The sequence below is a fragment of the Lepus europaeus genome, chromosome 4, assembly GCF_033115175.1.
Source record: "Lepus europaeus isolate LE1 chromosome 4, mLepTim1.pri, whole genome shotgun sequence".
In the NCBI taxonomy this organism is placed as follows: domain Eukaryota; kingdom Metazoa; phylum Chordata; class Mammalia; order Lagomorpha; family Leporidae; genus Lepus; species Lepus europaeus.
The window spans coordinates 128,886,650-128,958,147 of record NC_084830.1 but is presented as its reverse complement, the minus strand read 5'-3'; the positions used below and the strand labels follow the sequence as shown (position 1 = coordinate 128,958,147).

Genomic DNA, 71,498 nt, shown 5'->3' with positions numbered 1-71,498 from the left:
GTAATGGGGAAGAAGGGGAAGGGCTAAGTTGATGAACAGGGACTAGGTAATAGGTAGGAGAAAGACAGTCTGGTGTTCTGTTGCACAGGGGTGAGTGTAGATAGTGTTAACATACTGTGTATTCTTTAAAGAGAGGATCCCAGGAGACAGCATTTACAATGTCTGCATAATAAAGAGATGATAAATGTTTGAGGAAATAGATATGTTTACCCCAATTTGAATATTCCACAAAATATACATGTACAAAGATATCACTTAATACCCTATATATGGGAGCTGTTTGCTGTGGTGCAGCGGGTTAACGCCCTGGCCTGAAGCACTGGCATCCCATATGGGCACCGGTTCTTGTTCCGTCTGCTCCACTTCTGATCCAGCTCTCTGCTATGGCCTGGGAAAGCAGTAGAAGATGGCCCAAGTCCTTGGGCCCCTGCATCCACGTGGAAGACCGGGAAGAAGCTCCCTCCTCCTGGCTTCAGATCGGCGCAGCTCTGGCTATTGCGACCAAATTGGGGAGTGAACCATTGGATGGAAGACCTCTCTCTCTCTCTGCCTCTCCTCTCTCTGTGTAACTCTGACTTTCAAATAAAATAAAATAAATCTTTTTAAAAAATACCCTATATATGTATAATTTTCATATACCAGCTACAAATAAGATACAGCTTGGACTTCTGGCCTCTTGATAAATTCACCTGCCCTTATTTTCAATGTGTTCTTTTAGTCCTTGGTCCCTCCTTCCTTGGTTTTTGGAAAACCACTGGCTGAGGAAAAACCATTGTCTTAATACATGAAAACCATTTTGAGGATGTATACTGGTTACTGATTTATTGTCTCAATTTTAGTTATCCTTTTTGCCTGCCCTGGAAATGTATCTAGCCTACATCATTTCAGTATTATTTTTCCCTTTGCCTACTGGTAGGATAAGCCTTATCAGGAAGGCCCTGGGGAGACACTGAAGAAGGCAGGATCTTCTTTCTTGGTCCCACCAGGCTCTTGAAGTATGCATGCTAGCTTCTTAGGTTGGCTTTCTGGTACCAGGCTTCCGTGGCTGGGGACCAGCTGCACCCTGCAGCCAGCACCTTCCCCCCAGCACCCTGCTTTCCCTGGGAGGTTTTACATCTGAGGGTGTCCAGTGAGATTCCTCTCTGAATAGCTTTTTCCTGCACCATAAAGGGTGGTTTTCCAGCCTGAGGGTGGATTACTGGGAAGTTCCAACAACATAGCACCACAGCCACTTCTGTGTGATTCACTGGGTCACAGCTGTGCCTCTCCAACAAGGTTTGCTTGTCAGCCTAAGGTGCAGATGGAGTCTTCTCCCTTAGCCTTATGGGCAGTGGCTGCTCCTGGTGCCCGCTATTCTTAGAGTCCTTAGAGTCCTCTTGGCTTCTTGCTCTCCACTCCTTCACTACTGCAATCCCATTATACACTTTACATTTTCCTGGTTCAAGTTATAGAGTGGTTTCTGGTTGGAGCCAGACCCATACAGGGAGGGACAACAAGCTGCCTACTTTAGTTTTGGGAGGAGAATGCTGGGTCCACTCTTGACCCCAGTTCAAGGAACACAAGTGGAATAGATCCATGTAGGCCAGCACCAGTTACTGGCTCACACTGGTCCTGCCTGAGGAGCCCTACCTCCAGTATGCTGCGTGGAAGGGACATGAATATTAGGGCCTGTCTCACTTGGCTCTGGATGCTGTAAGAAAATACCACACCCTGAGTGCATTAAACAACACAAACTTTATTTTCTTATAGTTTTGAAGGCTACAAAGTACAAGATCAGAGTGCCATCCTGTTCATCACTGGTAAAAACTCTTTTTCTGGCTTGCAGAGAGCTATCATTTTGCTGTGTCCTCACACTGTAAGTGCTCTGGTATTTCTCCTTTTAAAAAATGTTTTTTGTGTGTATATATTTAAAAGGCAGAGTGACAGACAGATCTTCCGTATGGGGGTTCGCTTCCCAAATGGCTGCAATGGGGGTGGGGTGGGGGGCTGGTCAGGCCAAAGCCAAGAGCCTAGAACTCCATTTGGGCCTCCCACATGGGTGGCAGAGTTCCAAGTATCCTCTGCTGCTTTCCCAGATACATTAGCAGGGAGCTGGATTGAAGCGGAGCAGCTGGGAACCTGTGCTCTGGTATAGAATATCAGTTTTGCAAGCAACACTAGCCCTGCCAGGTTAGGTCTTTTGACCCCATTTAACCTTTGTCACCTCCTCACAGGCCCTATTTCCAAATACTGTCATGTTGGAGATCGTAGAAGAGTTTCGGATGACACAGTTCAGTCCATAGCAGAGCCATACAGAGTTTGAATATCAGTCCTCTATCATTTACCAACTGTGTGACCTTGGGCTGATTAATTCCCTCTCTAAGCCTCAGTACACTCACTTATGAGATGGAAATACTTGGGGCCAGCGTTGGGGCCTAGTGAGTTAAACCGCTGCCCGAGATGCCAGCATCCCATAAGGGTGCAGGTTTGTGTTCCAGCTGCTTCACTTCCAACCCAGCTCTCTGCTAATGCAGCTGGAAAGGCAGCAGAAGAAGGCTCTATTGCTTGGGCCCCTACACCCACGTGGGAGACTCGGAAGAAGTTCCTGGCTCCTGGCTTCAGCCTGGTTTAGCCCTGGCTATTACAGCCATTTGGTGAGTAAACCAGCAGTTGGAAGATCTCTCTGTGTCTCTGTGTGTGTGTGTGTGTGTCTCTGTAACTGTGCTTTTCAAATAAATAAAAAGCAAAAAGCAAAGCAAAAACCCATGCTTGAAAAAAATTATTGAAAAAAAAAAAAAAGCTGCTTGTGACACCATCCCATGTTACAGCACTGATTTGAGTTAGTTCCCTGCTAATGCATCTGGGAAAGCAGTAGAAGGTGGCCCAAGTACTTGGGTCGCTGCCACCCACATGTGAGACCCGGATGGAGTTACTGGTTCCTGGCTTCACCTTGGCCCAGCCCCAGCTGTTCTGGCCATTTAGGGGGTGAACCAGCATATTGAAGAGCTCGCACTTTGTCTCACCTTGTCTGTGTGTGTGGGCCCTTCAGGAGCACGTGGGATTAAAAGGTTTACTGTGCACAAACTGTGAAAGCCAGGCACAGCCTCTCAGTAAACCCTCCCTGTGAATGTCTGAGGCGCAAGCAGAGTCCCACACCGGACAGGCTCCCGGGAGCGGCGCGGCAGCCACTGTCCCTGCAGAGCAGTGCTGCCCGCGGCCCTTGTGGTGGTGCCCCAGGGTGGGGGTCACGAGAGGTGAGGCATCGGCAGAGGCGCTCACGGGGCAGGTCTCAGTCGTGTGAAAGTTTCTCTTGCTCTCAGTCACTCTGGCTTTCGAATAAATAAATAAATAAATAAATAAAATGTATGCCAGGACAGCAGGCATATAACCATGACTGTTCTAGGCAGACTGGGGCACATGGTTTACTCAACAATACCTACTTTGTAGTATTATTGGAATATAATAATGTGTGCAAACTGCTTAGCACATGGTTTGGCACATGGCAGGCATCAAAAAATGCAAGAGCTCACCTTGTAATTGCTAATCCTCTGCTGGCCTCCCTGGCTCTGGGTCCTCTCCCTGGCAGAGTACTCACCTCTTCACTTCCACACCGCCCCATCCATCAGGGATTTCCTAGTGTCGGAAGGAACGAGGGGAGGGAGGGGAGTGCTGGGAAGGCAAGAGGGGCTGGGGCTGGGAGTAGCCAGATTGCTGAGAGGTGGTAGGAGGGTGTGATGAAGTGGGAATGAAGGCAGGAAATACATCTCGAAGGCACAAGCAGCGGTGCACAGGGCAAGGCAGCCGTAGAAGACTGAGTGGCTTGGAAAACTGGGGTGTGGGAGAGGAAATTAAGCAGAGAGGGAAAGCAATTTAATAATCATTGAGATTCATTATAAAAAACAAAGGCTGGGGCCGTCATGGTGGTATAACAGGTAAAGCCGGACCGCCTGCAATTCCAGCATCCCATATGGGCAACTGTTCAAGACTCTCCTGCTCCCCATTAATCCAGCTCTCTGGTGTGGCCTGGGAAGGCAGTGGAAGATGGCCCAAGTGCTTGGGCCCTGTACCTACATGGCAGACCTGGAAGAAGCTCCTGGCTCTTGACTTCAGATTGGACCAGCTCCATCCATTGCAGCCATTTGGGGGGTGAACCAGCAGGAAGAAGCCCTCTCTCTCTCTCTCTAACTATGCCTTTCAAATAAATAAATAAATCTTTTTTTTTTTTTTTTTTTTGACAGACAGAGTGGACAGTGAGAGAGAGAGACAGATAGAAAAGTTCCTTTAGGGCCGGTGCCGTGGCTTAACAGGCTAATCCTCCGCCTTGCGACGCCGGCACACCGGGTTCTAGTCCCGGTCGGGGCACCAATCCTGTCCCGGTTGCCCCTCTTCCAGGCCAGCTCTCTGCTGTGGCCAGGGAGTGCAGTGGAGGATGGCCCAAGTGCGTGGGCCCTGCACCCCATGGGAGACCAGGATAAGCACCTGGCTCCTGCCATCGGAACAGCGCAGTGCGCCGGCCGCAGCGCGCCTACCGCGGCGGCCATTGGAGGGTGAACCAACGGCAAAAAGGAAGACCTTTCTCTCTGTCTCCCTCTACTGTCCACTCTGCCTGTCAAAAATAAAAAAAAAAAAAAAAGAAAAGAAAAGAAAAGAAAAGTTCCTTTGCCATTGGTTCACCCTCCAATGGCTGCCGCGGCTGGCGCGCTGTGGCCAGCACACCGCGCTGATCCCAAGGCACGAGCCAGGTGCTTCTCCTGGTCTCCCATGGGGTGCAGGGTCCAAGCACTTGGGCCATCCTCCACTGCCTTCCCGGGCCATAGCAGAGAGCTGGCCTGGAAGAGGGCACCCCGACCGGGACTAGAACCCAGTGTGCCGGTGCCGCAAGGCGGAGGATTAGCCTGGTGAGCCACGGCACTGGCCCAATAAATAAATCTTAAAAAAAAAAAAAAAAAAGAAAGAAAGAAAGAAAAGACAGAGGCTAGGGCCAACATTGTGGTATACTGGGTAAAGCAGCTGTCTGCAATGCTGGCATCCCATATGGGCACCGGTTCAAGTCCCAGCTGCTCCACTTCTAATCCAGCGGCTAACCACCTGGAAAAGCAGCTGAGGATGGCCCAAATCCTTGGACCGCTGCCACCTGCATGGGAGACCCAGAAGAAGCTCCTTGCTCCTGGCTTCAGAGAGGCCCACCTCTCTGAAGAGGAGCTGTTTGAGCTGTTTGCAGCCGTTTCAGGGATGAACCAGTGAATAGAATATCTATTTCTGTCTCTCCCTTTTTCTCTAACTCTGCCTTTCAAATAAGTAATAAAAATATTTTAGGGGCCGGCGCTGTGGCATAGCAGATAAAGCTGCCTGCAGTGCCGGCATCCCATATGGTTGCCAATTTGAGTCCCAGCTGCTCCACTTCCAATCCAGCTCTCTGCTATGACCTGGAAAAGCAGTAGAAGATGGCCCAAGTCCTTGGACTCCTGCACCTGCATAGGAGACCCAGAAGAAGCTCCTGGCTCCTGGCTTTGGGTCTGCAAAGCTCTGGCCATTGTGGCCAACTGGGGAGTGAACGATCAGATGGAAGACCTCTCTCTCTCTCTGTCTCTCTCTCTGCCTCTCTGTGTAACTCTGACAAATAAATACTCTTTGAAAAAAAGTAAAAAAGAAAAATTTTAAAGTAAGGAAGAAAAGACAAAGTCTGGACCAGCATTATGGCACAGTGGGTTAAAAAGCTGCATATGATGATGGCATCCCATATCGGAGCCCTGGTTCAGGCATTGACTGTTTTACTTTTTTTTTTTTTTTTTTTAAGATTTATTTATTTATTTGAAAGTCAGAATTACAGAGAGTGGGTGAGACACACAGAGGGATCTTCCATCCTCCGGTTTACTCCCCAGATGGCCATAACATCCAGACTGGGCCAGGTCGAAGTCAGGAGCCAGGTCTCCCACATAGGTGGCAGGGGCCCAAACAGATGCAGGGAGCTGGATTGGAAGTAAACCAGTCCATTTGGGATGCCTGTGTTGCAGGTGGAGACTTTATCTGCTACAACGCAATGCCAGCCCCACAGCTGCTCCACTTTTGATCCAGATTCTGGCCGATGGCCTGGGAAGTTAGAGGAGGATGACCCAGGTGCTTGGGTGCCTGCCACCCGCATGGGAGACTTGGGTGGAGTTGCAGGCTCTTTTTTTTTTCTCTCTACAAGGTCTGTCTGTTCTGCCAGTGGTGAGAAGTCAGATCTGACTTGAAATGCTTGTCTGGGGAGGTGGAAACAAGTGTGGAGCCTATGGGAGGACTGTGTACCACACAGAAGAGGTGCAGTGCGACGGGAGGAGCTTCCACCTCTGCTGCTTCCTATGCATGGTTTGCAGGAAAAAATTAGATAGTGCCACAGTGGCAATTCATGATGAAGAGATCTACTGCAAATTCTGTTATGGAAAGAAGGATGGGCCCAAAGGCTTCGATTGTGGCCAGGGAGCTGTCATGCTCAACATGGACTGTGTTGAGAGACTGGGCATCAAGCCAGAGAGTGTTGAACCTCACAGACCTACAACACATCCAAACACTTCTAAATTTGCTCAGAAATATGGAGGTGCTGAGAAGTGTTCCAAATGTGGGAATTATGTGTAAGCTGCTGAGAAGATAATTAGAACTGGAAAGCCCTGGCACAGAAACTGTTTACGATGTGCAAAATGTGGCAAGAGTCTTGAAGCAACAACTCCGACTCAGAAGGAGGGCGAAATCTATTGTAAAGGACTGTGCCTCAACAACGCTCCCTAAATGAAATAGAGAAAAAACCCTATTTACAGGAGCCAGCTGACAGGAACTTCTAACATTAGGGGTGTTCCTTGAATGTTCCTTTGGCCACTTTCTCCTCTGGGAGATGGTTATCAGTTCCAAACCTCTTATTCATCATTTCAGTGGGTTCTGTGTGTTAGTGAGTTCTTTGCCAGTAATAAGGAAACTGACTCCTTCAACCTTTCCTCATAACAGAGATTCTTGAGAGAGGCAGTCATTTGTTGGTTCTTGTGTTCCACCCCAACACCATTTCCATACCTGGGAATACTGTCCATTTGACTTAGATTTGGGATCATCAGAGCATGTTACACAGTCACCAATTCTATTGTTGGGCATTAAACTTTTGTACCATAATTATGGAGTATGTGGCTGCATCTCATTTCATATGTTCTGAAAGGAATGATGAAGATTAAAAAATATTAGAATATCAATATCTAGAAGAGATTTTTATAGAAAGGTACAAGGAATCAATGATGGTTGAAACCCAGCAGTGATTTGGTAGATTTTAAGCAATTAATGGTTTGACTTGTTTTAGGCAGTGTAGTTTAGAATACAGTTAAAAATCAAAAAAGATAACATCCATTATTCTGTTTTAATTTTATTTCAGAACATAATGAGGGAGTTATTTTACACTGAATAACCTTAAAATCTGTTATGATCCATGTTCAAGAGATGTTGACTTTCCTTATAATCTTAGAAATTATCTAGGATAACCATATTATTATAAGAGCATAAAAATGAAAGATCAGGCCAGCGCCGCAGCTCAATAAAAAAATTTAAAAATTAAAAAAAAAATTTAAAAAATGAAAGATTAGCTGTCATTAACTGTAAAGCTTATCACAGGTACTTGGCGTTGTTCTAAGTATTGCAAGCACACACAGACAAACAGACATATATGAATTCTACAGCTTGTAAAATTGTACAATGTAGATATTACTATCTCTGTTTCACATATTAGCAGACTGAGGCTCAGGGAAAATAAGTGACTTCCTTGGCTGGCGCCGTGGCTTAACAGACTAATCCTCCGCCTTGCGGCGCCGGCACACCGGGTTCTAGTCCCTGTCGGGGTGCCGGATTCTATCTCGGTTGCCCCTCTTCCAGGCCAGCTCTCTGCTATGGCCCGGGAAGGCAGTGGAGGATGGCCCAAGTCCTTGGGCCCTGCACCCGCATGGGAGACCAGGAGAAGTACCTGGCTCCTGGCTTCAGATCGGCGAGATGCGCCGGCTGCAGTGGCCATTGAAGGGTGAACCAACGGCAAAAAGGAAGCCCTTTCTCTCTGTCTCTCTCTCTCACTATCCACTCTGCCTGTCCAAAAAAAAAAAAAAAAAAAGTGACTTCCTCAAGGCAACATAGCTAATAATTGGTGAGACAAGATTGGGATCCTTGGGTCATTATTTAGTATAGCAGTTAAGATATTGATTGGGATGCCTGTGTCTCATATCAGAGTGCCTGGATTCAAGTCCCAGCTCTGCTGTCAGTTCCAGCTTCGCGCTGATAATGACTTGGGAGGCACAGTGATAGCTCAAGTAGTTTGTTCCTGCCACCCACTTGGGAGATTTGGATTGGCTTCCTGGCTTCTGTTTTCGTCAGTTCCCACCATTGTGGGCATCTGAGGAGTGAACAGGTAGATTGGTGGATTGTATCTCTCTCTCTCTCTCTCTAACTCTCTCTAGCTCTGGCTCTGGCTCTGGCTCTGGCTCTGGCTGTCACTGTTTTAAATTGAAAAGACAATATTAGAAATAAGCCGGCGCCGCAGCTCACTAGGCTAATCCTCCGCCTTGCGGCGCCTGCACACCGGGTTCTAGTCCCGGTCGGGGCACCGGTCCTGTCCCGGATGCTCCTCTTCCAGGCCAGCTCTCTGCTGTGGCCAGGGAGTGCAGTGGAGGATGGCCCAAGTTCTTGGGCCCTGCACCCCATGGGAGGCCAGGAAAAGCACCTGGCTCCTGCCATCGGAACAGCGCGGTGCGCCGGCCGCAGCGCGCCTACCGTGGCGGCCATTGGAGGGTGAACCAACGGCAAAGGAAGACCTTTCTCCCTGTCTCTGTCTCTCACTGTCCACTCTGCCTGTCAAAAAAAAATAAATAAATAAATACATAAATTGAAAATACAATATTAGAAATAGATCTCCTGGAGCCAGCATCATAGTATAGCAGGAAAAGTTGTTGCCTGCATGTGGGCACCGGGTTCGTGTCCCAGCTGTTCCACTTCTCTTCCAGCTCCTTGCTAATGGCCTGGGAAAAGCAGCAGAAGATGGCTGAAGTTTTTGGGCCCCTACCTCCTACATGGGAGACCTGGATGAAACTCCTGGCTTCTGGCTTCTGCCCAGCCCAATGCTAGCCATTGTGACCATCTGGGGAGTAAGCCAGCAGATGAAAGATTTCTCTCTGTCTCTCCTTCTCTCTCTGTAACTCTGAATTTCAAATAAATAAATAAATCTTTACGAAATAAATACATAATATATAGAACCAATGTCCATTATAACTTAATGGAAAAAGAATGAACTCTGGTTCACTCCCCAGATGGCTGCAATCAGCCAGAGCTGATCCAGGCTGAAGCCAGGAGTCAGGAGCTTCCTCTGGGTCCCCCATGTGGATTGCAGGGGCCCAAGTACTTCTGCCATCTTCCATTGCTTTCTCAGGCCATCAGCAGGGAGCTGGATCAGAAGTGGAGCAGCTGGAAAATGAACCAACTCCCATATGGATGCCTGTGCTTTACCCACTGTGCCACAACCCCAGCCCCCAGTTAGATTTTTATAGGAAATAAATTATTTTATGGGGCAAAAAGGGACACAGTCTCACTTTGATGGTTCTCAGAATATTGGCATTATTCTGAAGTTGATCTGCCTTGGTCAGTTTTATCGAGTAACCATGAAAATGCCTTCATTTACATGAAGTGTAACTTTTCTTCTATGGATGTGGAGCTTTTCATCTATGAATGTGGAGACCCTGAGAAGTAGTGGAATTAAACTGGCTCTGGCCTCAGTCATCTTGGCATTGTTCTTCAGATGCTTTCTTCTGCTGATTGGGTGAAATAAGCTGGAGATATGAAGTATGGTTTGTAGAATGGAAGAAGGGACTAAGGAGAAGGAAAACTCTATAGAAAATATCACTATAGGCCGGCTCTGTGTCTCACTAGGCTAATCCTTCACCTATAGCGCCGGCACCCCGGGTTCTAGTCCCGCTTGGGGCACCAGTTCTGTCCCAGTTGCTCCTCTTCCAGTCTGGCTCTCTGCTGTGGCCTGGGAGGGCAGTGGAGGATGGCCCGAGTGCTTGGGCACCTGCACCTGCATGGGAGACCAGAAGGAAGCACCTGGCTCCTGGCTTCGGATGGGCGCAGCGTAGGCCGTAGAGGCCGTTTAGGGGGTGAACCAACGGAAGGAAGACCTATCTCTCTGTCTCTCTCTCTCTCACTGTCTAACTCTGCCAGTCAAAAAAAGAAGAAAAAAGAAAATGTCACTATATATCTTTGTATTTTATAGTTTAATTCTTCTTCCTTAGGATTCTAAACAGTGGGGCAATGCAGGAATAAATTTAATTTAGGGAAAACATGATTGAATCAAAAAATTTTGGGGCTATTGTTTAGACAGTTATGGGCTATGGAAGGCTAAACTTTGAGTGTTTTTATAATGTTTGGATAGAGTATAGGATTAAGCTTTAGGATATAAAACATCTTTGGGATAGAAAATTTTTTAAAAGTAGTTTTGAACAAGCTTTGTTTTCACAAAGTTTTTGCTCTTCCTAATGTAAAAGGGTGAAGCAGTGTATGGAGGGAAAAGAAGGCAAAACTTGTTTTGCGAGTGCTGGCTTCGCTTCTTCTATCCAAACTGTGTGCTCTTGGGAACATCATTTCTCCTTCTCCAAGTTTCTGTCCCCATGTGTATTCAATTTTGGGATTTTGCAGGTTGTCTAGGGGCCATTCAACTCTATGAGTTTGTAACACTGAATTCAGATACTTCAGAACATCCACAGAGGGAAGGAACAGAAATTCTCAGTTCTCTTAGTATAAGCAGTGCTCTCCAGATGTGGAAATCTTTAAATCTGTGCCTGACTTGCAGGACAACCAATCCGTCTTCTCCTGCCCTCCTCTCTCCCTTACACAGGAAGCCTCGTTAGAAACTTATTTGTGGGGCTGGCGCTATGGCACAGCGGGTTAAAGCCCTGGCCTGAAGCACCGTCATCCCATATGGGCGCCAGTTCTAGTCCTGGCTGCTCCTCTTCCAATCCAACTCTCTGCTATGGCCTGGGCTAGCAGTAGAAGATGGCCCAAGCCCTTGGGTCCCTGCACCTGCATGGGAGACCTGGAAGAAGCTCCTGGCTCTTGGCTTTGGATTGCCACAGATCTGACTGTTGTGGCCATCTGGGGAGTGAACCAGCGGATGGAAGACCTCTCTCTCTGTCTCTACCTCTCTCTGTAACTCTGTCTTTCAAATAAATAAAATAAATCTTTAAAAAAGAAACCTGTTTGTGTATGAGGTACTATGTCTGTGTTGCTGAGGAATTCAGTGCTTTTGTATGTGTATGGAATTTTCAGCTACGTGTAGGGTCCTTAGACCTGGTCTATTGCCTTATTTGGGAGGTATCATGAAAACACGTTATACCTTAGAAACAGACATTACCTGCTCAAATCTGCCACCCTGACTGCGCTGTAAGGATGGAAGCTCAGTTGGTTTGGTATATTTATCTAGCATGAGCCTGACCAACTGGTTTTAGAATGTGTCACCAGTTGTGCCAGTATATAAAAAAGTGAGCTGCATTGCTACGAGTTCCGTCTTGGAGCACCAGCTGAGCAATGCACGGAGTAGACTTGTAGCCGACTTACATCATCTTCACTATGAAAACAGTCACAGTGCCCATGCTTCTGACCCTGGCTCTTTGCCTCATTCAAGGTGAGTAATTTGCACGTAATCTAAGCCTCTTGCCACACATCTCAAAGCTATGGGGAAAGGACTTTTCTGCCCTTACCCCGACCAAAAAATATTTATACGAGTGTGTGTAACTTTGAATATTGTGCCAACTCAGTCTTGGGGATTTATGTAATTGGCTTTATATTAGGTTGCTGTCTTTAACGTTGGCACATAGTCTAGTTTTGAGATAAGCTGAAATTTTCTCCATGAGCAATTCTTTCAGTAATTCTATATTCTGAAAAGTTACATCTTCCCTTCACCAAGGATATCCATTTATACTGCATATAATATAATATAGATATATACACACATTTAAAACATGAATTAGTATATGTATTTTATTACTGCACATGTAACTAAAATGTTTTTTAAAACAAATTCACTTGCCTCTTGTTTTAAAGCAGTAGTGCCATTTAGCTTATTTTATGTTTGTGTTTTCAAATCCTAACTGGATTGAAAGTAAGTAAGAGGAACTTCTGTGGGGTTTTGTTTGCTGTCTGAATTTTGAAGAGAACACAGATTACCTAGACTTACTTTGCCCTGAAGCATTTGCACTTTTAAAAAGAGAATCTCAAAGAATAAATGAAGTCATTATACATAAATGAGTCCCTAAATAAGTGTGTAGATACAAAAGAGCCTGTTAATGTGAGTGTAGCAGTCTAATTTTAATTGATCTTAGTTTTTGCCATAATTCAGAATATCTATTTTATGTGTGTATAATATATTTGTGAATTATGATTGGTATTGTGCATTAGATAAGTATGCTATGATTTTTAAGTAGATTGTATTATACTTTGACATTTTTGAAATGAGATACTTTGAAGCAATCAGAAAGTACATCAGTATTCTTTCCTAAGGTAATTGAACCTTTCTGAGTGATTGGACCTTTGTGAATGCATAAACCTGTCTTCTAGTGCAACAGTCTCATTTTATTTGCTGTGATAAACCATAATGTGTTAAAAAATTATCTGTAGTTTTACAACATATTATCTTTAAAGCAATCAAGACACCACATTGAATGAGTTATTAATTAAATATTTTACATTCCTTAAACTTTGGTTTCTGTATTTTTGTCCAGATGCTGCCAATGAGGATGAAAATCAGGTTAGTCCTGCTTTGTGTATTCATTAAATTCATTCCCAAATCCCTAAGAAAAATGGTTTGTGCCCAACACCTTCATTTTGATAATACAGTCTTATTATACTGATAGGTACTAAGAGCTTTTGTTAAAAACATAGAAGCAGATCTTTATGAAGCAAGACCTGGGTCTCTCTCAGTCTCCCTCACACTCCCCCCCCCCACATACATAATGATGACGATGGCTATATGAGGCTATCTACCATGCTTAAGAGTGCTTTAAAATTTCTTTTTTATTTATTTATTTATTTTTTGTTTTGTTTTTAATTTTTTTTTTTTTTTGACAGGCAGAGTGGACAGTGAGAGAGAGAGACAAAGAGAAAGGTCTTCCGTTGCCATTGGTTCACCCTCCAATGGCTGCCACGGCCGGCGCGCCGCGCTGATCCGATGGCAGGAGCCTGGTGCTTCTCCTGGTCTCCCATGGGGTGCAGGGCCCAAGCACTTAGGCCATCCTCCACTGCACTCCCGGGCCACAGCAGAGAGCTGGCCTGGAAGAGGGGCAACCGGGACAGAATCCGGCGCCCCGACCGGGACTAGAACCCGGTGTGCCGGCGCCGCAAGGCGGAGGATTAGCCTGTTGAGCCACGGCGCCAGCTAAAATTTCTTAAACAATAACAACAACAAAAACTATTGTCATCCTGTTTAACGGCTAAAACAAGTTATGATAATACACCACATAAGAAACTAAAATGACTTTTTTGGCAATCATTATGTAAAGAGTGTTGTCTGTATCTCATATATAGCCAGTGTATTTATTTCATCCAGTAGATATTTTAGAACATCTATTACATATCCAATCCTATTTGATATGTCAGAGATAGTTTAAAGTGAACAAAATAGTGGCAGATAAGTTAATAAGTAAATTAGTAAGATTTATTACTATATATTAGTAAGATATATTACATTAATACATTAATGATTAGTGCTAGGAGAAAAAGCAGGATGCAGAATAGGAATTCCAGGGAATGGAGGTCATATGCATTTTTAATGGGATAGTTGAGGAAGTTCTCCTTGGAGAGATAGTGTTAGGAAAAAGATCTGGAGGTCATGGGAGAGTAAGCCATGAAGATCTTTGGAACTTATGGCAGACCAGGCAGAAGCACCTCTGATAGCAGAGACCCGGATGCAGTGGGGCACGTTAGCAATTCTGAAAGGTCTTTTATTTGAAAAATAAAGGAATCAATTTATATAGAAGCTACATTATTCATCTATTTGGAAGATAAGAGGGCCTTTCTCTCTCTCTCTCTGACATGCACACACACACATTATACTTATACACATACCACTATGCATGCCATTAAATGAGCATTTAAAACAGTGCTAGGTATATATTAAAATTTGTTATATATCTCCAAGATTATGAATATTAGGATAATAAAAACATGAAATAGGTTTTTTTACACCATAACTCTTGAGGCTGTGGTTAAAATACTCGCTCTCTGTATTTTATTGCAAGAATCTTTTAAATAAGTTCTTAGGGATATTCTAGAAGATTTCTTCATAGTCTCCATATTCCTTCTAAGTTTTCTGGTTAAGGAGAGGTTCAGAAAGTATGATAGAGTGGATCAAAGGCTGGATTTGGGGAAACCAGAGAACATTTTCTCTTGGATGTTTTATATTGGAAACTAGAAGGATATTGTGTAAATCTCACTGTATATAGAGTAATCATTTTCTTTTTCAGAGTCCATGATAATGAGTGGTGATTTCTGGAACATATTATTATTATGTACTGATTTTTTAAATTTATTATTAACTATTTCACAGAAAAAGCATTCTAAAAATAGTAGCTTAGCCACCTCTTATATTGCATAAAAGGCAAGAAGAACACAAACAGAAATATTCTTTGGATAACGTGTCATAACTAAAAGCTATTGAAATAGCTTTGTGGTGCTGGATATTTTGTTATTTTCTAAATTCATTAGTTTGGGTTCTTTCTTGTGCCATAAAAAAATGTATAACATATTGAATGTTATATGCATGAAATAAAATAGCAAGGAAAAGCACTTAAGACCTGCAGGGATCTCAATTATATGCTTAAATTTGCCACCACAGAAGGCTTGTTATGAAGCCCAAAACACACTTGTTGGTGTCCTATAGCTGAGATGGAGTAATGCCAACTCCCAGAGTAATTTAACTATGATGTCCCGGGTTAGACAGTGCATGAGGTTGTAGCCCGTGAGGCAACCAGAAGGAATTTCACTTTGGAGGGCTCCAGGTTTTCCAAGACATGTGAAGAAAATGAGAACAGTAGCAACAACAGGAAAATAAAACAAAAATTAGTCAAGGGCTGGAAGTTATACTGCAAGTACACAGTTTCTGACAAAGATGACTCTGGTTGAGGTCTATTCCTGATTAAGTCCTCCCTGTTGTGGTAATTGAGGGAGGACACCATTTTCCCCAGAGAAGAATACAACTGCTGATATCCACTTTGTGTTTTCCTCTTTCTCAAGAGACTACGCTGGACAAAGGCATAAACAAGTTCTGAGATGACTGCATGGTCTTTCCGTGGATTTGCAGTTTGATTCTGCAGATAGTGTTAGTTGGTAGGAATGGTGACTGGGGGAGGCAATGGGGGGGGGCACTTTTTTTAAGAGATGAATAAAAACTTGAGAGTCCAAATGGCTAAATCTCTCCTGAGATCTTGGGAGGGGGATATGAGAGTGAAGACCTCTTAAACTTAAAATAATAGTAATTTTTTATTTATTTGAAAGAGATACAGAAAAACAAATATCAAAGGTTCTACATTTTATTTTATTTTTTCAGAAAAGAATCAGTCTGGAAATTCGTATTCCAAACATGTATGACCAAGGAATCCTTTCATTTGCCAATTGTTAGCATTTCTAGCTGCTGGCGTCTTGCCGTATAGTCTTTGGGAAATGTGGGCACAGGCACTTTGTGGTTTCCAGTGCTGATACACCTTGTTTCAGTCCTCCAGAAACCTTGTCCTAGTCCTTTCACAATCATTAGTGTTGGCCTGATATGTGCTAGGTGCTTTATATATGTCATCTCACTATATTCCAGTAGTTCTAACAGCAGTCACTACCACACAATGATATAAAAGGAGAAAAAGGAAAAAATGAGCATTTGCTTACTGAATATCTGCTACATATCTTTGAGGGCCTTCCATACATAATAATAGTTAAGCTCCATAAATACACACACACATACACATATATATCCACTGTTTTATTTTCAAAATGTTAATTTACTTCTTTGTTGCATAAAGAGAGAGGGAGAAATATATCTTCCATCTGCTGATTCACTACCCAAAAGCCCACGGCAACCAGGGCTGGGCCAGGCTGAGCCAGGAGCCCAGAATTCCACCTGGGTCTCTCACATGGATTGACAGGGGTCCAAACACCTGAGCTATCAGCTGCTGGCTCCCAGGAAACATTAACAAGAAGCTAGATCTGAAGCAGAGGATATGAGACCCGAACTGGCACTTTTGTGTATGATGTAGATGTCCCAACCCACTGCACAATGCTCATCCAATATATCCCCTATTTTAGATAGCGTAATGGAGCCTTTGATAGGTTGGCTATTGAGGTATTAAATGAGAACCAGAGAATATAACCTCAGCTCTTTTGACTCCAACTCCCTTATTTTTCTGTTTCAAAAATTTTCAGATTACTACATATTATGCAAATTTTCAATCTCCACAGGCAAATCCAAGTCATTATTTTTGTTTGTGTTATTTATATCAACTGAGTGTTTTCTGTACAAAGAGGGTAGTGGCCACTAAAATTATGACTTTGCAAAAATTTATGAAAAGAAGAGGAAAGTAGGGGTTTGGGGGAAGGAGGGAAATATGCTTATCTTGTTAGAAATGTGCCTATGAAATACATGAAATCTGTTCTCTTTATATTAATTAAAAAAGAAAAGTTAAAAAACAAGTCTAAGGCCGGCACCGCGGCTCAATAGGCTAATCCTCCGCCTGCGGCGCCAGCACACCAGGTTCTAGTCCCGGTCAGGGCACCAGATTCTGTCCCGGTTGCCCCTCTTCCAGGCCAGCTCTCTGCTATGGCCCAGGAGTGCAGTAGAGGATGGCCCAAGTCCTTGGGCCCTGCACCCCATGGGAGACCAGGATAAGCACCTGGCTCCTGCCTTCGCATCAGCACGGTGCGCTGACCGCAGCGCGCCAGCCATGGCGGCCATTGGAGGGTGAACCAACGGCAAAAAAGGAAGACCTTTCTCTCTGTCTCTCTCTCTCTCACTGTCCACCCTGCCTGTCAAAAAAAAAAAAAAAAAAAAAGAAAGAAATTATTAAGGCAAGTCCACTTTTTTAGAAAATGTTATTAACATTTGGCTTATATACGCATACATTTACATATTAGAAACAGAAAACCACTGAGGTTATTAAAAATTCAACCTGAATTTGGAAATTCAATGTGATCAGAAAGATGATTTACAAATTAATTTGGGTAAAATGACTTTTTAAATATTAACTTAACCAAACTCAAGAACATAGAATGTCTTATTATCAATTCACCTAATTTCTATAATTTATGAAATTATTCTTTAGATATTTTAATAATTTTTGTTAGTAACTAGAAAATGTATCTTATTGATTTCTGCTGGTTAGTCTTTTATCAAACCGCTTTTGGATATTGTCTGTTAATTCTGGTGGTTGATTCTATTGCTTTGTTCTTTGCAGATGATTTTATCTCCTACATATAAAAGGATTTTCATAATTTCCCTTCAGTGTTATTACTCATTTATTTATCTTGCATTGCTTATATTTTTAGCATAGATTTAAAATTCAGTAGTTTAACAAAAGTCATGATAATAAACATCAGAACTCCCTCCCATTCTCCCTCTCTCTGTATTTAAGGAAAACTTCTAAAGTTTCTTCATTAAGTAAAATGTTTACCATAGACTTTTTTAACCTGTAAACTCTATCAAGTTTCAGAAGACGCTTTCTATTCTTAGTTTGCTGAATATGTATTAGTTATCATTCAGTGACTTTTCTGCAACTATTAAAATAACCTGATTTTCTATTTTAGTCTAGTAATACTAATTTCTTAATGTATTTACTAATTTTAAGCTATTATTGCTTTCTTAGGGTAAATCATACTTAATCATAACGTATTTTAAATACAATGTTAGATTTGGATAGTAATATTTTATTTAGAAAATTTGTGATTTTATTCATAATTACAGTTAGTATGTACTTTTCTCTTTTCAATTATTCTTATATGGTCTGAGAACCTATATAAAATTACTCTGAACCATGGCACTTCAAGCTATTGCTAAATTAGAAGGTCAGAAAATCTTCTCCCTCAAAAAGCAACTATAAAGCTAAATAAAACTTATCATCAACAAAACTTATCAAAAACATTCCTTTTATAACTCCAAGACTACAAAGCGTTGAATAAGATGACCTGGAGTCTGTGATGTTCTTGCTTACACGTTCTCCCTCCTTTCCCCCTGGCTGAAGTGATATGGATTTTCTATGCAGGGTAGACTGAGTGCATCAGTAACTATTTGGCCACTGTTGAAGGGGATTCCTAATTTGGAGTAATCAGTGACAACCACACCCACAATTATTTTCAATAAAAAGGATAGTTTGTTTTTTCAGTAAAAAAGATGATAACATGAGATTGTAGTCATAGTTTTGTCAAGTAAAATTTCTGACTGAATCCTCACAAATAAATATCAGAGACTTAAAAGGACCCAAACTACTGGTTGAACACAGGGCTGTGCTCATGCATTTAGAAGACACAAAATATCCCAATGGCAAGCAAATGTGGATATGAAAATCACTGAATTTTATGTCTTCCTCTACACACAATGTTTCATCTGTAGAGGGAGACTTATCTGTTTGAAGTATTTGTGCACTAAGCTACAAAGGGATAAAAATCTAGCAACCTAGACTTGAAAAATAACAACAAAAACATTTTTAAGCACACACATTGGCAGCTGCAAATTATGAGAGACCAAGATGTAAGAGCTTTAGCCCAGCCAAAGAAACAAGAAAACAAAAATTAAAATAAATTGGTCATTAAAGGAGACATCATAATTCAGAGTACCTACAATATCTTATGTATTAATGCCAGTTTCAAAAAAATTATGAAATCTTCCAAGTAGCAAGAATTTATGAACCAAACTTGGGGAAAAACATGTGAATCAAAATTGTCTTTGGGTATCTACAGATGTTGATTTTGCAGGCAAAGACATGAAGCAGCTATTAAAAATGCGTTAAAGTACTAAAAATTCAAAAAAAAGTTTATGAAATTAAATAAGAGTATTATGATGGCAATGAATGATCAATAGAGACTTTCAGTTAAAAGAAATCATTAACAAATGAGGTGAATAGAAATCCTGGAGGTGATGATTACAATAATTGAAAACAAATACTTGGTTGAGAGGCTCAGAAGCGGATATGTAGTTGCATAAAAACAATTAGAAAATTCAAACAAAAATTTATGAAAAGCAATAATGGAAGTAGAAACAGAAGCAACTGAAGAAAAAATGAACAAAATCAGACTCCTTAGTACAGCAGGGAGTAGACCAATGATGTGTTATGGGAAAACCAGAAACAGAGGAGAGAGAAAAGAATTAATTATTTGAAGAGACAATGACCAAAATCATTCCAGATTTAATTTTAAAATAATATTATAATTTAAGAAGTTCAACAAGTTTCAAATGGGATAAATGCAAAACACACTAGGTATGTTCAACAAAAATATTAAAATCCAAAAGCAAAGTTTTGAGGTAACAGAATAAAAAACACATGATCTATACAGCTTATAAATACAGATTGGTTTTTCATTTAAAATAATGGTGGTAAGAAGGCAATGGAATGAATGCTCAAAGTGTTGAAGGAAAAAAGGTTAACCAAGATGCTGTATACTCCAAAAGTGTATTACAAAAATTGAGGCAAAATAATGATTTTCCCATATTAGTAATAGCTGAGAGACATTTTTATTAACCAAACTGCCTTACAAATCATAATAGAAGAAGTCATTTAGCTAAAAGGGAGTGGCAAACAGATGGTAAGCTGGATCTAGGAAAACGAAGGAAAAGTGCCAGAGTAACTGATGGGTCAAATAATCAATCATGCAAAAAATCAGAAAACACTTCGAACTGAATGAAAACAAAACACAAATCAAGGCATGGTATTCAGCTAAAAAAGTATCTAGAGCTTTAGATGTTTCTGTCAGAAGAGTGAGAAAGACTCAAGTCAATAATTTAAAGATTTTTTTCATTTGAAAGGCAGAATTATAGAGAGAGAAGTGGGGGGAGAGAGAAAGAGAGAGAGGTAGAAAATATTCCATCCATTGGTTCATCCCTCAAATGGCCGCAATAACCAGATCTCGGTTTGGCTAAAGCCATAAGCCAGGAAACTCTTCACTTGTCTCCCACTTGGGTGGCAAAGGCTCAAGTACTTGGTATATTCCACTGCCTTCCCAGGCATATTAACAGGAAACTGGATTGGAAGCAGGATAGTTGGTATTTGAATTATCTGATGTGGGATGCTAACATTGCAAGCTCCAGTGTAACTCACTACACTACAAATCCAGTCCCTCAAATCAAATCATTTAAATTCTCAGTTTAAGAAACTAACAAAAATGAGGGAAAGCTAAATTCAAAGTAGGGAGAAGGGTCATAATAAAAATTAGGAAAAATTAATAATATGCAAAATACAAAGTAATAGAAAAAATAATTAAGCCAAAGTTGATTATTTTAAAAGATCAAAAAAGTGTATAAAAATATTAGCTAAATTGACTAAAAACCAAAAAAAAAGAAGACAAAAATTAACAAAATCCAGGAATGACATAGGACACATCAAAATGTGCTTCAGAAAAATTATAAAGCTTATAATGGAGCACTGCGAACAATACTATTCCAAAAATTAGATAATTTAAATAAAATGGAACAATTCTTATAAATAAACAAGCTATTAAAAACTGACTCCAAAAGAAAGAGAAAATCAGAATATACCCATAACAAGCAAATAAATTGAATCAATAATTAAATTAAAAAAAAAAAAAGCCTAGATGACTTCATTGGTCATTTCTATCAAATAGTGGTAGGAGAAATAATATCAATCCTTTATATATTCACTTAGGAAATAGAAAGAGAGGAGACACTTCTCAACTTACTCTATGAGGCCAGCATTATTCTAATACAGAAAACAGATGGGGCAGATATTTGGCTTAATGGTTAAGATACTGAGTCAGATGCTCACATTCCTCAGCAGAATACCTGGATTCAAGCCCTGGCTCCAGCTCTTGATTCCATTCCAGCTTCTTAGCGATTCAGACCCTAGGACCCCGCATATGGTAGTTCAAGTGGTTCAGTCTCTTCTGCTCATCTAGGAGACCTAGATTGCATTCCCTGCCCCCGGATTTGGCTTGCCTTATCCCCAGCTGTTGTGAGCACTTTGATAGTTCAAAAACGGAAACAACTCCATTGTCTTAGTGCCCTCTGGTAAATGGGTTAACAAAATTATCCACACTCATATAATGGAATATTCAGCAATAATTAGGAAAGTACTACAGATAATGTTACAATACAGATGAACCTCTCGGACATTTTGCAAAGGGAAACGTGAAAATCAAACTTACATATTTATGATTTTATTTATATGAAATGCCCAGAAAAGGCAAATCTACAGAGTCCAAAAGAGTTCCATGATTGCCTAAAGCAGGATCTGGAAACTTGGATAAACTATAAATGAACACAGGAATCTCTACAAATGATGGGAATACACTAAAGCCAGGTTCTGATGCTGGATGTCTAACTCTGTAAATTTTCTAAAATTCATTCAATTGTACATTTAAAATGGGTGAATTTCAGGGTATGTAAGCAGTATTTTGATAAAGCTGCTTAAAGATTCAGAGATAGTATTAGAAAAAAGATCTTACCCTTGCTGCCATGGGGGGAGTGAACCAGTGGATGCAAGAGCTCTCTTTCTCTCTCCGTAACTCTGCCTTTCAAGTAAATGAAGCCTGAAATGAGCTACAGCTAATGTTCTAGGAATTATCATAGAGGAGTATAGTGTTACTGGCAGAATCCCACTGTGCATCCTGTTGAAACATTTTCAGCGGTATAAATTAAAGTAGGTCTCTCCCCTTCTTAAATAAAAGGTATACCACACAGAATATTGCACCCTGCATTTTTCTGTTTATGAAATATCTTTAAAAGTATTCCTGGAGCTAGTGGTGTGGCACAGTGTTTAAGCTGCCCCTTGGGGTGCTGGCATCCCTTATCAGAGTGCCTGTGTTCAGATCTCAGTCCTGCTTCTGATAGTTTCCTACTAACGCATACTCTGGGAGGCAGCAGGTGATGGCTCAAGTACTTGGGTCCTCTCCATTCACAGGGGAGACCTGGATTCAGTTCCAGGCTCCTGGCTTCAGCTCAACCTAGCCCTGGCTGTTTGTAGCATTTGAGGACTGAACCAGCTACAGAAGATCTCTCTGTGTCTCTGATTCTCTCTATCTTTCAAATAAAATGAAAAATAAATGTTTATTTTTTAAAGTTTTATAGGTTAGTCTCAACAATGAAGAAAAAAAGAAAAAGTGGGGCTTTGATGATTAAGTCACAGGTGCAGCCCTCTCATGAATGGATTCTGTCCCGGTTGCCCCTCTTCCAGGCCAGCTCTCTGCTGTGGCCCGGGAAGGCAGTGGAGGATGGCCCAAGTGCTTGGGCCCTGCACCCCATGGGAGACCAGGAGAAGCACCTGGCTCCTGCCTTCGGATCAGCGCGGTGCGCCGGCTGCAGCACGCAGGCTGCGGCGGCCATTGGAGGGTGAACCAACGGCAAAAAGGAAGACCTTTCTCTCTGTCTGTCTCTCTCTCTCTCTCACTGTCCACTCTGCCTGTCAAAAAAAAAAAAAAAAAAAAAAAGAGCTTGAAGGGTGAGCACCCTACTCCTTCTCTGACCTTCTGTCATGTGAGGACCCAGTGTTCAAAGCACCACCTTGGAAGTAGAAATTTGGCCTTCACCAGACATTGAATCTGACAGTGATGTAGGCAGGCAGATAGGATAAAAATGATTAGATCTGTGAGCTGGAAGGCCACTCCTTCACCATGCCCCTGTGTGACCTCATCTCCTTGCCTGACCCCACCTATATGCCCACTTGCCCATCAGGCTCCATAACCACGCCCCTTTGGAAGTGGATAAAAGGCCTGGAACACGGTGGGCCTGGCCCCTTTTTGCCTGCCTTGTCCTAATTTTTCCTTGCTGCTCTTGATCCCCTTGTTGCCCTGCACCTTCGGAGCACGTGGCCTTCTAGCCGCCTGCGTCCTCCGCCTTCACTTTGCTGCCTGTGCTAAGCTACTTCTGGCTGCTCATAACCAAACGCTTGCTGCATGTGGCTCCTGGCCTGCTCTCTGCTCCATATGGACCCCAACTTAGTCTCTCGACTTTTCTTTCTCCATTAGTCCAACCCCTCACTCTCCTATGCATTTCTTTTAAAAAATTTTTTATTTTATTTATTTGAAAGAGTTACATAGAGAGGAGAGGCAGAGAGAGAGAGAGAGAGAGAGAGAGCGCGAGCGAGAAAGGTCTTCCATCTGATGGTTCACTCCCCAGTTGGCCGCAATCGCAGGAGCTGCGCCAGTCAGGAGCCAGCAGCTTCTTCCGGGTCTCCCACGTGGGTGTAGGGGCCCAAGCACTTGGGCCATCTTCTGGTGCTTTCCCAGGCCATAGCACAGAGCTGGATTGGAAATGGAATAGCCGAGTCTTGAACTGGTGCCCATATGGGATGCTGGCGCTTCAGGCCAGGGCATTAACCTGCTGCGCCACAGCCCTAGCCTCTCTCCTATGCATTTCTCTCACTGAATAAAATTCTTAAAAAACTTACCATGCTGCCTTCTCTATTTGAGCCAGTATTCAGAAATCTCTGAATTCGTGGCAGGATCCCACACTTTTATTGATATGAGCAATATTGATAAGCAAATCAATTTCAATAGCACACTGATCTTGAACTCCCCAGTCCCCAGAATTACGAGAAATCTATTTCTATTATTTATGAATTACCTAATTTGTAGCATTTTATTTAGCAGCACAGATGACTAAGACCCTAGACATCATGATGATGATGGGGAAAAAAGACAGCAAAAAATTACCAGCTTCTAAAAGATCTCTTAGAAGCGATACCTGTCACTTCTGCTCACCTGTTCACCTTTTTCTGGCCATAAGGGGGCACACAGTCATGCCCATCTTTAAAGGGAGCCGGGAAGTAGAACCCGATTTGGGGGGTTTTAACGGTGTGTTTGATAGGGCTGGCTCTGTGGCTTAGTAGGTTAAGCCTCTGCCTGTTGCACCACCATCCCATATGGGTGCCAGTCCTGGCTATTCCACTTCAGATTCAGCTCCCTGATAATGCACCTGGGAAAGCTGCAGAAGATGGCCCTGTAACTCTGCCTCTCAGATAAACAAATATTTTTTTTAAAGATGTGTTTATTGGGGCCAGCATAATGGCATAGCCAGTAAAGCCGGCAGCATCCCATATGGGCACCAGTTCCTGTCCTGGCTATTCCACTTCCAATCCTGCTGCCTGCTAATGGCCTGGGAAAAGCAAGGGAAGCAGCAGAAGATGGTCCAAGTACTTGTGCCCCTGCCACTTACCTGGGAGGCCCAGATAGAATGCTGGCTCCTAGTTTTGGCCTGGTCCAGTCCTGGCCGGTGTGGTCAGGGACTGTACCAGAGGATGAAAGACTTCTCTCTCTCTCTGCCTCTGCCTCTCTATAGCTCTTTCAAATAAATAAATAAATCTTTAAAAAAAAAAATCACAGAGTAGCTTGGGACAGTTAGGAAAATGGTGCAGTTCTATCTATGGCACGATCTACACCCTGAATTACATCCTAGGCTGAAGCCCCCGCCGCCATTGCTGGAAGCCAGGTGGACACATGGCCCAACCACTGGTGTCAAGCTCCACTCCCATCCTAATGGGATTCGCTGCTCCTGCTTCCCTGCCCGCCCTCCGGCAAAGTTTTAAAAGGGCCTGTTCCTAAACACGTGTCTCTTGGCTCTTCTCTTCTGCTCTCTTCTCTCCTGCTCGCTCTCCTCTCATCTCTCTCTTCTCTCATCTCTCTAGCCTCCTCTTCTCTCTCACTCCCTTCTCTCCTCTCCCCTTCTCCTCTTTCTCTTTTACTCTCCTTTTCCCTCTTCGCCCCTTCCCTTCGGTCTGCTGGGTTTTCCCCCAATAAACCCTTTCCCTTACTCCAGTGTTTGGTGTGTTTTGTGATGACGTAACAGGGACTCAACCAGTTGCTCTGATATGGGATATGGGGGTCCCAAGTGGTGACTTAACTCTGCACCAAAAAAGCATGCCCCAAGTTTGGCCGGCGCCGTGGCTTAACAGGCTAATCCTCTGCCTTGCAGCGCCGGCACACCGGGTTCTATTCCCGGTTGGGGCGCCAGATTCTGTCCCGGTTGCCCCTCTTCCAGGCCAGCTCTCTGCTATGGCCCGGGAAGGCAGTGGAGGATGGCCCAAGTCCTTGGGCCCTGCACCCGCATGGGAGACCAGGAGAAGCACCTGGCTCCTGGCTTTGGATCAGCATGATGCGCTGGCCGCAGCGGCCATTGGAGAGTGAACCAACGGCAAAAAGGAAGACCTTTCTCTCTCTCTCTCACTATCCACTCTGCCTGTCAAAAAAAAAAAAAAAAAAAAAAAAAAAAAAAAAAAAAAGCATGCCCCAAGTTTAACAATATTCATTCAATTGACTTCCTATTCTAGAATCAGACCACATTTCGTTCCAGAGGTTGGTTTTATAGATAGAAAATGGTGGAAGAAAGCAGAAACAAAAAGAGCACGTAGGTCATTTCAGAGTAACTTCCCTCATAAGGTTGGACAGGGAGAAAGAACAATAGAAAAAGGGCTGATTGGTAAACAGCAGGTTGTCAAGTTACCATTTTGTGTAAGGATGAAAACAGAGGGAACTTCATTATCATGCCAATGGACACTGACCTGTTTGGCAAACTTGGCTATTATCACCCTAATCCTGATTTCTTGGAAGTTCAGATAAACAGCTTGGTTTTGGTTTGAGAATGTGGACATTTAGCTTGAGTGACTCCATTTTGATTTTGAGTCTGGTCCATTGGAGCCTAGTGCAAGAATTTAGTCCAAAACAGTGATCCGCTATAGTTTTTATTTTTTTAAATGTTTTTTTTTCTGGCTTTTTAAAAAAGATTTATTTATTTTATTTGAAAGTCAGAATTACAGAGAGAGAGGAGAGGCAGAGAGAGAGAGGTCTTCCATCCAATGGTTCATTCCCCAAATGGCCCCAACGGCTGGAGCTGCGCCGATCCAAAGCCAGGAGCCAGGAGCTTCTTCTGGGTCTCCCACGTGGGTGCAGGGGCCCAAGGACTTGGGCCATCTTCTACTGCTTTCCCGGGCCATAGCAGAGAGCTGGACAGGAAGTGGAGCAGCCAGGTCTCAAACCAACTATGTATTTATATCTATTAGCTGTTTGAGAATTAAATGAGCTTTCTTCATGCTTCCTTCTTCCTGGTTGGACTTTGGATTAATAGTAATACAAACCTGATTCTGGATGCTAGCTTGCCACTTTAAAGCTAAGTGATCTTGGGCCAGACATTTAAGCTTTCTGATCTTCAGTTTCTACAACTCAAAACAGAGTTCATACTTCGTAGAGTTCTTGTCAGGGTGACTTGAAAAACTGTGCCTAGTGCTGTGCCTGTCACATTGGAGGTACTTGATGGATGCCATGGGGTTTGCCTCTCCTGTAACCCACAGGCAGTGAGGATTTCTGGCGTGTCCAGGAAAGAAGTTTCAGTAAAGAGCTCTGTCTGTTACAGTGGTGCCACACCTGAGAGAATGAAGGGAAAAACAATCCCAGTCTTTCAGGGGTTTCTGAAGAGTCCATGTCCCCTTTCTATACTCAGAGCTATGTTTCTTCTCTGGGCAATATCGACAGCTGAGTAGAGGTTCATGAACTTAAAGTCAGAGTCCTGATTTTAGCCCTATCGATGTCACCTTGGGCAAGTGGCTTAGCCTCTGAGCCTGTTTCTGTACTGGAGAAATGGGAAATAGGGTTGTCGTGAGCATTAAGTGAGATCATCCTTGCAAAAGGCATCAGCAAGGTGCCTGGCTCACTGTTTGGGCTCCTCAGAGGTGGAGGTAGGGCGATGAGCTTGCAAGTGATCAATGCTGAAGGCGGTATGAATCCATTTCAGCATGTATTTCTAAGCTAGAAAAAGGGCTTTTTGGATCTTTGTATGATCTTTTCATTGTAAGCTACAAAGGAAAAAGAAGTTAGCCATCTGGAGGAGGTGGATTAAAACTTCAAAGTCTAATTTTCAAAAATCACATGCCTTCCTATAAGGTGTAATGTAATAGTTCATCCTCTTTGTATTAAAAAATCAAAATTTCTGTTTTAGAGTTCCCTATAATACTATTAAAATTTATACATAACATTAGTTTTTTGAAAAATAATATGGGCACTTAGGAAAAAAAAAAAAAACCTAACACAGTATCAAAGGGTACTGAACAAAAACTATCCTGGCCAAAGTTCACTTCCCTGTTAATAATAATTAACAATTTCATGTGACTCTTTCCAAACATAACTTGTGCGTGTTCAGCAAAAAATACAACAAATGTGTATGCATAACAGCAATAATACATCTTATTAAGAATAATCACTATGGTATCCTGCCTATTTTTAAACAAATGGGCACCTTTGCCCACTGTCCTGCACTTGACTTTCTTCATTTATTGCTACCTCATGGAGATCACCCTGTAACTGTTCATGTAGGCCTGCTCTCATTTTCTGTATGGTTGCTTGACAGTCTACTGTGATTGCACTGTATCACTGTATTGTATCCAACCAGTCCTATGTAGCCAGACATTTCCTTATTTCATGTCTACTGCAAACAGTGCTGCAATGAATAGTATACTTTGTTCACGGAGAGTTAAAGAGACATACACACATTTTTAGTATGTCATACTTCATGTATAATAAGCTATATTTGGGAAAAAACTGATCTTATTGAAAAAAAATATAGATACTATATATATTTGCAGTGAGCAAAGCAAAATTTATTTAAGTCAGAAACCTACCACAGCAGCCAGGAGGGGGGCAATGATAGTTTTAGGATTACTCCTTACCTACTATTTCCTATCCCCAATCAAACTGCATTTGCTGGTGGGCAGGGTCTTGCCCATAATTCGTCCCACCCTGATTCTCAGACCTTTCGGGGGAAATTGGATGAGAAAGATGAGGTAGTGTACAGGAGGAGTTTGTAGATCTTGGCTGGCAGTGGAGGAAACTGGGGACTCTTCCTAAAAGCATTAGACCAGGGTTTCTCAGCCATGGCACAATGGGCTTATTTATTTATTTATTTTTAAGATTTATTATTTATTTGAAAGGCAGAGTTACAGAGAGGCAGAGGCGGAGAGAAAGAAATCTTCCTTCCGGTGGTTCACTTCCCAAATGGCCGGAACGACTGGAGCTGTGCCTATCCGAAGCCAGAAGCCAGGAGCTTCTGGGTCTCTCATGCCGGTGCAGGGGCATAAGAACCTGAGCCATCTTCTACTGCTTTCTCAGGCCATAGCAGAGAGCTGGATCAGAAAGTGGAGCAGCTGGGACTAGAACCGGCATCCATATGGGATGCCGGCACTGCAGGTGGCAGCTTAATCAGCTAAGCCACAGTGTGGGCCCCACTCTACGCTTTTTGGGTGGATAAATCTGTGTCACGGGGGCTCTCCTGGGCAGCCCGGGCCTCTCCCCACTAGATCTCTGCAGCCCGTCTGTCCCAGTACCACCGCTTCAGACCATTCACTGGTAGTAAGTTAATGGCTGATCACTGAGTACATAGCCAGCACGTGGAGCCCGAGGGTTTACAATGGGGATGGGGAAACTATCACAGGAGGCTGCCAACCTTCGCTTTCCTCAGGGAGACACCACCCATGGAGGTCTTGCAGATATTCTGGCAGTGCATGCTCCCTTTTTGTTCTTCTACCTCCCAACACACAACACAGGATTTGAGTATAGTCTCACATCACACCCAACCCACCTGATCCCCTTTGGTTCTATTATTTTAAATGCACTGCTCTCCTTGTGCATTTATATACCCAGTTTATGGAAATTAGGAGTTTTGCTTGCTCACTATATGTTTTGCTGAACTTTTCAGTTAACAATCCAATTGACAACTGGAGACTGATCCATAGTTGTATAGTTCTATCTCCTTCAAAAAACAAAAAACAACTGCTGCATGGTATTCTGGGTGCATATCATCATTAGTTTTCCAGTGGATGAGCACTAAGATTTCAGTGTTTAATTATCCTAACAATGCGGCAGTGAACACTTTGGTACATACATTTGTAAACAAAACTGGCCAACAGCCAAGGAGAAGTATTATTTTGGGGGAAAGACAATTGCCAAATTGTACTGCAAAAAGAGCCAGGAGCTGAAAACTCCACACACATGTGATTTAAGAATAGCCATGTGTCCTAGCATTGTCTACCTTGGTTAAATTACTAATCTGTAAGTTTGAAATTTTGCCCATCTGTTCTCATTAGCCTTTCAGTTTGGAGTCATCTTGTAAAACACAAATCTCAATTGCGCCTGGTGGGTGTGTGAGGGCTAGTGTTCCTAAAAAAATATAGCAATTACTTACTCCTTTTTCCTTTATTTTTTTTTTATTTGAACAGCAGGTACGTAGATGTTCCATTCACTGATGTACTCTTCAAATGTCTGCCAACAGACGGGGCTGGTCAGGAGCCCGTGACTCAGTTCAGTCCAGGTCTCCCACATGGGTGGCAGGGACCTAAGTACTGGAGCCATCATCTCTTGCCTCCCAGGTGAACACGGCAGGAAGTTGTGATTGGAAGTGGGCCCAGGACTGGAACCCAGGCCCTGTGATATGGGCATCCCAAGAGGCATCTTACAGGCTGCGCCGAGTATCAGCCCTTGTTTTCCTTCTTTACCGCTGGCTGAGGCTCGGCAGTGTGAAGTGTGAGTGCAAAGGTAAGACCAACATCCAAATCTACAGGAAGAGATGATCCGGAGTCTCTCCATCCCTCTGCTCCTGTGGTTGCCCGGGAGCCCAGTGAGGACCAGTTTCAACAAGAGGAACCAACATCTGAAGGTCAGGCTATTACACCTGAAGTGCAAAGGCCTGATCCGGAAGTGACCGCCTGGAACCGGCTTGGGCAACTGGCTTAGGGGCTCACTGTGGTAAACGTGGGGTTCGTCTTGATGTCACCGGGGCAGTCCCGGTTACTATGCCAGAAGCAGGTGAGGGCAGCCAGAGGTTAAACGAGGAGACGCTGAAACCATGCTTGCACCCTTTATGTAGGAAATCTGTTAAAATTCTCTCAATAAAGTTTTAGAGTTTCCTGCAAAAGAAAAAAAAAAAAGCCAATCTCTTGGTCCCAGACTCTTTCAGAAGGCTTCCTGGGGCTCTCCACTGCCCTCAGATTAAAGTCCAAATTCCTTAGCCTGGCTAACATCTCGCAGCTTCCTCAGCGCCTGCTCCGGGCCGGGCTCCGTCGCGGCGGGGCAGCATCCGCGGGGCGTAGCCGGTGCCGAAGGTGCGGGGCCCCCACCGGCCGCGGGCGTCCAGGCGGCGGGCATGGCGTCTCTCCCAGCCGCCTGCGCTGGGCCGGCCGGCTCGGCGTCGCTGTCCCGCAGCACGGCCGCTCCACGTGCTTCACCTCCCAGTGTCTCCGCGCAGCCTAACGGAGCCCCCGGTCACATGGCTGCACGGACGGAGCCGGGCGGCTCTGCGCCCAGCGCGCTGCAACCAAGGCTCTCTCCGTGCCCGATGCCCGTGGCGGCCAACAGAGGGTCCGAGGGCGAGCGCCGTGGGCAGGACAGGGCTGGGCGGGCAGGCGCCCGAGGCGTCCGAGGAGGAGTTACCGTCTCCGGGCGCGGCGGCGTGAAGGGAGAAGCTCCCCGCACCACAGCCACCAGAGCAAGGGGCGACAATGGTGGCGAGGCCGGCGGGCTGACCACGGCCCGCCCAACGACCGCTCCTGGGCGGCAGGGCCGCGGGCCGAGTCGGACCGGAGCCCGCGTGGGGGGCGCGCGTCCTCCCGCCCAACGGCCGTCGCCACCTGCCGCCTAGCCACGGGCTCCGGCGTCCCCAACGGGCGCGCCTCGCCGGCAGTGCTGACTCACGGGAAGGGCCAGCAAGTGCCCTCAGGCAGCGCGCGGACATGAAAGAGTTTGATACGGAGAAGAATCAGACCCAGGGAAACTTCGCCACTTGGCTTCCTGGGTGCCAAGCTGTGCGGAAAAGGCGGGAGAGGGAGACCCCAGGGGCCGGACCCAACGACCGAAAGAAAGAGGACAGAAGCCGGAGCCCGGCCCGCCTCTTAATCGCCCCGGAGGGCACGGCCGCCCTGAGCCTCGGTCTCTTTGGAGAGCGGTTCAACCTCCATGTCAATCAGCTCATTCCGGTGTTGCCATTGGCCAGGTGCTTCCATGGCCTCCAAGTTGCCCACCTCCTAGTTGCTTGGGGTTTACTTCCCCAAAGTACACGGGCCCCACCTTGTGGAGCAACCGCTCCTGCACGGAAAACGGATCTCCACCCAGGGGATGGAGTGCTAGCCAATGAGAGCATCTCCAAGCATTTATTGGCTACTATGGGTATCGGTCAAAGAATTTCCCACCCTCCTCTCTACTATGCCTTCCAGTTACTGGGCCCTTTGAGTGCCAATCCGTTACTAGGGAAACGAGATCTTCACAGTCTCATAGGTATGTGTCAAAGCCAATCAAGAGCCACGCCCTCATCGTGAGGCAGTATCCAATTGCTGTTCGAAGAGCCCAGAGGATGCAGTCGGGATTGGTCATCCGCTCGCCTGGCCTGGCTGCAACAAGTTAGGCTGAGTCGCGATTATATAGACCGGCGGCGGAGCACGCGTGTGTGCGGACGCAGTTGCGTGAGCGATTTCTGCTTCCCTCCGTGCGGTGGAGCAAGGCTTGTTCCTCTCCCACTCAGCCGCGCAGGTACGCCGGGATGTGGGCGGGGCAGGGTACAGGAGGACGGGGACGAGTCGGGGCGGCGGCGGGAGAGAGGAGAAACCCGAGGAGCTGCCGCGCGGGGCGCGTCCCCCCACCCCCACCCCAACGGCCGCAGGCGCGCGCGGCGGGCGTTCGGGCGCGCGGCGCCGACTCCCCCCCCCCCCACCGGCTGGAGCGCGTGGCCGCGTCCGCCGCGCGCGCGTCCAACGGCCACGCGGGGCAGGAGCGAGCCGGCGGCGGCCCTCCGAGTCGCGGCGTGACCTCCCGGGCCCGGGGTCCCCGCGTTGCTCGGCCCCCGCCACGCGCCATCGGGGGCTTTCTTGGCGGGGACAGCACGAAAGTGCCATGAGAGAGAGCCTGGGAGCTCGCAAAGCAGAAGTGCCGCGCCTTGGTGGCGCCGGCGGGGACGGGGGAGATGCGCACGGTGCCGAGCGGGGTGTCTGCCCGGGGAGCTGGGTGCCGTCGCGGCCGCCTTTGGAGCAGGAGAGGCACGAAGGCACAGGCCCACGGGCGGAGGGGCGGGCAGGGTGGCTCGCTGGCTCCGGGCCCCTGAGCCGGTGCGAGTCCAGGGCACCTTTGCCCCGGGAGCACTTGTCCCTTCGCAAGGCCCCTGCGCGGAGCGCGGCCGGGCCTGAGTGCGCATGGGCTTGCAGGGGCTCGGGTTGGGAGTGGGGCTGCGACAAAGGGAAGGGGTTTGGGCTTCGTGCCTGCACGTATTCGTACTGTTGCAGCTTCAGAGAAAATTAGAGGGTCCGGGGGGACCGAGTAAAATGCAGCTAAGTGCGTGTGTTCCTCCTCGGGCTTTAAGCGCTCAGCATTGTGATGGGAAAGTCCCGCCAGCGGGAAGTGAGGCTGTGTGATTCGTCTTTTCCCTTTTTTGTTTAAATCAGCCGATTTTTGAAAAAGAAAAAAAAATGCACGTCTGAGAAAATTAGTTGCCGAAAATGAGGTCCGGAGCAGTGAGATTCGGATGTCCCCAGCACCTGTGGGTTGAAATTAGAAATTGGAGTGGAGGACTTGGCACCGGTTACAATGTAACCGTGATCCTGCGGGGGTTCGGTGGCTGAGAGGCGCGCTGTCGCTACTGGGATCTCGTAGATGGAAGTGTGTCTGCAGCGTTCAGTCCGCAAGGCTCGGGGGGTGTGCAAGGTCGTGGAAGAAACCTTCCTTACCATCAAGGACTGGAGTTTATTTTTACAGCAGTGTTCTCACATTGTGGACTATTGAATGCTGGTTACGCCTTGGTCTCGTGAAATGTTTTTAATGTTGCAGGCCCGTATCATTCATTTTGCATCGCAAATACCTGAACTTCAGGCAGAACTAAAAAAAGTTTGAAGATTAGCTCTTTGGACTGATTTTTTTTCTTGAAAGGCTTTTCACCGTTTTGTTTTTCAATAAAGCTTGTTTCTACAGATCCTTTTTCAGATCTTTAAGGGATTTTTTGCTGTCCAAGCAGGCACAACGTACATCCTTGTGAAGGAATTAAAAATTACGAAGAAGTTTAATATTTGTGTTTCTGTATGACAGGTACTTTCCCTGTGTTTCTTAACAGAAGGTAGCAATAAAGGATCAAAGTAATTGTAGGGACAAGTTCTTCCTTTGTTGCTGTTGCTATAAATAACACGTTGCTTTATAACATAACATTGTTTTATTTGCAGCGTGCTTTGTGTAGCAATTCCAGTTACCTGCATTTGTAGCATGTTAACTTAAGATTTAAGGTGAACCATTTAAATCGCCTGATGTTCAAACATGATAATGACGTACATTTAAACAGAGTTCAGCGAACATTATTGCTTGAAGTAAAATAAATATATCAGAATGAAATGATCTTATGTATTGAGGAAAATTTTGTAATTTTTACCTTCAAATACTAAAAAAAGTTGTTCTTGACCTCAGGCAAGAAGTGGTCTCGTTGGTCCAGAGTATTATGTGATTATTTTGCAAATCAGTACTCCAGCTGCTGATTTGTGCCTTTTATCTAGTACAGGTAAACTGAAGAAATTGTGATAATAGTAGTACCTGTGTCTCCCGACTTCTGGATCAAGGTATAGGTTACTTTTCTTGGAGTTGAGTCCTTTCAGTCTAAGCTTTGTTACTCTTCTAACAGGTAGAAAAGTATGTGGGTCTTTGTTTAACTCTTAGCTGGTAGGTGGGGTGGGGGCGACATTGGGAGATTTTGGTCTTGTTTGTGACCTGTGTCAGTTTACCTTTTGGGTTTTCAAAACTTATTTCAGTACTTTATTTAGGAAATAAAGAACACAGATTAGTTTTAAATTTTCATAGATTTGTGATGGTGTTGAAATTTCATATAAAACCTAATACTAAAATAAGTATTTTTGTCATAATAAAACTGCATACTTGATCTTTTAACATTTTTGCACAATAGTTTTTTTTTTTTAAATTGAGGAATTCAAATAGGTACTGTCTCTGTATATACATAATTACATTGTGCGTTTTGACTTCCTTGGACAGAATTGTATTGACTTAACAAAGGAGGACAATTATCAAAGTACATTTGTCAAAAAAAAGTCCTTCCACCCCCCACTAGTCAGCTGAGGGAAACCTGTACTGTCCTTCCAAGTCCTGGAGTTAAATTTAGATTCAGCAACTGTAATCTCACTCACAGTTAGGGATCACATTGTGGCTGTTAACCAGCTTTATATCTTTTTGAAAAGTCAGCTTTCCGTTGACCCTTCTTTTGTAAAGCATTCTTACACACCACTGGGGCCTCACTGGGAAGGCTAAATTGCAAGCCAGGTGGTCGTGTGGTGAGCCAGGAGTAGTCCACACACAAAGAATGAAGAGTCTGCGTGACAGAGCGGAAATCAGTTAACATTTTTTTCATCACAGGCAGTGATTTAATAAATAAGGTTTTTTTTTTTTATAATATTCCATAGCTTTTTAGTATGCTGTATTTCAGACATTCTGTGAAAAGTAAAGACTAAAAATGTTTCAGAGAAAAATCCGACTTCCTGGGTGAGACCCCATCGGCTTTGTAGGGATGTGGTCTTTGGTGATTTTTAACTTACAATATGGCGGTGTAATGGCAACATCAAGTACTTATATAGGCCTTCAAATTTTGAAAGTGCTTTCACACAATTTGACTATTTTTACTAAAAAGGCTGGATATGCATCCTATATAGTTAGTTAAATTGTAAAGCGTGTAGTAGTAATAGGATGCTATAGCCGGCTCTTTTCTTATTCAGAAAACTTAGAGATTGAGAATCTGGAGGTATGAATGAGGTACCTACCTGCCCTTCCAGTTATCTCCCACACTGTTTTTGCAGTCCTGGAGGCTGTTAAGTACTCCCGTGGTTGTGGACTCTTTGGAGTTTACCTTTAGTTGGGTTTATGCATCTGTGTCTTCAGGGTTTAAAGGGTAGGATGTTGATGTTTTTAGGAATTTCAAGGTGAGCTTTATGATTAACTGTAAGATCTTTTCATCTTGATCAGAAAGAACATAGATTTTTTTCTAAATTAGGAACCTGACTAACTTTTAAGTTTATAGAAGAGTAACAATACAGACAGGTCTTATTTATGTACTCATTACCCAGCTTCCCTAATGTTAATGTTAAACGTAAACATGTATACATATTTATGAGAACTAAGAAATTGATATTGATAAAAATCCTGTTCAGTGATAGACTTTATTTGAATTTCCTTAGTTTTTCTTCTAATGTTATTTTTCTGTTTCAGGGTCCAATCCAAGATGCCATATTGGCCTTTGGCCCTCCTGTCTCCTTAGTGTCTTAATCTGCCAAAACTTCTGTCTTCCTTTGTCTTTCTTGACTGTAGCTCTTGAAACAACATTTTAAAAAAATTTGAGAGGCAGAGAGTCTTCCCATCTGCTGGTTTACTCTTCAGTTTGCTGCAGTGGCTGAAGCCAAGAGCTGGTGAATGCAGTCCAGATTTTCCGTGTGGGTAGCAGGAGCTCAGCCACTTGGGCTATCCTTGCTACCCAGGGTGTGTATTAGCAGGGAGCTGGAGTCAGGAAGCTGAGCCAGGATTCAGACCTAGGCACTCCAGCATGGGATGCAGTTTGGGATATGGGCATCTTTTTTTTTTTTTTTTTTTTTTTTTTAAATTTGACAGAGTTAGTGAGAGAAAGAGACAGAGGAAGGTCTTCCTTCTGTTGGTTTACCCCCCAAATGGCCGCTACGGCTGGCTGTGTGCCGATCCGAAGCCAGGAGCCAGGTGCTTCCTCCTGGTCTCCCACGCGGGTGCAAGACCCAAGCACTTGGGCCATCCTCCACTGCCTTCCTGGGCCACATCAGAGAGCTGGACTGGAAGAGAAGCAACCGGGACTAGAACCCGTAAGGGATGCTGGCGCCACAGGCAGAGGATTAGCCAAGTGAGCCACGGCGCCGGCCTTTTTTTTTTTTTTTTTTTTTTTTTTAATATTCTATTTATTTACTTAAGAGAGTTACAGAGAGGAGAGACAGAAAGAAAGGTCTTCCATCTGTGGGTTCACTCCCCAAACGGCCACAATAGCCAGAGCTGGGCTGCAAGAACTTGTTCTGGGTCTCCCATGTGGTTGCAGGGGCCCAAGCACTTCGGCCATCTCCTGCTTTCCCAGGTGCATTATCAGGGAGCTGGATTGGAAGAGAAGCATATGGGATGCCAGTGCTGCAGATGGAGGCTTAGTCTACTATGACACAGTGTTGTCTTGGATTTGGGCATCTTAACCATTAGGCCAAAACACCTGCTGCCGCCCTTAATGCTTTTGCTGTCGTTAGGATTAGGGGATGAATACATGAGAGGTCACTTATTTCTCTTCCCATACTGTTCATTAGAGGCCAGTCAAGTCCTGCTGCACTCAGGAGATGTAGGAACTAAGCTTGGCTTTCTAGTAAAGCTATTGCTAAACAGTATTTTGGCAGAGATGCTTTGAAGCTTAATGTCTTACCTCTTAACTTTGAGCTTTTGTTAGTGGGTCTTGCCTGCGGTGACTGTTACTGTGGTGTTCTCTTGCTGGTTTTCCCCTCATTGTGGCCATGTTATTTTATAGTGCTCTAAGGAAGATTGGACAGGAAATTCTCATTTCTTTTTAAAAGATTTATTTTAATTGAAAGAATTATGGAGAGGGAGAGACAGCACAGAGAGCTTCATCTGCTGGGTCACTCCCTGAGTGACTGCAGTAGCCAGGGCTGGGCCAGTTTGAAGCCGGGAGCTTTATCCTGATCTCAAGTAGGTAGTAGGTACAGAGGCCCAAACACTTGGGCCATCTTCCACTTAACCAGCTACACTGTAGTGCTGCCCTTTTCTCTCATTTTTCAAAGATATATTTATTTGAAAGGCAGAGTAGGGGCCCGCGCTGCGGCATAGCAGGTTAACGCCCTGGCCTGAAGCGCCAGCATCCCATACGGGCGCCAGTTCTAGTCCTGGCTGCTCCACTTCTGATCCAGCTCTCTGCTATGGTTTGGGATAGCAGTAGAAGATGGCCAAGGTCCTCGGGCTCCTGCACCCACATGGGAGACCTGGAAGAAGCTCCTGGCTCTGGAACGACGGGGCTCCAGTCATTGTGGCCAATTGGGGAATGAGCCATAGGATGGAAGATTCTCTCTCTCTCTCTGCCCTCTCTGTGTAACTCTGACTTTCAAATAAAGCTTAAAAAATTAAAAAAGGGTGATAGTTCTTCCTTCCATCCACTGGTTCACTCCCCAAATGGTTGCAACAGCCAGGGCTGGTCCAGGTCGAAATCAGGATCCTGGAACTCCATTCCTGTCTCCCAAGTGGGTAGTCAGGGCCCAAATACGGGGATCATCTGCAGCTTTCCCCAGACACATTAGCAGGGAGCTGGATGGGAAGTAGACTAGCTGGAGTTCTTTCTGGCACTCATATAGGAAGCTGGTGTTGCAGGTTGTGGCTTAAACTGCTGCGCCACACAAATGTTTCCAGCTTTGGCTCCACACAAATGTTTCCAGCTTTGGCTCCTGTGTTTTTTAGTATTTGTTTGAGAGGCAGAGTTATAGACAGAAAGGTCCTGCATCCTCTGGTTTACTCCCTAAATGGCCTCAATGACCAGAGCTGGGCTGATCAGAAGCCAGGAGCTTCTTCTGGGTCTCCTACATGGGTGCAGGGGCCCAAGCACTTGGGCTGTCTTCTGCTTTCCCAGGCTGTAGCACAGAGCTGAATCTGAAGAGGAGCAGCCAGGACTAGAACCAGAGCCAATATGGGATGCCAGCCCCACAGGCAAGGGATTAACCTGCGCCAGCCACAGCACCAGCCTATGTCATTTTGATACTTAATTAATTTTTTATTTATTTTTAAAAATTTGTTTATTTGACAGGGAGAGGGAGAGAGACATCTGATTCGCTAATTCACTTCTCCCAAGATATCTGAAATGGCCAGGGCTGGGCCAGGCTGAAGCCTGGAGCCTGGAACTTCTTCCAGGTCTCCTGAGTGGGTGGCAGGAGTCCCAAGGACTTGAGCCACCACCTGCTGCATCCAGAGAACAGGAAGCTTGAATCAGGAATGGAACTGCGATTTGCACCCAAGTATTCTGGTGGGGATGTGTCTGTCCCAAGCAGCGTCTTAACTGCCATACCAACTCAACTGCCTACGCACAGTCACACTAGTGAACTTACCCATCTGTATTCCCTCTTTGCTACCTGTGCCTTTTGCCCCCACCCCTCCCAGTTGCTGAGTGTAGGCCCGCTATGTCAACATAACAGTTGATCCAGTCACCTGTTAGTGGATATTTGGTCTGTTTCCATCCAGCTTTTTCTACTTACTACATATAAACTTTGTGTGCAGTTGTTATGTGGATATATGGTTTCATTTCTCTTGGGTCAATACCTAACAGTGGAATGCCTGGGTCGTGTTAGATATTTGCTTACTTTTTAAAGAAACTACTGGTTGCTGTTCTCCAGAAGTGAGGCATTTCACATTCTCAACAGTGAGAGTTCCAGTTCCCACCATGTGCCTGGTCAGCACTGTGGGGTCAGCCGTTTTAGTTTGAGTCATTCTGACAGGTGTGTTGTGGTAATTCACCGGTTTCAATTTGCTTTTCTATAATTAGTAATGATCAGCATTTTTCCTTTGTCCTTTCTATACATTGGTGAAGTGTCTTTAAATCTTTTGCTTATAGGGTTGTTACTCAATTTTGCAAGTTCTTCATATTTTCTGGATATGAGTTTCTTTCTTAAAAAATACATACTTTGGGGCCAGCACTGTGGTGCAGCAGGTTAAAGCCCTGCCCTGCAGTGCCAGCATCCCATATGGGTGCCGAGTCCCAGCCACTCCACTTACGGGAAAGCAGTGGGGGATATCCTAAGTATTTGGGCCCCTGCATCCATGTGGGAGATCTGGAAGAAGCTCCTAGCTTTGGATTGGCTCAGCTCCAGTCGTTACAGCCATTTTGGGGGAGTGAACCAGTGGATGGAAGACCTCTCTCTCTGTCTTGACCTCTCTGTAACTCTTTCAAATAAATAAAATAAATCTTATATATATGTAAATATTTGCTCCGTTTGTCTTTTCATTTTTTTAAAAGATATATTTATTTATTTGAAAGAGTTACACAGAGAGAGGAGAGGCAGAGAGAGAGAGAGGTCCTCCGTCTGCTGGTTCACTCCCCTATTGGCTGCAACAGCCGGAGCTGTGCTGATCTGGAGCCAGGAGCTAGGAGCCTTTTTGGGATCTCCCATGCGGGTGCAGGGGCCTAGGGACTTGGGCCGTCCTCCACTGCTTTCCCAGGCCATAGCAGAGAGCCGGATTGGAAGTGGAGCAGCCAGGTCTTGAACCAGTGGCCACAAGGGATGGCTGTGCCTCAGGCCAGAGGATTAACCTGCTGTGCCACAGTGCCAGCCCCATGTCTTCATTTTAACAGTATCTTTTGCACAGGAGAGGAAGCCTTTTTTTTTTTTTTTTTTCCTGTTTATTTACCTGAAAGAGTGTATTACAGAGAGGACAGAACTCTTATCTACAGCTTCATTTCCCATATGGCCACAGCTGCCAGGGCTGGGCCAGGCTGAAGCCAGAAGTTTCACCTGGATGTTCCAGATTGGTGCAGGAACCCAAGGACTTGGACTGACTTCCACTGCTTTTCCAGGAGCACTAGCAGGAAGCAGGATCAGAAATGGAGCAGCTGGGACTCTAATGTGGGATTCTGTAGGCAGCAGCTTAACCTGCTGTGCCACAGTGAGATTGAATTTATTATCAGCTGTTATGATAATGCTTTTGGTATGTCTGGAATCTTTGTTGGGGGTAGACAGTGGTTGAGAGGCCACTTGGGACGCCTGCTTTACATATTGGAATGCCTGGTTCTGGTCCTGGCTTTGCTTCTCATGCCCTCTGCCTGCTAATATATACCATGGCAGGCACAGGTACTCCAGTACTTGGGTCTCTGCCCCTAACATAGGAGACCTGTACTGAGTTTTGTTCTGGACTTCTGGCTTTGGCTTAGTCCAGCCAAGGCTGTTGCAGGCATTAGGGGAATGAATCAGCAGATGGAAAATCTCTCTCAAGTAAAAAAAGATAAGTGAAAATTTATAAAATTATATAACTTAATGTCGTGCACATTTTTTCTGGAGGTTTTGTTTTGGGTTTAACATTTTTATATCAGACACTTTGAATTAGATTTTTTTTTTTTTTTTGACAGGCAGAGTGGATAGAGAGAGAGAGAGACAGAGAAAGGTCTTCCTTTTTGCCGATGGTTCACCCTCCAATGGCCGCTGCGGCTGGCGCATCGCGCTGATCCGAAGCCAGGAGCCAGGTGCTTCTCCTGGTCTCCCATGGGGTGCAGGGCCCAAGCACTTGGGCCATCCTCCACTGCCTTCCCGGGCTATAGCAGAGAGCTGGCCTGGAAGAGGGGCAACCGGGATAGAATCCGGCGCCCCGAGTGGGACTAGAACCCGGTGTGCCGGCGCTGCAAGGCAGAGGATTAGCTTGTTGAGCCACGGCGCTGGCCTTGAATTAGATTTTTTTTTTTTGACAGGCAGAGTGGATAGAGAGAGAGAGAGAAAGGTCTTCCTTTTTGTCGTTTGTTCACCCTACAATGGCCGCTGTGGCCGACGCACCACGCCGATCTGAAGCCAGGAGCCAGGTGCTTCTGGTCTCCCATGCGGGTGCAGGGCCCAAGGACTTGGGCCATCCTCCACTGCCTTCCCTGGCCACAGCAGAGAGCTGGCCTGGAAGAGGGGCAACCAGGATAGAATCCGGCGCCCCAACCGGGACTAGAACCGGTGTGCTGGGGCCGCAAGGTGGAGGATTAGCCTGTTAAGCCACGGCGATGGCCTTGAATTAGATTTTATATATGTTGTGCAACATGAATTGAGGTTGGATAATTTTTAGGAGGATATGTAATTGCTCTTGCACCTTTTATGGATGAGAATATTTCTAAATATCCTTTTTCTACTGAGTTGGCTGTAATTCTGTTGGAAATTATTTGTATATGGATGTTTGGGTGTGTTTTTAAATTCTGTTCTATGAGTCCCTTTGTCCAGCCTCTTTACAAAACATTTGTGTATGTATCTGAATAATATTTGGTATGGGTTTATATACATTATTTTTACTTTAGTGTAAAGTAAAATTTTTACTTTAGACCTACTTTAGACTATCCTGTGGTACATATTTGGTAACTGAGTTTTTGACACTATTTTGAGATTATTCCATGCAACTTTCTGACTGCTATAAACAGTGATAATGTCTTCATTTACCTGTATCATTTCAGTTAATGTGGCATAATTACCAGTGTGGTTATCTTAGATGCAGATGTTTTTGTTATGTGAAATAAACCACAATTCATGCATTCCCTATTGGATGGACGTGTGCATTGCTACAAATCTTGTATTTTAGAAGTAGGGTGGCAGTAATTTCTGTTTTTGTTATGTGCATATGGGTGAGGTTTGTCTCAATCTGTGTCCATCTGGGATGCCAGTGTTGCAGGCTTTACCCTCTGTGCCACAATGCAAGCTTTCATTGTTTGGTTAAAGAGATCCTAAAGTCAACAAAAGTGACATTGTCAGAAAAATTGCAAATTGAAAGCCAATTCCTTCCCTTCAGAAAATATTCTGATACTGTCCTTTGAAAAGAATAAATGAATACCTTGTTTAAAGGTAATCAAATCACTTTTTTTGGAGGATGCTTAGTTCTTGGGCCTTAAAGCACTGAAAGTTGGGAGAAAATTAACCATGAGAGTTGAAATTGGAGCAGCCAAAGCTGCTGCTGGTACATGAGAGAATTAAGTACCCTCCTTTATTTATTTATTTATTTATTTTTAAAATTTTTTTGACAGGCAGAGTGGACAGTGAGAGAGAGAGACAGAGAGAAAGGTCTTCCTTTTTGCCGTTGGTTCACCCTCCAATGGCCGCCGCGGTGGGTGTGGTGCGGCCGGCGCACCGTGCCGATCAGATGGCAGGAGCCAGGTGCTTCTCCTGGTCTCCCATGGGGTGCAGGGCCCAAGGACTTGGGCCATCCTCCACTGCACTCCCTAGCCACAGCAGAGAGCTGGCCTGGAAGAGGAGCAACGGGGACAGGATCGGTACCTCGACCGGGACTAGAATCCGGTGTGCCGGCGCCGCAAGGCGGAGGATTAGCCTATTGAGCCGCGGCGCCGGCTAGTACCCTCCTTGTACTAATTAAAATCATACACAAAGCAGGGTTAGTTTGTGAAGTTACTTATCTAACTTTAAAGAGTTAGAGATGAAGGTTTTTTTTTTTTTTTAAAAGATTTATTTGAAAGGCAGAGTTAGAAGGAGAGAGAAGGAGGCATGGAGAGAGATCTTGCATATGCTGGTTCACTCCCTAAGTGGCTGCATTGGCCAGAGCTCAGCCTGTCAGGAGCTTCTTATGGGTCTTCCATATGGGTGCAGGGGCCTGTGGACTTGGGCCATCTTTGGTTGCTTTCCCAGGCACATTAGCAGGGAGCAGGATTCAAAGTGGAACATACGGGATGCCAGTGCTGAAGGCAGTGGCTTGCTATGACACAGCACCAGACCCAGAGATAGGGGTTCTTAAAGATCATTTCAAGAGAGCTAAAATGGGTAAGATAACACATCAGTAATTGGTTGTCAGTATACTCTTGTTCCTTTTTTTTTTTTTAATTGTTCTGAGCACAATGTATGCTTACTCCAGGCTATTCTCATAATAGTTCTGTGCAGTAGTCGGAGAATTTGGAAGTTTGGTACAGGATCTTCCAAATACTTTCCTTGCATTAGTTAATCGAATTTATAGGACTTTTTCTTATAAAAACTAAGCTCTAGGGGTGGGCTTTAGGCACAGCTATTAAAATGCTACTTTGGGAGTACCTGCATGTCATTGGAGTACCTGGGTTTGAGTTCTAAGCTCTGCTCCTGATTCCAGCTTCCTGCTAAGGCTGCATACTGGGAAGCAGCAGGTTGGATTCCTGCCACCTGTTTGGGAGACTGGGATTCAGTTCCTGGCTCTTGGTTTTGGCTTGGCCCAGCCCTGGCTGTTGTCTCTATTTCTCTGTCTGATTTTCGAAAAAACCAACCCTGAGCCCCAGATCTCTTAATCTGTTTCAGCAGCTACATGGTATTAAATTATACAATGTTTCTTAGTATTAATATTGCTACAGTGAATACACCTTAGGTTTATGTTATTGTTCCTTATGTTGATGTGTACTCTTATTCCTTGTGTTTTTAATACAATTTTTATATGGAATATTGCACCATAAAACAAAAAGCAGTAGTCAGCACTCCAGTTTCAGATTGTTACTATTTTTTTTTAAGATTTTATTTATTTGAAAATCAGAGTTACACAGAGAGAGAAGAGGCAGAGAGAGTGAGAGAGGTATTCTATCTGATGGTTCATCCCCCAGTTGGCCGCAACGGCTAGAGGTGCGCTGATCTGAAGCCAGGACCCAGGAGGTTCTTCCTGGTCTCCCATGTGGGTGCAGGGACCCAAGGACTTGGGCCATCTTCTACTGCTTTCCCAGGCCATAGCAGAGAGCTGGATCGGAAGAGGAGCAGCCAGGACTAGAGCCGGCGCTACAGGCCAGGCATTAACCTGCTGCCCCACAGCACTGGCCCCCAGGTTGCTGTTATTTGAAATGAAGAGAGTTGGATATTGATGTTTTCTAGTAGTTTTTTTCCGAGGGAAATATTCCTAACGATTATCGTGAGTGAAAAATTGAGGGATGGTGTTTGTTGCAGTGCCAGAGATGCCTGTTGGGATGCTCATGTCCCATATCAGTGCCTTGGTTCCTGTCCTGTTTTTGTTTTTTGTTTGTTTGTTTGTTTGTTTTTTAAATTTATTTCAAGGACAGAGTAACTGGGAGAGGCGGGGGGTGGGGGAGGCGGGAAGAGAAGAAGAGATCCCCAGGTGGCTGCAACAGCCAAGTCTGGGCCAGGCTGAAGCCAGGAGCCGGGACCTCCATTTGAGTCTCCCATATATGGTTGAGGGGGCCCAAGTATTTGGGCCATCTTTGTCTGCTTTCCTAGGTGCATTAGCAGAAGTGGGGCAGCCGGGTCTAGAACTGTACCCATATGGGATGCTGCTGTCACAGGTGGCAGCTTTACCTGCTGTGCCACAACGCCAGCCCCGTGGCTGTACTTCTGATTGCGGCTTCTTCCTAATGTCGGTGCTGAGAGGCAGCCTGTGATGGCTCCAGTGCTCCCACGCAGGAAACCCGAGTTGACTTCCCAGGTTTCAGGCTTCAGGTCTGGCTCAGCCCTGGCTTTGTGGGCATTTGGGGAGTTGGAGCCAGGACTTGCAGACACTGTGGCAGGTGTCCCACCTTGTAGCGTCACCTTCTGGCCAAATGTCTGCTTTTTTTTTGCTGATTCTTTAAAAGTTTAGGGGGAAGTATAATTTAAAAAATATTTTTCCTATCTCTTTCATATAGTTTTGGGATATGATGGTATTCATAAATATTGAGAATATTGTTAACTTGGACATAAAATTATAAGAAAATAAATTTGCTTTGTTGAAAATGAGTGATTTGCTCCTCTCTCCTTTTCTTTCTAGGTCCTTTCTTTAACCTCTGGTCTTTCTAGATCATAATGATTTCAGGTTATAACATTCTTAGGAATATTATTTTTGAGTGATTTGTAATACACTACTCAAAAAGTTTAATTCTTTGACCTTAAAGCAGTGAAAATTGTTCTAAGTGTTTACCTAGGAGAGAGACACCTATCTTTTTGAAAGTCCTTCAGCCATCATATCAGCCTGGACAAGGGAAGGTGGCTCTTGACTTGAAATAATAAAAGCAGCTTCTTTTTCCTGATTATGTTATATGCTTCATATTCCAACCAATAATTGGCATACTCTATTTTATTAGGAACAGCCAGAAGATAGGGTTGTAAAAATTTCTGAAACCTCTTTAGAAAGGACACAGTGTTGTGAGAGTGTTTGATAAAATGAGGGATAATTTTGGAACTTTTTAACATGTTTTCCTTGGAGATTTTCCCATTTTCTCCTAGTAGTTTTCATAGTTTCAATTGTATGAGTTTGATTTTTTAACTTTTATATTTAATGGAAAGTTGAGGGCGGGGGCATAGTTATGTCAGTCTTCCCATCTACTAGTTCACTCTAGAATGATTGAAACAACCACAGGAGGCCAAGAACTCCATCTGGGTCTTCCATATGGGTGGCGGGGACCCAAGAATTTGAGCCATCTTCTGCCTTGCAGGGTGCACATTAGCAGGAATCTGGATTGGAAGTGGAGGTGGGACTTGAACCCAGATGCTACCATATAGGAGCATTGTGGTAAATCCAGGCTTTGCCACAATGCCATCCTGCATGTGTCTCATTGGAGCTTTACATTTTCTTGTAATAATTTTTTTAAATTAATTTCTTTGAGAGGCAGAGTTACAGAGAGAGGGGGACACATAGAAAGGTCTTCCATCTGCCAGTTTATTCCCCTAGTGACTGCGACCAATCTGAAGCCAGGAGCCAAGAGCTTCTTCCAGGTCTGCCATGTGGGTACAGGGGCGCAAGCACTTGGGCCATCTTCCATTGCTTTCCCAGGCCATCAGCAGGGAGCTGAATTGGAAGTACAGCAGCCGAGTCTTCAACCAGTGCCCATGTGGGATGCCTTGCCACAAGCAGAGAGGCTTAACTTATTACTACACCACAGTGCCAGCCCCTCTGATAGTTTCATAGTTTGATTGTTTTTTTTTTTTTTCATTGATATACACACTTTCTGTAAAAACATCTGTCCCAGTGGATCAGTAACTGTCAAACCACTGTCTTTTCTGTGATGAAATCACTTGAATTCACTTTTCATTATCTTAGATTTGATAGAATTGGGAGTTGATGATTATGGATAGACTTGACTCTTAGGAGGTATTATATGTTTCTCATAGCCTGTATTTCATGTTTGGAACAGAAAAGAAATTTTTGGGGCCCAAACACACTTTGTTTTGGGACTTTTTGTTGTTGTTGTTGTTGTTGTTAAAGATTTACTTATTTATTTAAAAAGCAGTTACAGAGAGGCAGAGAGAGAGAGGTCTTCAATCCACTGGTTCACTCCCTAAATGGCCACAACTGCTGGAGCTGGGCCAGGAGCTTCTTCTGGGTCTCCCAGGTGGGTGCAGGGGCTCAAGGACTTCAGCCATCTACTGCTTTCCCAGCCCATAGCAGAGAGCTGGATCACAAGTGGAGTAGCTGGAACTCCAACTGGCACCCATATGGGATGTCAGTGCCTCCGGTTGCCCACTGTGCCACAGCACTGGCTCCCTGATTGATTAACTTTTTTTTTTTTTTTTTGAAAGGCAGAGTTACAGAGAGGCAGACTCAAAGAGCGAGACAGAAGTCTTCCATCCGCTGGTTCACTCCCCAAATGGCAGCATTAGCCAGAGCTGGGCTAATCCAACTAGGAGCCAGGAGCTTTCTCCTGATCTCCCATGTGGGTGCAAGGGCCGAAGGGCTTGGGCCATCTTCTGTTGCTTTCCCAGGCCATAGCAGACAGCTGGATTGGAAGAGGAGCAGTCGGGACATAAACTGGCGCCCATATGGGATGCTGGCACTGCAGGCGGTGGCTTTACTTGGTATGCCACAGCGCTGGCCCCTTCTTTCTTTTATTTATTTTTTTAAGAGTTACTTATTGGCCGGCGCCACGGCTCACTAGGCTAATCCTCCGCCTTTGGCGCCGGCAACCCGGGTTCTAGTCCCGGTTGGGGCGCCGGTTCTGTCCTGGTTGCTCCTCTTCGGATCCAGCTCTCTGCTATGGCCTGGAAAAGCAGTAGAAGATGGCCTAAATGCTTGGGCACCTGCACCCACGTGGGAGACCAGGAGGAAGCACCTGGCTCCTGGCTTTGGATCGGTACAGTGTGCCGGCCATAGCGGCCATTTGGGGGATGAACAACGGAAGGAAGACCTTTCTCTCTGTCTCTCTCACTGTCTAACTCTACCTATCAAAAAAAAAAAAAGTTACTTGTTAATATTTACTTGAAAGGCAGAGTTTCAGAGGGCGAGATCTTCCACCCCCTCATTCATTCCCCAAGTGGCTGCACCAGGCCAAAGCCAGAAGCTTCTTCTGGGTCTATCACTTGGGATGCAGAGTCCAGGCACTTGAGACATCTTCCACTGCTTTCCCTGGAGCATTAGTAGGGAGTGTGGATGTAAGTGGGGAAGCTGGGACTTGAACTAGCACCCATATACATGCAGGCCTGGTGCTGCAGGTTGTACCACAGGGCTGGCCCCGAATTTGACAGTTTGAATCCAAAACAAATTATAATGTGTTTAGGAAATTTGGAGGTGCTAATTGAAATCCTAGCTTGGAAAATATTCATTTAATGGAAGCTATTAAAGTGTTAAATTAATGAAGAAAGTTTATAATTTGTAAATGTGAATGATAGAGTTGTTATGGCTGGTTAACAGGAGTCCATGAAGAAGATGATTTGCCGTATAAACATGTTTAACTCTACTTTCCTGGCTTTATTGAAATGACCTGAAGTAAAACATTCGTGATAATTTTGATACCAGTATTATGTTTTCTATTTTTCACTTGAATTATCTAAATAATCTGAAAGAAAGAAAAAAAGTTATAGATGAAAATTTTCTTGCCTTTGATGTAGAGGATTTCCATCTTTTGCATAGGAAGATTGGATGTAAGCAGTGTATTTCATAAAATGGTAACTTGAAGATTTTAAGAGACTGACAATTCCAGAGGATGCAGTTAGGTTTATGTCATTAGCCTAGTAATGATGCCGTTTTGGGGAAAGAAAGCAAATAGCAGTGAAGAGAAGTAAGTGCAGTTGAAATTAAAAAGATGGGAATTTACTTGATCTTTATCTGATTTATCTGTCCTCTGAAGAAGGGAGGACATTGTAAGCTTAAACATGCAAGCCAGCATTTGAGAGACAAAGCTTGCATCCACTGGTACACTCCAGATGTCAGCAGCTGGGGCTGGATGAAGCCAGGAGCTAGGAACCCAGTCCACATTTCTCATGTGGATACCAGGGCTCCAACTACTTGAGTCATCCGTGCTGTGTCGGCACAGGGTCTACACTGGTAGGAAGCTAGAATTTGGTGCCTGGAATTGAGTCTAGGTGTTCCAGTGTGGGATGAAGTTTCTCTTAACAGGTGTCTGAACCACAAACACCTGCTCCTGAGTTGCTTTTATATTGTGAATATATTGTGTACTTAATATTTTTTTTTAAAGATTTTTATATTACTTGAAAGAGTTACAGAGAGAGAGAGAGAGAGAGAGAGAGAAAGATGTCTTCCATCCGCTTGTTCACTCTGCAAATGGCGGCAGTGACCAGAGCTGAGCCGATCTGAAGTCAGGAGCTAGGAGCTTTTTCCCGGCCTCCCACACCGGTGCGGGGGCACAAGGACTTGGGCCATCCTCTGCTGCTTTTCTAGGCGCGTTGGCAGGGAGCTGGTTTGAAAGTGAAGCAGCACGGACTTGAACCAATGCCTATATGAGATGCCGACACTGCAGGCCAGGGCTTTAACCCCGCTGCACTGCAGCACCAGCCCTTGTGTACCTTTAAAAAGGGTTTGTTTTATATATTTGAAAGAGTGACAGGGAGAGGCGGTGAGAGGAAGAGGTCTTCCACCTGCTGTGTTGCCATCCAGATGGCAACAATGGTGCGGAATGGGCCAGACTGAAGGCAGCAGTAAGGGCTCCGTCCAGGTTTCTCACATGGGTGACAGGGTCCCTGGTTTTTGACCCATCTTCTGCTTTCCCAGGAACATTAAGGAGTTGGGTTGGAAGCAGAGTGGTCTGAATTGGAACTGTCATGATATGGGTTGCAGGTGTCACCTGCTGCTACCTAAGACTGGCCCCTCATGTTGTGTATTTTGGAAAAGACAGGGAAGCAAAACTTTATGTTCACCCTCTGTGTAAGAAAATATATTAGTGCAATATAGTGGGATGAATATAGTAATTTCTTGTTTCTGAGAGACCCACTTGAAATTTGTGAAAGTAGGTTTAGCAAGAAATTCTGAAATTGCCTTCTTTTGTGTCAGAAAGGGAAAAATGGAGTAATTTCTCATTGTGCTTCAGGTTTAAGACTAAAGATTTAGACTCGTACAAGTGATATCTTCGTATCCATGCCAGAAGATAAATTACTTTCCTGTTATGACGGTGAAACTGTTTGAAACTGATTGGGTTGCTATAATTTAGAGAACATGAATAGGGCTTGGACTATTATAGATTTTAGAGAGATGAATGAATGGGGTAGAAATTTAAAAAAAAAAAAGGTAGGCAAGTGGTCATGGTGACTCAGTGAGATAAACTACTGCTTGGTTTGCCTACATCCTATATTGGAGTGCCTGGGATTGACCGTAGCCTCCATTTCTGATCCAGCTTTCTGCCATTGTGCCTTGAAGACTCAGATGATGGCCCAAGTACTTGGGTTCCTGCTATTTGTTAGAGAGACCTGGATGGGGTTCCTGGCATTGACCTGGCATTGGATCCTGCTGTTGCAGGCATTTAGAGAGTGTACCAGCAGATCTCTGTGTGGAACTGTTACCTTTTAAATGAAACAATGGATGAGGAAAAAAAATAAATATAGGGATAGCTGTTTGTACTGGTTAAGAGGCTATATATGTCACTTGCTTCTATCAAAAGTGCCTGGGTTTGAGTCCTGGCTCTATTTCTAATTCTAGCTTCTTGCTAATGGGCACTCTAAGACTGTCACCCATGTTGGGAGACTTGGATTGAGTTCTAGGCTATTTAGCTCTTGCCTGGTCCTCCCTAGCCAGCTTTCTCAGGCATTGGAGAATCAGTGAATGGAAGGTCTCTGTCTCTCTTCCAAATAAAAATAAGTAAAAAATTAAAAAAATGCAGAACTGAATTACATGAAAATAAACATCCACAAATTGCTTGCTCAGAAATTGATCAGCCAAAACCAATCCATTTTGCCTAACCTGCAAAAAAAAAAAAAAAAAACCCAAAACCCTAAAATTCAGTTTCTTATTCTTTCTGTATTGTAATCAGATCTGTATTTATACTTCTGTTTGCTTGCTGTTGGCTTTCATGTTTGAGCTTAGGGTGATTTTTTTCTCTGCCCCAATGAAAAGTTGAATTTTTTTAAGTTTTCATTTTATTTGAAAGGCAGATAGAGGCAGATGGAGAAATATTTTCCATCCACTGGTTAATTCCCTAAATTCCTGCCATAGTCAGGGCTGGGCCAGGCAAAAACCAAGAGTCTAGAACCTAGGCTGGGGCTCCCACGTGGTTGGCAGGGATCCAGCTACTTAAGCCATCATTTTTGGTTTCCCCATATACACATTAGTAGCAGGAAACTGGAATAGGAAGTAGAGCAAGGCCTTGAACCTAGGGAGTTAAGTGTGGGCTACAGGTATTCACACCAGTGTCTTAACCACTATTCCAAAAGCCCACCCCAGTCTTTATCTTTTTTTAAGACGATAGATGGTAATAATTGACTTACTGTGCAAAGTACATGATTTTAAGCTAGTGAAAATTATTTTGCTAGGCAAAAGAATCTTGTTAACCTTTCCCATAGTATTGTTTTAAAAGATTTATTTATTTATTTGAAAGTTACACAGAGGAGAGGAGAGGCACTCCCCAATTGGCCGCAACAGCCAGAGCTGCGCCAATCCGAAGCCAGGAACCAGGAGCTTCCTCCTGTTCTCCCACATGGGTGTAGGGGCACAAGGACTTGGGCCAACTTCCACTGCTTTCCCAGGCCACAGCAGAGAGCTGAATTTGAAGTGGAGCAGCCAGGACTTGAACTAGTGCCCATATGGGATGTAGGCACTGCAGGCGGTGGCTTTACCTGCTACACTGCATTACAACTCAGCCCCCCCCCCCCAATAATAATTTTGGTTACATTATGTAATGAACTATTATAGAAATTCTTGGTTTTATGATTTTTAAAGATTTATTTGGAAAAGGAGATTTATATATGGAGAGAATCTTGCATCTACTAATTTGCTTCCCAAATGGCTGCAACAGCTAGGGCTGGGCCAGGCTGAAGCCAGTAGCCTGGAACTCCATCTGGGTTTCCCTTGTGTGTGGCAGCGAACCAGACTCTTTGAGCATCCTGTGCTGCTTTCCCAGGCACATTAGCAGGGAGCTAGATCAGAAGCATGGCAGCCAAGACTTGAAGCTGTACTCAGGTATGGCATGTTGGTGTTAACAGGTGATGGCTTAACCCACTAGGCCATGCTGCCAGGCTCCATAGGTGTTTTTTTAAAGATAATAAAATTTGATTTTGATGGACTGTAATAGGTGGTGGTGGTAGATTTTATCTGAAAGTGAAAGCTGTATTGTTTAAGATTTTTTTGCCCTTAAATCTGATTGCCACAAATAAGAATGTGTTTGTAATTTTAAAACTGAATAATGTTTAAATAAGGTGGCTCATTAGTGAAAAATATCTTTGAGAAATTGGCCTATTGAGGATAATGAGAGATTTTTAATAAGTTTCCCTCCCATATATTAAATTTGAATGCATAGAATCTCACCTGGTCTGTGTGGGTTTTGTTTGTACGTAGAATGTTTATTCATTTTTAAAATCATGGTTTACTGAAGTGATCTTATTCTGAGTTGATTCAGGTAAATGATGGAGTCTTTTTTTCTCTGGTTGATCTTTCAGGTTCGACATTTTTTTTTCCTCCCTAAGGTTGAATTGACCAAAGCAATGGTTATGGAGAAGCCTAGTCCCCTGCTGGTCGGGCGGGAATTTGTGAGACAGTATTACACACTGCTGAACCAAGCCCCAGACATGCTACACAGGTAAGTTCTTTTTCTCCTCATTCGCTGGTACTGAGTTTGTCATCCTGCAGGGTGGTGGCACAATAGTGCTTTACACATAAGTATCAGTAGATAATGGCTGTTAAAATTATATAAAAATATATAGCCATTATTAAGAAAAATTAGACTATGATAAACCTGCACATTATTTAGTTCAAATGAAGAAAATCCATAACTTTTTCCACGACCACAGTTTTTTTGCTTTTTGGAGATACAGCATACTATAATCCCCTGATGATTGAAGTAGGGTACTTAATAAACTGTGTATCATGCAGTGTTGCATAATAGAAAACTGTTGATGTGCAGAATTCTTTAGATGTTCCAAAATGTATATTTCCTCGACCTGGACTTTTTTTCCATTATATTTTACTAGCTTGCATGTTAGATACTGCAGTTATTAGGTGCAAAAGAAATTTTACAAATTGATTTTAGAATTTGGCCTTTTTCTAAAAATAGAAAAACACTTTTTAAAAAAAATACTTATTTATTTGGCATTGAGGAGGAGAGAGATAGAAATAGCTGTCTTCTATCTGCTGGTCCACTCTCCAAGTGGCTACAACAGCCAGGGCTGAGTCTGGAGCTTCATTCTCCTATGTGGGTGGCGTGGGTCTAAGCACTTAGGTCATCTTCCACTGCCTTTCCCAAGCCATTACGGAACTGGATAAGTGGAGCAGCCAGGACACAAACCAGTACTTAGATGGGCTGCTGGCATTGCAGGCAACAGTTAAAATGCCTGGCCCTATTTTTTTTTTTTTTTTCTTTTTTAAGGCTTTTCTCTTTCTAAAAAACTATCTATTTCCTCTTAATCCTTACAAAAATCTTTGAAGATATTATTGGAGAGTTCAGTTTATTTTATAGACATAGAAGCTCTATGTGGAGGTGGGATGTTAAAATTTTGCTGAGATTCACATGAGTTTTGGTATTAATTGTAAAACCGGTTTCTGAATGTTTTTATCTTTACCCCCTCCACATTTTGTTGTGTTTTGTCAGAGTTGTATTCTCTGTCCTTAGCAGTTAAACAAATTTGGAGTTTAAAAAGGAGGGATTGGGAGGAGCTAGTCAAATTCATTGCATTTCTGTTTCTCTAAGGTGCCTGGATTCCATCTTAAATACATTGAAAGTGGCTTAGCTAGCAGTGACCTGAGTTCTTGACAGATAGTTTTCCTTTATTAGCTTTAAGAGTAGAAAGGGAAGGGCCTGTGCTGTGGTGTAGTGGATAAAGCCACTGCCAGGGGTGCCAGCATTCCATTTGGGCGTTGGTTCGAGTCCTGGCTGCTCCGTTTCCAATCCAGCTCTCTGCTGTGGCCTGGGAAAGCAAAGGAAGATAGCCCAAGTAATTGGGCCCCTGCACTCACATGGGAGACCTGGAAGAAGCTCCTGGCTTCAGACCGGCACGGCTCCAGCCATTATGGCCATCTGGGGAGTGAACTAGAGGACGGAAGACCTCTCTCTCTGTCTCTGTCTTTCTGTAACTCTACCTTTCAAATAAATCCTAAAAAAAAAAAAAAAAAGGTAGTTCTCCTGGGTTCTAGATAATGTCCTCAGTTTTTTGGAGTAAGAATCTAGATACAGAAAACATGACAGGGCTCATTTGTGAAAAATATTTATTTGAAGACAGATACTACAAAATCCTAGTAGTGCTTATTCCTGGGTTGGGACAGTGTGGGGTTGTGTATATTTTCCTGATAAACTTTTTCCCTCTAATTTATTTATTTGAAAGGCAGAGTTAGAGACAGAGAAAGAGATTCTGCATCTGCTGATTCATTCCCCAAATGGCCACAGTGGCCAGGGCTGGGCCAGCCTGAAGCCAGCAGCTTCATCTGGGTCTCCCATGTGGGTGACAGAGGCCCAAGGACTTAGGCCATCTTGCACTATGCTCCTAGGCTCCTTAGCAGAGAGCTGGATTGGAAGTGGAGCAGCCGGGACAGGAACTGGTGCTTATATAGGATGCGGGTTACACAGGCAGCAGCTAGTATATTGTTTCAATGAAAATGGAGTATTTGGAGCGTATGGATGAATGTGAAAGTCATGGAGAGTTAAAATCTGAGGTTGTTCTGCATCAGCACAAATAGTTACAAACTAAAGCAACCTGCGTGAGTTACTGTTTTGTGTATACACATCCCCAGATAGAATAGAGCTATCAAGATCTTTAGAGTAGAGCTGTTCCTAGGCTTCCTCCCTGTTTGCTTTCTGAATGAAAACAGGAACTTCTGTCTTTAAGTGGCCTTCCTGACATGAATTACAAGATCCTCCCCAACATGATTGTTCTGCCCTGAAGCCTGGACTTAGGACTTGTCAAATAAATGTTCTGCCTCACTGGCAAAATCCATGCCCGTTCAGCAGACGGTGACTGAGTGTAGCGCATGGAGAGATGATTGTGTAGATTTAGAAGAGGAAAAAGAAAAACACATCTCTACCTTAAAGCATATGCTAATGAGATAGATGGCTACTGAACTTGAATAATAGATCCCTGGTCTTAAAGATACTTGAGGATGACCAGTAAATTACCTTCCTTTTTACGCAGATTTTATGGAAAGAACTCTTCTTACGTCCATGGGGGATTGGATTCAAATGGCAAGCCAGCGGATGCAGTCTATGGACAGAAAGTAAGTATGCCTAGTTGTATTCAGGCCTTTAAGCAGCTGAAAAATAACAAGCAAAGCAGGTGTATACATGCCCAATAGATTGGATAATACTTAAAGATCACATTTCTCAATTTCTTAGAGATTTAGCTAATTGTGATTTGATTCATAAGATATTGTTGAAGTGCTTATGTGATGTCATATTTGTTCATTTTGAATGGTAATATTCTGAAGTTAGAAGATAGTTGAAGGGTCAGCGCTGTGGTGCAGCAGGTTAAAGCCATGGCATGCAGTACTGACATCCCATTTGATTGCCAGTTCAAGTCCCAATTGGTCGCGCCAATTCCAGTCCAGCTCCCTGCTAGTGCACCTGGGAGAGCCGGAAAGATGGCCCAAGTCCTTGGGCCCCCGCATCAACGTGGGAGACCCAGAGGAAGCTCCTCCCTTCTGGCTTCAGATGAGCTCAGCTCTAGCCATTGTGGCCATCTGCAGAGTGAACCAGTGGATGGAAGACCTCTTTCCACCTCTTTCTGAAACTCTTTCTAATGAATGAAATCTTTTTTTTTTAAAGATACTTGATGAGGATCATTTCTTTTGAAAAGCATTCGTGTTGAATAATTTTAAAGGTGTTAAGTGTGATCACTGAGAATAAAGTATAAAAAGCATTTAAAATAGGAGTGTATATTCAGTAACTTGCACATTTGCTTTACCTGTGTTGTTTTGAAAGTTTTTTTGGCTTTATATTTTGTTGTTGCTAGAAGCTATATAAATTGTCAGTCATTAACACTTGCCTTGATTCCTTAGGAAATCCATAGGAAGGTGATGTCACAGAACTTCACCAATTGCCACACCAAGATTCGCCATGTTGATGCTCATGCTACTCTAAATGATGGTGTGGTGGTCCAAGTGATGGGGCTGCTCTCCAATAATAACCAGGCTTTGAGGAGATTCATGCAGACATTTGTCCTTGCTCCTGAGGTATGTGTATAGGAATTACTGGTGATGCTATAGTAATTCAATTTCACGTATTTGATATGGAAAAAAATTGAAAGGTTGTGTACATTTGTAAAAATGTTTATGAAATTTCAACCTTACAGAAAAGTGGTAATAGTAAAACTGCTGCGTACACTTCACCTAGTGCCACTGTCAATGCTTGCTCACTGTGTGTAAGTCTTTTTCTATTTACCTGTATTTTCTCATAAAACACTTGAAAGTAAGTTGGAAACTTAGTGTTCTATCATCTTCAAATACTTAAGCGGCTGCTTTTTTTAAAAGATTGATCTAATTATTTGAAAGGCAGAATTAGATCTAATCCCATGCAGTCTTGGCATTTTGTTAAGCATTTATATGGGGGCTGGTGCTGTGGCATAGTGGGTAAAGCTGCTGCCTGCAGTGCTGGCATCCCATATGGGTGCCGGTTCAAGTCCCAGCTGTTCGACGTTTGATCCAGCTCTTTGGTATGGCCTGGGAAAGCAGTAGAAGATGGCCCAAGTGCTTGGGTGCCTGCACCCACATGGGAGATCCAGAGAAGGTTCCTGGCTCCTGGCTTCAGATCTGTGCAGCTCTGGCCTTTGAGGCCATCTGGGAAGTGAACCATCAGATGGAAGACCTCTCTCTCTGCCTCTGCCTCTCTGTAGCTCTGCCTTTCAAATAAATAAATAAATCTTTTTTAAAAATAATTTATCACCAGTCATGGATTTGTCGTATAATTACTGGATTATAATCCATTATAATTATATTGTTTATAAAATATCCCAGATGTGGTCAGTGTTAACCCCTACAAGCTGCTCTTTAGTATATATTTTTTTTTACTCCAGGATCATTTCTGAATCCGATTTTTTTAAGGAGCCCTAGTTCTTTTTAATTATGCTCATCACTAAAGGACCTTAGGTTTATGTTGAATAATTGCATTTGTACCCATTTCTAGACTTCACAAGGACAGGAGGCCTGTTTGCTTAACCACCTAAAAGTGGTTTAATAAGGAATTGCTGAATAAATGATTATGTTCTGTAGCATTAATCATAGTTATTTTCTGTTTAGGGCGGTGAGCCTAAAATCCGTAGTCACAGCCAGTGCTGTGACTCGCTTGGTTAATCCTCTGTCTGCAGCGCCGGCATCCCAGATGGGCGCCGGGTTCTAGTCCCGGTTGCTCCTCTTCCAGTCCAGCTCTCTGCTGTGGCCTGAGTGCTTGAGCCCTGCACCCGCATGGGAGACCAGGAAGAAGCACCTGGCTCCTGGAACAGCGCTGGCCATGCTGGCCATTTGGGGCGTGAACCAATGGAAGGAAGACCTTTCTGTCTGTCTCTCTTTCACTGTCTATAACTTTACCTGTCAAATAAATTTTAAAAAATTAGTCTTGTGTTAAATAAAGTGACTTTTTCTCGGATTTACTTGAAATCATGGTCATGATTTTTAGACAAAGGTTTATATAAGTGTAGATTTGAGGGAGTTATAGATATGTGAAAAATTACATGAAGTGTGATTGTCAGTGAACGAGTTTAATAATTCTTTTTTCTTAAGGGAAATACCTTAATTCAAACTAGTGTACTAAGTGTATAAATGGTCTCACTTTAGTATAAATTATTTAAGCTGTCTTATTTAATATGCAAGGCATTGATGTACGTTAATATCCCTCTTTCTGTACATGAGGAAATAGCCTTAGAAGTTGAATAACTAGCAAATGACATAGTGGAATTTCCACTCAGGTATATGTTAAGTAATGTGAGCAAGTGTTTTTTTCAGCTGTGCCATCTAGAATGTGTGTATCAGATGTTCCAGGATGCATATTTAGGGAATTTTAAATATCTGTTAAAAGGATACTGTGAGTGCTTTTTAATGATTTGGGATGTAGACTGTGGCATCTGACCATACTCAGACCTTTTGAGCAAACAGTGTATTTTAGTGTAGTCTTTCTTCAGTCATAGTTAAAATAGGGGTTTGCAGTTGTGGCAGTGTTGACCTTTTGTTTAGGGACATGTCATGTGCATGGTACGCTCTTGATAGCATCCCTGCCCTGTACTCAGCAGTTGCCGGTACCACTCTCCTGTGGTGAGGACTCAGATGTCTCCAGATGTTGGCACATGTCTGCCAGGGGGAGAAATGCCCGCAGTTTTAGGAACCACTTTTGTACAGGGACCTGGCTTTTTAGAAGTCTGTTGAATAAGTGAAAATTTTTTGTTGGCATTGCAGGGTTCTGTTGCAAATAAATTCTATGTTCACAATGATATCTTCAGATACCAAGATGAGGTCTTTGGTGGCTTTGTCACTGAGCCTCAGGAGGGTAAGTACTCAAACACTGTAAGTTACTTGGTTAAATTTTTTTAATTGTATCAGACCTTAAGAGACTGGGTTTCTTAAGTGTTGTCATTATACTCTGTTCTTCACCAGTTACTAGCGAACAGGTTAGCTTTTTCATGTTGGGACTGGGAGAAGCATAAGACACTTAAATCAAAAGGGAACAGGTATGTTATACCAGAGCCCTACCCTGTGGGAGGCCTGTTGACACTTGTACTGCAGTGTACTGGCGTTAAAGGAGTGCAGCCCTGCCTTTTAGGAACCTAAGTCTTTTATAAGGTTATACTATAAGGTTAGTAAACATGATTGTGCGTTGCAACAGAGGGAAGGAAGTACTCTTCTTTTCCAAAGCTGTAATGTTGAAAATGTCTGGAACCAAATGTTGTTGAAAAATAGCCTGGAATAAAGGGTATCTGCAGGAAATGGACAGAAACCAAAAAACCTGTAGAGAATAATCTCCAAACTGGTAATATTTGAGTGTTTTCTGTGACTGAGATTGTTCCAGAGCTCTATAAATTCTGTAATACACAGCTTTATAAATAGGTACTTTGGGTATCATTGTCCTCATTTAATAAATTTGGGCAGCACGGGGCTGTAATGTGATAAAACTAGTAAGGGAGTGTAGCCTCTATTCGATGACTTCAAATAGGACTTGACTCCATGTTCTTAACTAAATTAGTACAGCAGTCTTCATTTTCTCCATTAATTTGTGATATGGTTTTACCAAATTGTGTGTGTGTGTGTGTGTGTGTATGGTATTGTCTTTTTGAGTGATCACAATAAATATACTGAAACAGAACATTTTTTTAAAGTATCTTTTCCTTCTTCCTTAGAATCTGAGGAAGAAGTAGAGGAACCTGAGGAAAGGCAGCAGACCCCTGAGGTGGTACCTGATGATTCAGGAACTTTCTATGACCAGACTGTCAGGTAAGGAAGATTTTTAATGATTTCCCAAAAGAAGGGTTTTGCTTTTGGATATGTGGTTTTATTTATTTGAGAGATAGAGTTAAAAGGGAGAGAGAGACAGAGAGAAAGGTCTTCTATCTGCTGGTTCACTCCCCAAATGCCATAACAGCCAGGGCTGGGTCAGGCGGAAGCCAGGAGCTTCCTCTGGTCTCCCATGTGGGTGCAGGTGCCCACACACTTGGGCCATCTTCTGCTTTCCCAGGTCATAGCACAGAGTTGGGTCAGAAGAGCAGCAACTGGTACACAAATGGCACCCATATGGGATGCTGGCGCTGTAGGCAGAAGCTTAGGCTTCTGTGCCATGGTACCAACTCCAGTTTTTTTTTTTTTTTCTTTTTATGAAATTTTATTTGTTTGAAAGGCAGAGAGAGAAGAGAGCCAGAGTCAGAGATCTCTGGTCTGCTCCTGTTTTCCCCAAATGCCTGTAATAGCTGGGGTTAAAGCCAGGAACCAGGAACTTATTCCAGGACTCCAGTATGGCTGGAAGGGATCCAAGTACTTGCAGCATCACCTGCTGGCTCTCAGGGTGTGCATTAGCAACAAGTTGGTATCAGAAGTGGAGCTAGGACACAAACCCAGGCTCTCCAGCATGGGATGTGGGCATCCCAGGTGGTGTCTTCACTGTTATACCAAGTGCTGACTCTTACTGCTTTTTTTTTTTTTCCCCCTTGTTGACCACATCAAATATGAATGGAATTTCTTATCAAGAATTTAATTCATCAAGGTATTGCATTAAATACTTTGGGGGTAATACAAAATTACAAGTATTGGAGATCAAGCATAAATTGACATTCAGATGTGAGAGTAATTTCAGTATTGGTAATTTCATTACCACAGTGAGTGTATTGTTGTATCATAGATTCTTTTTCTCTTATTATTGGAACAGAAATGTGTTTTATAGGAATAGATTGCATATTTATACTTGTTAACATGTAATGTCCCAAATGTTTATAATTCAGTGCTTAAAGAATATTTTTAGGTGTTTCTCAAGGTGTAGTGATGAACTAACACACATTACTAACTTGGGTGGTTGAGTGAAAATGAAGATGCATGATCCTGTCCCAAACCTGTTGAATTAGAATTTTGGGAAGAAGAAGAGTTCCTGGTGATTTATTTGGAACTTTAAGAATTTACTGTTCTGGGGCCTGGTACTGTGGCATAGTGAGTTAAGCTGTTGCCTATGATGCTGGCATCCCATATGGGCACCAGTCCTAGTTGCTTCGCTTCCGATTCAGCTCTCTGCTAATGTGCCTAGGAAAAGCAACGGAAAATGGCTTAAGTGTCTGGGGCCCCTGGACTCATGTGGGAGACCTGTATGAAGCTCTGGGCTCCTGGCTTCTGTCTGGTTTCGCCCTGACTGTTGGTAGACATTTGGGGAGTGAACCAATAGTTGGAAGGTCTCTCTGTCTCCTCTCTCTGTAACTCTGCATTTCAAAGAAATAAGTAAATCTTGAAAAATATTTACTGTTCTGAAGCAATATTAATGATTTTTCTTTCCTCTGAAATTCTTTGAATTTTATTATAAGAATTCTGTGGGTGGTGAAATTCACATATTATAAAACTGAACCATCGTAACCATTTTTTAAGTCTGCAGCATAGTGGTGTTAACTCTATACACGTTATACAGTAGATCTTGAGAGAATATTTTCATCTGGCAAAATAAACTATACCTGTTGAGAACAGAACTTTGTTTTCTCCCACCTCCCTGCCTATTACATTGGATGTTTTTGTTCTGTTGTGTGATGAGTAAATTGTAATAGTTTTGGGTTTGCAGCTGAATAATAAGCAAAGGTTTTGACTCATGTTCAGATTTTGCAAATAAACTGATTTTAGTTAAGATTTGCTCATTGAGTGCTTTTTATTTTAACTCAGGTGTACATTTCTTAAACTTTTTTTGGCAAGAGAGAGCTATTTTTGTCCGTAATTGAGAATTTTCTTATAAGTCAGGGGAAGGCTGAATGATTATTTTTTGTATTTTCCTGTGAAAGCAATGACTTGGAAGAACACCTAGAGGAGCCCGTTACTGAACCAGAGCCTGATCCTGAACCAGAACCAGAACCAGAACCTGTCTCTGAAATCCAAGAGGAAAAGCCTGAGCCAGTATTAGAAGAAACTACTCCTGAAGATACTCAGAAGAGTTCTTCTCCAGCACCTGCAGACATAGCTCAGACAGTACAGGAAGACTTAAGGGTATGGAAGAAGGCTTCATTTTTCTTTTCTCCTCTGCCACTGCATGGTTAACTTTTTTAAGATTTATTTGATCTATTTGAAAGGCAGAGTTAAAGAGAGAGAGGGACAGAGAGAGAAGGGTCTTCCATCTGCTTGCTTACTCCTCAGATGGCTACAATGACCGAGGCTGGGTCAGGATGAAACCAGGAGCCAGGAGCTTCTTCCAGGTCTCCCACATGGGTGCAGGTGCTCAAGCACTTGGGCCATCCTCCACTGCTTACCCAGGTGCACTAGCCTGGAATTGGGTCGGAAGTGGGATGCCAGTGCTACAGGCTGGAGCTTTAATACCCTATGCCACACTGCTGGCCCTGCTTGGTTAACTTTAATACTTATTTTGATTTGTGGTTTATTGTACCTTTTTTTTTTTTTTTTTTTTTTTGACAGAGAAAGAGAGAAAGGTCTTCCTTTCCGTTGGTTCACCCCCTAAGTGGCCGCTTCGGCTAGCACGCTGCACCGATCCAAAGCCAGGAGCCAGGTGCTTTCTCCTGGTCTCCCATGCAGGTGCAGGGCCCAAGGACCTGGGCCATCCTCCACTGCCTTCCCAGGCCACAGCAGAGAGCTGGACTGGAAGAGGAACAACCAGGATAGAACTGGCGCCCCGACTGGGACTAGAACCTGGGGTGCTGGCGCGGTAGGCGGAGGATTAGCCTACTGAGCCGTGGCGCCGGCCTAGGGTACCTTATTGAGCCATTCCTCAGTTAAGAAGGAAGATGCATATTGCTTCATAACAACAAAAGTAACTGCCCTGACCCCTTAACTTGCATACCTATTACACTATAAATTTCAGGTGCCATTTGACCACTATGTCATTACACCCTCTGTTTTTTTAAAATATTTCATCTTTAAATTGGTAAATATTTGTTAAGCAAATGGATATCATTTTTTTAAGATAACATGGTGAAATCTTGATAACAGTAGTAGTAGGAAGGTAACTTCTAATTAAAATGTATGATTTCAGAAGTTTGAAGCTTTTCTTTTTTTTGACAGGCAGAATGGATAGTGAGAGAGAGAGACAGAGAGAAAGGTCTTCCTTTTTGCCGTTGGTTCACCCTCCAATGGCCGCTGTGGCCAGCGCATCTCGCTGATCCGAAGCCAGGAGCCGGGTGCTTCTCCTGGTCTCCCATGCGGGTGCAGGGCCCAAGCACTTGGATCATCCTCCACTGCCTTCCTGGGCTATAGCAGAGAGCTGTCCTGGAAGGGGGGCAACCGGGATAGAATCCAGTGCCCCGAACCGGGACTAGAACCCGGTGTGCCGGCGCCGCAAGGCAAAGGATTAGTCTGTTAAGCCACGGCGCCGGCCTGAAGCTTTTCCATTACCTCCTGAGTCCCATCAGTGTGTGTGGAAATAATGACCAAATAGGTTGATTGGGTCGAGAGTGGATGATAGTATGGTAGTCCAGTTAGAGAGGTGATAGCTTGGGTTTTGACTTGGCAGTGGAGATGGAAATGAAATAATTGGGTCAAATAACAGGTTCTGATGATTTTCTAAGTGGGCTGTAAAAGTGTTCAAGATGATTGTACACTTCATATAATTGGATCCATGGTTGTAGAATGGATCAGTTCAGTCATGAAGAGCTGAGCTGGTTTTGGGGTGAGGATTTTCTTTGATTCATAAACTTGAAATTAACTAAAAGTAGCTTTCTTTTCTCTAATTTGGCTGATGCCAAAGAATCCTCCTCCTTCTCACCAAGCCTGAAGCAGTGTTATTTTCTTGGCTGCCACCAGGAGAGCTCCTGTGGTATGCTGCCAAGTTGGTCTGCCTGGTGCTCTGACATAGGCAGCAGCTGCTCCTTCTTCCTCCAAGGAAATTTTTTTTTTTTTTTTTTTTTTGACAGGCAGAGTGGACAGTGAGAGAGACAGAGAGAAAGGTCTTCCTTTTCTGTTGGTTCACCCCACAATGGCTGCTGCGGCCGGCACACCGCGCTGATCCGAAGCCAGGAGCCAGGTGCTTCTCCTGGTCTCCCATGTGGGTGCAGGACCCAAGGACTTGAGCCATCCTCCACTGCACTCCCGGGCCACAGCAGAGAGCTGGCCTGGAAGAGGGGCAACCGGGACAGAATCCGATGCCCCAACCGGGACTAGAACCCAGGGTGCTGGTGCCGCAGGTGGAGGATTAGCCTATTGAGCTGCGGCTCCCGGCCAGGAATTTTAATAACTAAATATTGAAGAGGTGAAATAAAGAAACCTCAAGGAACTCCATCCTGCCTATAAGAATTATTATGTATATACAAAAGGTATTCTAAAAGTTCAAAAATGCATATTATGAAAAAACTATAAATAGATTTTACAATTTTTTTTTTCTCTTGATCTTGGGAATTGACATTTAACCTATGTGGTTAAGATGCCCACCTCAGAGTACCTGAGTTTGATTCCTGGTTATGGCTTCTGTCTACAGTTTCCTGCTAGTGTATACCCTGTAAGGCAGTGGTGATGTCTCAAATAGTTGGGTTCTTGCCACGTATGTGGGGGACATGATTGTGTTCTTGGCTTCCACCTTTAGCCTGACACAGTCCCAGCTGTTGTAGGCACTTGGCATGAACCAGTGGCTGAGAGCTCTCTGTCTCAGATAAATTAATAAATACTAGAAAACTTACTTAAATTCCATTTTATGTTAGTTTTTTACAATATTTTTTTTTTTTTTTTTTTTTTTATTTTTGACAGGCAGAGTGGACAGTGAGAGAGAGAGAGACAGAGAGACAGAGAGAGAAAGGTCTTCCTTTTGCCGTTGGTTCACCCTCCAATGGCCGCCGCGGTAGCGCGCTGCGGCCGGCGCACCGCGCTATTCCGATGGCAGGAGCCAGGTGCTTCTCCTGGTCTCCCATGGGGTGCAGAGCCCAAACACTTGGGCTATCCTCCACTGCACTCCCTGGCCACAGCAGAGAGCTGGCCTGGAAGAGGGGCAACCGGGACAGGATCGGTGCCCCGACCGGGACTAGAACCCGGTGTGCCGGCGCCGCAAGGCGGAGGATTAGCCTGTTGAGCCACGGCGCCGGCCAGTTTTTTACAATATTATTTAAGGTGTACAGATTCATGTATTTCACATATACAGATTCAGGGACATAGTGATACTTCCTATCTTACCCATGCTCTCACCCTTTCTCTTCCCTCTCCTGTTCCCACTCTTAATTTTTACAAATATCTATTTTCAGTTTACTTTATACTCCTAAGATTAACCCTACACTAAATAAAAAGTTCAACAGATAGTATAAAGAACTGTTCCTCAACATTAGCGACAAGGGCTGTAAAGGGTCATGAAATCTCAGAATGTCAATTTTCACTCCAATACATTGCAGTTTAGGTACTCAGTTACCGCAGACCAGGAATAACAGGGTATCTATCTGTCTTTTTGGGACTGACTTATTTCACTAAGTAATGTCTGTTACAAAAGACAGAATTTCATTTTTCTACTGCTGTAGTATTCCATAGTTTATTCAATCATCAGCTGATGAACTGATTAACTTATTTTAATTATATTTTCTGCTAAAATTTTGAAGCGCCTTTGTATTTACCTATAGGAAATCAAGAATAGTAACTCTTCTGTTTTGGAATATATTGTAACCATGTTATGTTGATGTTCCCTTAGACATTTTCTTGGGCATCTGTGACCAGTAAGAACCTTCCACCCAGTGGAGCTGTTCCAGTTACTGGGATACCACCTCATGTTGTTAAAGTTCCAGCTTCACAAGTAAGAGTTTACAAACACTTGCACTCAGGCAAATTTACTGTTATATTCGTAATTTAATTATACAGAGATTTTGAGAAGGTGGGCATTGGTATATAGGGCAGAGCAGGGTAGAGAGTTTTCATTTTCTAGCTTGTCTTTATATTGTTAGCTGTGAAATTTATAAAAAAAAAGCTATACTTGCTTTGTTCTTTACATACAAGTTAAAACTTACAATGTTTTTCAGCCCCGTCCAGAGTCTAAGCCTGAATCTCAGATTCCACCGCAGAGGCCTCAGAGGGATCAAAGAGTGAGAGAGCAACGAATAAACATTCCTCCCCAGAGGGGCCCCAGGCCAAGTAAGAGCTTGGAAGGGTGATTTCTATTGTCTGGGATATTTTGAGGTGAGGGCTTATTGGGGGGGGGGGGGGGTGGCAATTGTTATTTGTGCACTCTAAAAATACTTCAGTTTAATTGGATTGCTTATATTTGGAGTGCAGGGAAGACAGTTGTGTTAACAGTCTCTGTTTATCTTGACTTTCATTGGTATGTTTGTATCTTTAAGTTCGTGAGCCTGGAGAGCAAGGTGATGTTGAACCCCGAAGGATTGTGAGACACCCTGACAGTCACCAGCTCTTCATTGGCAATCTGCCTCACGAGGTGGACAAATCGGAACTGAAAGATTTCTTTCAAAGTAAGTTATTAACTGTTGAACATATAAGTACAGCACTGTCAAATAGAAATAGAAGATAAGCAATAAATACGTAGTTTTGAGTTTTCTAGCAAGTATGTTTTTTAAAAAAACTGGATAATTCAGTTTTAATGTTTATTTAGTTATGTGTAAAACATAACCATTCAGTATGTAAAAGTGCAGAAGATAAAGGTTGAGCCTCCCTAAGGTGGAAATAGAAAATTACCCAAGCTTTCTGAGTGCTAAGCGTGATGCCACATGTGGAAAATCCCATACTTCTGTGACAAGTTGTCCTCACAACACAGGCATAGGAACAATAGTACAGAAACTTACCTTCAGTTTCTGTTGAGACTTAGAATTCATCCTAAAGTATATCTTACGTATACAAATGCAGATATTTTGAAATCTGAAAAAATCTGAAGCACGTTGGTTTGCAGGCATTTTAGATAAGGGACACTCAACCTGTATTTTATATTCATGGCATCTTTCAGTGCAGACTGTTTCCATATGTCTAGTGGCTGCTGTAGTGAATGGTATACTTTGTTTAAAGGAAACACTCTACTAACTGAGAATCTTTGTCATTTGGCAGATTATGGGAATGTGGTGGAGTTGCGCATCAACAGTGGTGGAAAGCTGCCCAATTTTGGTTTTGTTGTATTTGATGATTCTGAGCCTGTTCAGAAGGTCCTTAGCAACAGGGTAAGCTGATTCTTAGCTTCTAATTCCACTTTCCTGTAAACTTTTTGTTGTATCCCATTTTATGGCCAGTATGTTTAGGTTGGCCTTGAATTCAAATCTTAGAGCATGTAATAAACCCAGTGGACCAGACAAGGTCCTGATAAGTTACTTCCCAGTTACTTGTCCCAAGACTAAGCAGTATGTTTATTTATTTTTTTTTAAGATTTATTTATTTTAAAGGCAGAGGTCTTCCATCCGCTGGTTCACTCTCCAAATGGCCGCAATGGCTGGAGCTGCACCGATCCGAAGCCAGGAGCCAGGAGCTTCTTCTGGGTCTCCCACTCCGGTGCGGGGGCCCATGGAATTGGCTGTCTTCTACTGCTTTCCCAGGCCATAGCAGAGAGCTGGATTGGAAGTGGAGCAGCCGGGACTTGAACTGGCACCTATATGGGATGCCAGCACTGCAGGTGGTGGCATTTTCCACTGTGCCACAGTGCCGGCCCCTCTTTTTTTCTTTCTTTTTTTTTTTTTTTTAAACAAAGACTTGTGTGTTTGGAAAGTAGAGTGACTGGAAGATATTCTGTCTGCTGGTTTACTCCCCAAATGCCTGCAGTGGCTGATGCCAGGCCAGGCCAAAACCAGGAGTGCAGAACTTCATCTGGGTTTCTCACATAGTTGTAGGGCCCCAGCCACTGCTGCTTCCCAGGTACATTGGCAGGGATCAGAAGTGGAGCAGCTGGGACTTGAGCCAGGGTTCTGATGCAGGATGCCAGTAGTTGAGCGCTTTGTGCCGCAGTGCTTGCTCTGCTGGTTTTTTTGTTTTGCTTTGTTTTGTTGTTTTTGTTGTTGTTGTTGTTTTGATAGCCCGTAAGCACACTGAGTGAAGTCAGATCACTTTGCTTCTTACAGCCCATCATGTTCAGAGGTGAAGTCCGTCTGAATGTGGAAGAGAAGAAGACTCGAGCTGCTAGGGAGGGAGATCGTCGCGATAACCGCCTGCGGGGACCTGGAGGCCCTCGAGGTGGGCTGGGTGGTGGAATGCGAGGCCCTCCCCGTGGAGGCATGGTGCAGAAACCCGGATTCGGAGTGGGAAGGGGGATTGCTCCACGGCAATGAATTGCCCATCACTGATCATCACATAGCCGTACAAACCCCAGCTCCTGCAGAGTGGTGAATTTCTTCAACCAGCCTTTCGTATCTTGGAGTATGAGCTAGTCTGTTATAAACTGCTTACGTTTGTACAACTTCACTTCTCTTGTGTTAATGGTGTGTGCTCCCTTTCCCTCCTCCTTCCCTTTAGTCCTTCACTTCCAATTTTGTGGAATGATATTTTAGGAGTAATGGATTTATAAAGAAGATAAAGACAAAAGACTGAATATCCTTGCTTACACTTTGCATATACAGACTGGATTTTTTTAAAATAGCCATTTCCCCAAAGGAATGTGTCTTGCTTATTACTGACATTTGGTATGTTTCATTCATTGGAATATTTCTTATTTTCTACATGTTTCAGAAACCTGTGAGAAACAGGATTTGATAAACATTTTGAAGGCAAGAAAAATCCAGTTGTTCTATGAGAGTCATGACCTTCTGGTGTAGAAAAGTTGCCTCTGGAAAATTTAACAAGTTTCATTTTCTCTAGTATGGCTAAAAACTGAATAAAAGGTGTTAATAGAGTTAATTTGTTTTGGTATGTGATCACAAAACAATTCTGAAACACTGTTTCTACCACTAAAACTTAAATTGTGAGATAGGTTTTAAATGTGTAATATGCAACTGATGAGCTTTTCTTGAACTGTTAGAATTTTTTTGAAGTAGAATTTTTTTCATGTTTGATTTGTATTTGTAAAAAAAAAAAAAAAAGAAAAAAGAAAACAAAAACAAAAAAGTCCCGAAATCCAAATAACAAAAAACCAGAGCAAAACTGTTGTGCCTTCTCTTTGATTCCAGTCTTGACAATTGTTTAAACAAAAATAAATAAAAAAAAAATTCTAGATTTGTTTTTACCAGGTTAAGAGTATGTGGGAAATTGTAGAATCCTCTTATCATCACCTTGTTTGTTTGTCATCTGTTAACATTTGTTATGCCTTATTCTAAAATTGAGTCTCAAACTGGAATGCCTTTGAGGACAGATATTTCTATAGAGGTCCTTTGACCTAAATAGTTCTGCATTTGTATTAAGTTTTATTTTGATATCTAACCGGATTCCTAATCATAGCCCATAAGAAGGAATGTGACTTTAATATTGGACTTCACTGATATACTCGAGTGTCTGCAATTTTTTTTTCCTTTAAATCATAGCCATATGGCAAATTTTCTATTTTGTTAAGGTTCTCTTTTATTGATGGGCATGCAGTGGGTATTTCTTGGAAATGGCCAAATTTTTATTAAAATATTTCTGGAAGAAAATTTAATCTGGTAATATAGACTAATACTCGTTTCGCATACTATGTTATTTGTTGAGTGTTGTGTGTGAGGGTGTGAGGTGGGTGAAGGTTTTGTTTACACAAATGTGAGACAAACCTTTGTGTGCTAACTGATCACTAATGGAAGGACAACTAAGTTGTCAGTTTAATTTATTTTCTTAACAGTGTTCCTCTGCAGGACTGTCATTGGAGCAATAGTATAGGAATAAGAATGTTTCATTTTGCAGAAACTGTTGGCTGTGAAGGGGTTGGATAAGTGTTAGATGAATTTTTTTTTTTTTTTTAAACAGGCAGAGTGGACAGAGAGAGAGAGAGAGAGAAAGGTCTTCCTTTGCCGTTGGCTCACCCTCCAATGGCCGCCGCTGCACTCCCAGGCCATAGCAGAGAGCTGGCCTGGAAGAGGGGCAACCGGGACAGAATCCGGCAGAGTGGACAGAGAGAGAGAGACAGAGAGAAAGGTCTTCCTTTGCCGTTGGTTCACCCTCCAATGGCCTCCACTGCACTCCCAGGCCACAGCAGAGAGCTGGCCTGGAAGAGGGGCAACCGGGACAGAATCCGATGCCCCGACCGGAACTAGAACCCAGTGTGCCAGTGCCGCAAGGCGGAGGATTAGCCTATTGAGCCACGGCGCCGGCCCCCACTATTTCAAATACTTGAAAAAATGGCAGCATCTTCTTCATATAAAGAAACATAGGCGACTAAGTCATGTGGCTCTTAAATAACTCTTTGGTAACCACTTCATTTGACCCACGCCCGTCATAATTGGAAGAAAGATTGCACTTTTGTAGCTTACGTTAAGCTTGTTATGAAAAGAAAGCTAGCCTAAGGTCCTTTTGAGAAAAACAAATGGCAATAACTTTGAAGTCAAGGTTGTGTTTTACCAATCAGTACTTAATCATACATGTGAAATCAAGGGTTCTTCTTACTCAGAGGTTTAAAGTGCTAAGTAGATACAATGATCCTCAAATTCTAGTTATGTCATAGAGGGCGTTTCAAAATAAGATGTGGGGAGAGTGAGAGAGACTATCTGGCATCATTGGATTGGGGCCAAGGACACCAAGTATTTTCTAACAGTGAAGCAAGCCTTTTAAGAGCCCTGATGTTATCTATGACTGTGGATGGGTAGACTGGTGCAGGTGGGGAAGTAGGAATAGTTTGATTCTTTTGAAATTTAGCCTCAGACAAATAATTAGGAAATGGGAATCTTTTATGGAATTATAGTACCATTTATGTACTCTTATGTAATTAATATTCTGATTTTTTGCCATTATTTGTACCGTGTGTGTGTGTGTGTGTGTCTGTATGTTTAAATATGAAGAGTTAGTAGCAGTGTATGCTAAATGCTGCTTGTGAATGCAGGGAATCACTGCATAATCTCAGAAAACAAATAATTTTCCCAGTAATTGTAAGTCATCAAAATTGGGATGATTGTAGAGTTTTTTTTTTGTTTTTGTTTTTTTTTTTTTGACAGGCAGAGTGGACAGTGAGAGAGAGAGAGAAAGGTCTTCCTTTTGCCGTTGGTTCACCCTCCAATGGCCACCGCGGCTGGCGCGCTGTGGCCAGCACACCGCGCTGATCCGATGGCAGGAGCCAGGTGCTTCTAGTCTCCCATGTGCAGGGCCCAGGGACTTGGACCATCCTCCACTGCACTCCCTGGCCACAGCAGAGAGCTGGCCTGGAAGAGGGGCAACCGGGACAGAATCGGTGCCCCGACCGGGACTAGAACCCGGTGTGCCGGCGCCGCAAGGCGGAGGATTAGCCTGTTGAGCCGCGGCGCCGGCCGATTGTAGAGTTTTGAATAGTGAGATTTAGCCTCATACTCAACAGTGTTAAGAATCCCAATACCATACTTTACATTGTTGCATATTACATAAACATAGGAGCTAAAGTATGCATATAATCATGCAGCTATACAGTGACAGCAAAACAGCAGCTCATTGTCAACATTTTTCATATTTCAAGATGCAATTTTCCATCGTAGAAAAAAGCCCAATATATAGTTCCTTCCTGCTGAGCTTAAATAAATCTTAAAAAAAAAGAGTTTTATTTTTATTTGTGAAAGTCAAGAGTTACACAGAGAGAGGAGAGGCAGAGAGAGAGGTCTTCATCCGCTGGTTCACTCCCCAATTGACCACAATAACCGGAGCTGCACCGATCCAAAGCCAGGAGCCAGGAGCTTCTGGATCTCCCACATGGGTGCAGGGGCCAAAGGAGTTGGGCCATCTTCTGCTTTCCCAGGCCATAGCAGAGAGCTGGATTCAAAGTGGAGCAGCCGGGGCTAGAACCGGTACCCAGATGGGATGCCAGCGCTTCAGACCAGGGCGTTAACCCGCTGCGCCACAGTGTGGGCCCCGAGCTTAAAACTCTTGAGCCATGAGTGTTTTGAACTAGATGAGTTTGTTAGATGTTATCCCCAAAGTAGCAGAGGAGAAAGAAACTGCATCAGAGCTTTTTAATAACTAGACCCTTCAGTCATCCATGTGGCAAGGACCAAGTTGACCTCAAAAATTTATGCTTTTTCCTTTAGAACCATGATACATACCCATTTGAGTTTCAGTGAGATGCAGTGAATATTACCGTAATGAAAGTACTGCATGGAGAAGTGAGTCTAGAAGACATTCGGAACAAGGTTGGCATTGCGGTTCATTACCTGTAGTGCAAACGAGATCAGTAGACTTGGATTTTTGTAGGTCTCCTTTTAGTTCGCACATTCTGTGTTGTACCATGATGATAGGGATTTAGTCTTATTTTCTCATGTAGTTTGTAAAAATTTGGAGCATTTAGAATCTGGATGTGAGTGGTAACAATTTTTTTATAGCACAACTAAGGTGAGTTGATAGAAGTTAATATTTTATGCGCGTAACTGCCATTCCTGATACTTTCCTTCCTACCTGTTTTTGAAAACTTGTAGAATTAAATGATTTAGTGGAAAATGGCACTTTATAGAAAGCAACTTGTGAGACTATAAAGAAATAATATTCCTATGAAATTAGTTTTGTAGACAGATCACTGTTTATTGTGACAGTTCTTTTAAGTAAGTGGTATCATTATTAAGATATACTGATCTAAAGATGTCTTGCATTTCAGTTTGTTTTTGGTG

The 71,498-nt window shown here is 43.6% G+C and overlaps 1 protein-coding gene and 1 pseudogene across 1 annotated transcript; both read left to right on the top strand.

The window, feature by feature from the left end:
• LOC133758533 (cysteine and glycine-rich protein 2-like) overlaps nt 1-7,102 on the top strand; it is an 8,172-nt pseudogene extending 1,070 nt beyond the window's left edge.
• A 24,506-nt stretch (nt 7,103-31,608) lies between these two features.
• G3BP1 (G3BP stress granule assembly factor 1) lies at nt 31,609-67,966 on the top strand. Its single transcript, XM_062188802.1, has 12 exons — nt 31,609-31,725; nt 51,714-51,853; nt 54,396-54,477; nt 55,258-55,431; nt 57,643-57,733; nt 58,581-58,674; nt 60,702-60,903; nt 64,526-64,627; nt 64,851-64,962; nt 65,169-65,297; nt 65,884-65,993; nt 66,882-67,966. The coding sequence occupies exons 2-12, from the start codon at nt 51,759-51,761 to the stop codon at nt 67,086-67,088; spliced, it is 1,398 nt and encodes a 465-aa protein (XP_062044786.1). The 5' UTR covers nt 31,609-31,725; nt 51,714-51,758; the 3' UTR covers nt 67,089-67,966.
• The last annotated feature ends 3,532 nt before the right edge of the window (nt 67,967-71,498 follow it).

Excerpts from the sequence above, each read along its gene's own strand:
- G3BP1 (XM_062188802.1), top strand. The coding sequence starts at position 51,759 with ATGGTTATGGAGAAGCCTAGTCCCCTGCTGGTCGGGCGGGAATTTGTG. Across the intron at positions 57,734-58,580 it reads TGTCACTGAGCCTCAGGAGG|AATCTGAGGAAGAAGTAGAG; the intron begins GTAAGTACTCAA and ends CTTCTTCCTTAG. Across the intron at positions 60,904-64,525 it reads CAGTACAGGAAGACTTAAGG|ACATTTTCTTGGGCATCTGT; the intron begins GTATGGAAGAAG and ends ATGTTCCCTTAG.